The 72,089-nt window shown below is 43.2% G+C and overlaps 2 long non-coding RNA genes across 4 annotated transcripts; both read right to left on the bottom strand.

Moving 5' to 3' along the window:
• Window positions 1–21,957: 21,957 nt before the first annotated feature.
• Window positions 21,958–25,001, bottom strand: LOC147988843 (uncharacterized). Of its 2 annotated transcripts, XR_015598898.1 has the most exons (4): window positions 24,815–25,000; window positions 23,804–24,681; window positions 22,653–23,702; window positions 21,958–22,454 (listed from the first exon to the last, which is right to left on the bottom strand). It is a non-coding gene; the product is annotated as an uncharacterized LOC147988843 (long non-coding RNA). The 2 variants fall into 2 exon arrangements; XR_015598895.1 differs by having other exon boundaries at window positions 21,958–23,702; window positions 24,815–25,001.
• A 38,470-nt stretch (window positions 25,002–63,471) lies between these two features.
• LOC147988842 (uncharacterized) lies at window positions 63,472–66,599 on the bottom strand. 2 transcript variants are annotated; one of them, XR_015598888.1, is made up of 4 exons: window positions 66,329–66,598; window positions 65,318–66,195; window positions 64,167–65,216; window positions 63,472–63,968 (listed from the first exon to the last, which is right to left on the bottom strand). It is a non-coding gene; the product is annotated as an uncharacterized LOC147988842 (long non-coding RNA). The 2 variants fall into 2 exon arrangements; XR_015598877.1 differs by having other exon boundaries at window positions 63,472–65,216; window positions 66,329–66,599.
• Window positions 66,600–72,089: the final 5,490 nt, after the last annotated feature.

The following is a 72,089-nucleotide window of genomic DNA, read 5'->3' as shown; positions in this document are numbered from 1 at the left end:
TATGCATCTTATCTTGCTTTGATTGACGGTAGCATTATAAGATGATCTCTCACTAATTATCAAGAAGTGTTCTCCCTGAGTATGCACCGTTGCGAAAGTTCTTCGTGCTGAGACACCACGTGATTATCGGGTGTGATAGGCTCTACGTTCAAATAAAACGGGTGCAAAACAGTTGCACACGCAGAATACTCAGGTTATACTTGACGAGCCAAGCATATACAGATATGGCCTCGGAACACGGAGACCGAAAGGTCGAGCGTGAATCATATAGCAGATATGATCAACATAGCGATGTTCACCAATGAAACTACTCCATCTCACGTGATGATCGGACATGGTTTAGTTGATTTGGATCACGTAATCACTTAGAGGATTAGAGGGATGTCTATCTAAGTGGGAGTTCTTAAGTAATATGATTAATTGAACTTAAATTTATCATGAACTTAGTCCTGGTAGTATTTTGCAAATTATGTTGTAGATCAATAGCTCGCGTTGTTGCTTCCCTGTGTTTATTTTGATATGTTCCTAGAGAAAATTGTGTTGAAAGATGTTAGTAGCAATGATGCGGATTGGATCCGTGATCTGAGGTTTATCCTCATTGCTGCACAGAAGAATTATGTCCTTGATGCACCGCTAGGTGACAGACCTATTGCAGGAGCAGATGCAGACGTTTTGAACGTTTGGCTAGCTCAATATGATGACTACTTAATAGTTTAGTGCACCATGCTTAACGGCTTAGAATCGGGACTTCAAAAGACGTTTTGAACGTCATGGACCATATGAGATGTTCCAGGAGTTGAAGTTAATATTTCAAGCAAATACCCGAGTTGAGAGATATGAAGTCTCCAACAAGTTCTATAGCCAAAAGATGGAGAAGAATTTCTCAACTAGTGAGCATGTGCTCAGATTGTCTGGGTACTACAATCGCTTGAATCAAGTGGGAGTTAATCTTCCAAATAAGATAGTGGTTGACAGAATTCTCTAGTCACCATCACCAAGTTAGTAGAACTTCATGATGAACTATAGTATGCAAGGGATGACGAAAACGACTCCCGAGCTTTTCATGATGATGAAATCGATGAAGGTAGAAATCAAGAAAGAGCATCAAGTGTTGATGGTAGACAAGACCACTAGTTTCAATAAAAGGGCAAAGGGAAGAAGGGGAACTTCAAGAAGAACGGCAAGCAAGTTGCTGCTCAAGTGAAGAAGCCCAAGTCTGGTCCTAAGCCTGAGACTAAGTGCTTCTACTGCAAAGGGACTGGTCACTGGAAGCGGAACTGCCCCAAGTATTTGGCGGATAAGAAGGATGGCAAAGTGAACAAAGGTATATTTGATATACAGATTATTAATGTGTATTTTACTAGTGTTCGTAGCAACCCCTCGGCATTTGATACTGGTTCAGTTGCTAAGAGTAGTAACTCGAAATGGGAGTTGCAGAATGAACAGAAACTAGTTAAGGGTGAACTGACGATGTGTGTTGGAAGTAGTTCCAAGATTGATATGATCATCATCGCACACTCCCTATACTTTGGGGATTAGTGTTGAACCTAAATAAGTGTTATTTGGTGTTTGCGTTGAGCATGAATATGATTTGATCATGTTTATTGCAATACGGTTATTCATTTAAGTTAGAGAATAATTGTTGTTCTGTTTACATGAATAAAACCTTATATGGTTACACACCCAATGAAAATGGTTCATTGGATCTCGATCGTAGTGATACACATATTCATAATATTGAAAACAAAAGATGCAAAGTTAATAATGATAATGCAACTTATTTGTGGCACTGCCGTTTAGGTCATATTGGTGTAAAGCGCATGAAGAAACTCCACGCTAATGGGATTTTGGAATCACTTGATTATGAATCACTTGATGCTTGCGAACCATGCCTTATGGGCAAGATGGCTAAGACTCCGTTCTCCGGAACAATGGAGCGAGCAACTGACTTATTGGAAATAATACATACTGATGTATGTGATCCGATGAGTGTTGAGGCTCACGGCGGGTATCGTTATTTTCTGACCTTCACAGATGATTTGAGCAGATAAGGGTATATCTACTTGATGAAACACAAGTCTGAAACATTTGAAAAGTTCAAAGAATTTCAGAGTGAAGTGGAGAATAATCGTAACAAAAATAAAAAGTTTCTACGATATGATCGCAGAAGTAAAATATTTGAATTACGAGTTTGGCCTTCAGTTAAAAACAATGTGAAATAGTTTCACTACTCACGCCACAACATAATGGTGTGTCCGAACGTCATAACCGTACTTTAATAGATATGGTGCGAACTATGATGTCTCTTACCAATCTACCACTATCGTTTTGGGATTATGCATTAGAGACAGCTGCATTCACGTTAAATAGGGCACCATCTAAATCCGTTGAAACGACACCGTATGAACTATGGTTTGGTAAGAAACGTAAACTGTCGTTTCTTAAAGTTTGAGGTTGCAATGCTTATGTGAAAAAGTTTCAACCTGATAAGCTCAAACCCAAATCGAAGAAGTGCGTCTTCATAGGATACCCAAAAAGAAAATGTTAGGTACACCTTCTATCACAGATCCGAAGGCAAGATATTCGTTGCTTTGAATGGATCCTTTCTAGAGAAGGAATTTCTCTCGAAAGAAGTGAGTGGGAGGAAAGTAGAACCTGATGAGGTAACTATACCTGCTCCCTTATTGGAAAGTAGTTCATCACAGAAATCTGTTCTTGTGACTACTACACCAATTAGTAAGGAAGCTAATGATGATGATCATGTAACTTCAGATCAAGTCACTACCGAATCTCGTAGGTAAACCAGAGTGAGATCCGCACCAGAGTGGTACGGTAGTCCTGTTCTGGAAGTCATGTTACTAGACCATGACGAACTTGCGAACTATGAGGAAGCGATGATGAGCCCAGATTCCGCGAAATGGTTTGAGGCCATGAAATCTGAGATATGATCCATGTATGAGAACAAAGTATGGACTTTGATGGATTTGCCCGATGATCGGCAAGCCATAGAAAATAAATGGATCTTCAAGAGGAAGACGGACGCTGATAGTAGTGTTACTATCTACAAAGCTAGACTTGTCAAAAAAAGGTTTTTGACAAAGTTCAAGGTGTTGACTACGATGAAATTTTCTCACTCGTAGCGATGCTTAAGTCTGTTCAAATCATGTTAGCAATTGCCGCATTTTTATGAAATCTGGCAAATGGATAAACAAAACTACATTCCTTGATGGATTTAAAGAAGAGTTGTATATCATGCAATCAGAAGGTTTTGTCAATCCTAAAGGTGCTAACAAAATATGCAAGCTCCAGCGATCCATCTATGGACTGGTGCAAGCATCTCGGAGTTGGAATATAGGTTTTGATAAGTTGATCAAAGCATATAGTTTTATACAGACTTGCGGTGAAGCCTGTATTTACAGGAAAGTGAGTGGGAGCACTACAGCATTTCTGATAAGTATATGTGAATGACATATTGTTGATCGGAAATAATGTAGAATTATTCTGCAAAGCATAAAGGAGTGTTTTGAAAGAAGTTTTTCAAAGGAAGACCTCGGTGAAGCTGCTTACATATTGAGCATAAAGATCTATAAAGATAGATCAAGACGCTTGATAAGTTTTTTCAATGAGTACATACCTTGACAAGATTTTGAAGTAGTTCAAAATGGAACAATCAAAGAAAGAATTCTTGCCTGTGTTACAAGGTGTGAAGTTGAGTAAGACTCAAAGCCCGACCACGGCAGAAAATAGAATGAGAATGAAAATCATTCCCTATGCCTTGGCCATAGGTTCTATAAAATATGCCATACTGTGTACCAGACCTATTGTATACCCTACACTAATTTTGGCAAGGGAGTACAATAGTGATCTAGGAGTAGATCACTGGACAGCGGTCAAAATTATCCTTGGTGGAATAAGGATATGTTTCTCGGTTATGGAGGTGACAAAAGGTTCGTCGTAAAAAGGTTACGTCGATACAAGTTTTGGCACTGATCCGGATGACTCTTAGTCTTCATCTGGATACATATTAAAAGTGGGAGCAATTAGCTAAAGTAGCTCCGTGCAGAGCATTGTAGACATAGAAAATTGCAAAATACTTACGGATCTGAATATGGCAGACCCGTTGACTAAACTTCTCTCACAGGCAAAACATGATCACACCTTAGTACTCTTTGGGTGTTAATCACATAAATGATGTGAACTAAATTATTGACTCTAGTAAACCCATTGGGTATAGGTCACATGACGATGTGAACTATGGGTGTTAATCACATGGTGATGTGAACTCTTAGTGTTGAATCACATGGCGATGTGAACTAGATTATTGACTCTAGTGCAAGTGGGAGACTGAAGGAAATATGCCCTAGAGGCAATAATAAAGTTATTATTTATTTCCTTATACCATGATAAATGTTTATTATTCATGCTAGAATTGTATTAACCGGAAACATAATACATGTGTGAATACATAGACAAACAGAGTGTCACTAGTATGCCTCTACTTGACTAGCTCGTTAATCGAAGATGGTTATGTTTCCTAACCATGAACAAAAAGAGTTGTTATTTGATTAACGGGATCACATCATTAGAAGAATGATGTGATTGACATGACCCATTCCATTAGCTTAGCACCCGATCGTTTAGTATGTTGCTATTGCTTTCTTCATGACTTATACATGTTCCTATGACTATGAGATTATGCAACTCCCGTTTGCCGGAGGAACACTTTGTGTGCTACCAAACGTCACAGTGTAACTGGGTGATTATAAAGGTGCTCTACAGGTGTCTCCAAAGGTACATGTTGGGTTGGCGTATTTCGAGATTAGGATTTGTCACTCTGATTGTCGGAGAGGTATCTCTGGGCCCTCTCGGTAATGCACATCACATAAGCCTTGCAAGCATTGCAACTAATGAGTTAGTTGTGAGATGATGTATTACGGAACGAGTAAAAATACTTGCCGGTAACGAGATTGAACTAGGTATTGAGATACCGACGATCGAATCTAGGGCAAGTAACATACCGATGACAAAGGGAACAACGTATGTTGTTATGCGGTCTGACCGATAAAAGATCTTCTTAGAATATGTAGGGGCCAATATGAGCATCCAGGTTCCGCTATTGTTTATTGACCGGAGACATGTCTCAGTCATGTCTACATTGTTCTCGAACCCGTAGGGTCCGCACGCTTAAGGTTTCGATGACAGTTATATTATGAGTTTGAGTTTTGATGTACCGAAGGAGTTCGGAGTCCCGGATGGGATCGGGGACATGACGAGGAGTCTCGAAATGGTCGAGACATAAAGATTGATATATTGGAAGCCTATATTTGGATATCGGAAGTGTTCCGGGTGAAATCGGGATTTTACCGGAGTACCGGGAGGTTACCGGAACCCCCCGGGAGGTATATGGGCCTTAGTGGGCCTTAGTGGAAGAGAGGAAAGGTGGCCAGGGCTGGGCCGCGCGCCCCTCCCCCCCTAGTCCGAATAGGACAAGGAGAGGGGGGTGGCGCCCCCCCCCCTTCCTTCTCTCTCTCCTCTTTCCCCCCTCCCGAATCCTATTCCAACTAGGAAAGGGGGGAATCCTACTCCCGGAGGGAGTAGGACTCCTCCTGGCGCGCCCTCTCCTAGCCGGCCGCACCCCCCCTTTGATCCTTTATATACGGAGGCAGGGAGCACCCCTAGAGACACAAGTTGATCCACGTGATCATATTCTTAGCCGTGTGCGGTGCCCCCTTCCACCATAGTCCTTGATAATATTGTAGCGGTGCTTAGGCGAAGCCCTGCGACGGTAGTACATCAAGATCGTCACCACGTCGTCGTGCTGACGGAACTCTTTCCCAACACTTTGCTGGATCGGAGTCCGGGGATCATCATCGAGCTGAACGTGTGCTAGAACTCGGAGGTGCCGTAGTTTCGGTGCTTGATCGGTCGGGCCGTGAAGACGTACGACTACATCAACCACGTTGTGTTAACGCTTCCATTGTCGATCTACAAGGGTACGTAGATCACACTCTCCCCTCTCGTTGCTATGCATCACCATGATCTTGCGTGTGCGTAGGCAAAATTTTGAAATTACTACGTTCCCCAACATGCGAGGGGAAGAAGATAGAGAGAGAGGGCCCGGCATCTGTTTCCGGAGACCGAAAACGTCCGACGTTAGACCGGCTATAATGCCGCTATAGTTAATCGTTGGGGCGTCAAACAAACTCCGAATGCGATGAAACTTGGCAGGCGGCCTACCTACACTAATATAAGACCGCACGCCAACGTTCATCCCTTTCCGAGAACATTCTCTGGCCACTAATAAAATAATATTTGGGACATGCCACGGGCGCATGCAAGTGTGGTTGGGCTCAGAACGGACAACGGAGAGAACTCAGAGAACCCGGACGATGATGCAATGCACATGATGACATGATAAGATGCAACACGCAAGCAAATGACATGACAACGACAGCGAATAACTGGAAGACACCTGGCACCTCGGCCTCGGGACGTTACAACACTCCACCACTACAAGAGGATCTCATCCCGAGATCTAGAATGGCACCGGAGGGACAACGGAAGAGATAAAGAAGAGGTAAAACTAAGTTGCTTCTTTGAAAAATGAGTGAAACCCAAGAACCTTGAAAAGGTTGAACAAATTGAAAGAAATAAAACAACGGAGGAGAACAAAGTTGAAAACACTTCGTTTGAAAAAAAGAGACAAGGAAGAACAACTTCAAACAGCACTCCGGTTGGAAAGAGGAAAAAGAAAGAACCGATACGGGTAGCACTACGGTTGAAAGGATATGCAAGGCTTGATAATATGAAAGAACTCGAGCAAAAGGGCACAACACTCCGGTTAATTGGATGAGCACGAAAAGAACAAGGTCCTGAGAAGAACAAGAATAAGGGTTGAAGAGAGCAGCAACACAAAGCCTCCGGAAGAAAAGAGAGAAATGGAATGGAATGAACGGAGGAGAAAACAACATCTTCTACCTTCAATGAGCTTGCAGAAGCATCTTTAGGAGAAAGTTCGAACGGAGTTGTTGGAAAACCAACAACGAAAAAAAAGACAATCTTGATATGATCTTATGGAATACATCTCAAATTATGAGGTTACAACTTGCCACTCACGAAAAAGATTTGATTGGATTGATATCAACAAGGGAACAAGAAAACTTATATCACCGGGAGGATAAATGAAAAAAACTTGGATCCTTTATAAGCACCATAGATGGCAACAATCCTTAGGGAAAGCTTTAGGTGAAATATAACCCAAGGTAATTCCAACGAAGAGATTGATGGATTTAAAATACCTCATTCTTAACAACATGTGAATCATGAGACATGAACTCAAATTATCAAGAATGACATAATACCACCTCGAATGATACGGTTGAAAGAATTGCACTTTAAAATGCAAGATAAAGAATACTTGAGCTCCTCTGAAAAGAATCTCGATGAACACTTCGAGAAGGAATTAAATCCTTGGTGAACCATCATGTAGAGCCTCCATGAAGAATTCTGGTAAACAAAAGAATGATCAAACGAAAGAAAGAGAAGTTGAAAATACAAGGTGAAACCTTGCGATGATTTAGATGGAACTTCGTGGTGATATAATTGTGAGAGCTTGGATCTCCGGGAAAAGAAAGATGAGCACTTGAAACCAAGAATTTAATCATCGTTAACAAACTCCGGGAGAAAAGATTAACATATGGAAGAAACAAGAATAAGAATTACATTATGCTTATCCTTCACCAATTTAATTGATGACAAACAATGGATTTGGCACACTACTTATTCTCGTAGCAAGGATTAAGAGAGATATAGCAGAAACTTGGGAAGGTCTTCAATGAACCACCGGTAGGATTGAAACAACGAATGAATTGATATGATAAATGAAGGAAGAGGAACTCTTGAATGAACCACCGTAAGAATTGAAAATGAATGAAGAGAAGATAAAGAAACACCGGGAAAAATTAGCAAATGAATGAAGATGCTTGAGAGAAATTATATATGAGAGAACGAAGAGATCATGCACTGATTAGAGGATATTTGATCGATGCACCGGTAAAATTTAGAGAAAGAGAGCTGAAAGCTGGGAATGAAAAAAAACCTGAAATGATGGACTTTGGATAATCAAACTGAGAAGACTCTTGAATTACTCCGGATGGGTGAAAAGAAATTCTCACAACCGAAACAATTATGAGAGGATGGCAACAATCTCGAATGATGAATCTTGAAGAGAATGGAGCAAGGTTGAAAGAAGAATCTTCTTCGGTCTTCCAAACTGAGAATGCCGACGAGAAATACCACCAAATTGTAGAGATACTCCGGGATGAAAATTAGAAAGGTTGAACCAACGATGAAAAGAAAAGAAAGATCTTGGAGAAAGGCATTTGACTGATGAAAAATCATTCTTACATCAAACTTCGAAAATAAATTTGAGGATAGCTCCAGGAAAATAAGAAGAGTCAGGTAAGATCCTGGGAAAAGACCTGTGGGTTAGGGCTCACTCAAAAGAAAAACCGTTGAATGATTTAAAAGATAGATTGCACCGGTTGAATTAAATGGCTTGAATGAGATACCAATCTCGAAATAGGTTGAACGGATCTTGAATGACAAGCAGATCTTTCTAAGATATCTTTAGCACTCCGGAATCATTGAATAGCGAGAAATGGACGATTAAGAGGTCCACCGGCACGAAAAGTCATAGAAATGAGGAAAAAGGGTAAAGAAGCATCAAAAACTTGAATTGAATCCACCGGAGAAGAAAACGAGTGAAAAGTGACGAACTTGAAACTCCGTTAGAATCTTCATGAGAATCACCGGGTAAGAACATTGAAAGGAAAGAAAGAAGAGACTCCCCATCGATAAAATGATACTTGATTGAGATATATGAGTCTTCGGAGAAAAAAAACAAGGGAGGGAGGGCGGGAAAAACAAAGACAACTTGGAGATGGATGAAACAAACAACATTGAGAAAACTGATACTTGATCTTGCGGATGTTGCAATGATCGGATCCTCTTGAAGAGAAGTACACCGGTTAAAAAGGATTGACATGGCAATCTCGATGATCATGAAGGATTGGTATTCACCTCGGAGTATGAGAGCACCATTTGGGGAAGGTATGGAATCAACATTTGACTTCGAAGCAACTTGAATACCACAACTCAAAACAAAAACAAAGGATTGGCTTGCGGAATAAGCCGGAACAAACATATGATAGAGATTTTGTCCGAAGTTTTCGTGGTGGGGCCTACACGGGCTCGATCGTACAGCACCATCATGTACAAGGTAGTGCACATGACATACGAAGTGTCCCCGAGTCGGCATAGCCAAGGACTCTTTAAGACACAACGAGACCACTGTAAAACCAACCGTGAATAGGCGGACCACTAGACGTCGATCCCCAATTTCATATCATACATCTGTCGAAAGATATCCTAAGAGCTACTTGAATTCCCACTTATAAACTCCTGAAATTTCCCGGTTATGCAATCAGGTGTTGGGGATACAGGGGAAGCATAATATCTCTCCCAAAACTAGCAAATCCTACATCCAGCTGTATCCATCCTTCAACACATAACCAAGAAACCTTCGGAAATCGTCTACCTCAACCTTCGAAAAGCATCCGTTATACAAGTTATGGCAATACTCCCGAACTCCCGCCCCAGTACTAGGTGGCGTCGAGGTTATCTCACCAACAACTGCATAAAAGAGATTTTCGATGTCGGCAAAACTAATCTCAGGTATTCTAGAACTGCAACGATAAAATTATGACGACAACACCTCGGAGCTCAACTCCCCGGGACACTGCCACAACCCCTAAATGATAGGAGGCACCAAGAACAATGTTCTCGTCACAAATCGATCGGAACGATTCCAAGATACCCGCGTGATCCTAAAAAAATTTAGTGAAATTTGAGAAGAGAAGAGTCAAAACTCTACGTCAGGATGCCTTACCAGAGCGATGAGGGGACTGGGGATTAAAAAGAATTCCTAAACTCTCCGATATATAATTCCTAAATGACTCAAAACATTTTTCTAGACTCAACAACGGCTGCTAAAAACGATCAATCAGTGGGGGCTCCTAAGGTCGGGGAAGGCTCTGATTACCAACTTGTAACGCCCTCGATGCGGCTATATCTCCCACGTGTCGAAGCACGACTTAGAGGCATAACCGCATTGAAAGCAATGTCGCAAGTGAGGTAATCTTCACACAACCCATGTAATACATAAGGGAAAGAGATACATAGTTGGCTTACAATCGCCACTTCACACAAATACATGAATAAAGCATTACATCAACCAGATACAATCAAGGTCCGACTACGGAACCAAAATAAAAGAAGACTACCCCAAAAGCTACACAGATCCCCGATCGTCCCAGCTGGGCTCCACTAGTGATCAACTGAAACGAAACAACACCAAGGACAATATCTTCAGCGAGCTCCTCCTGAGCTTGGTTGCGCCACCTGCTCGGTAACATCGGCACCTGCAAACTGGTTTTGGAAGTATCTGTGAGTCACCGGGACTCAGCAATCTCACACCCTCGCGATCAAGACTATTTAAGCTTATAGGAAGGGTAAAAGGTATGAGGTGGAGCTGCAGCAGCGACTAGCATATTTGGTGGCTAACATACGCAAATGAGAGCGAGAAGAGAAGGCAAGGCACGGTCGTTAAATCTATGATCAAGAAGTGATCCTAGAACAACCTACGTCAAGCATTACTCCAACACCGTGTTCACTTCCTGGACTCCGCGGGAAAGAGACCCTCATGGTTACACACGCGGTTGATGTATTTTAATTAAGATCATCTTCAGGTTTTCTACAACCAGACATTAACAAATTCCTATCTTCCCATAACCGCGGGCACGGCTTTCGAAAGTTCAAATCCCTGCAAGGGTGTCCCAACTTAGCCCATCACAAGCTCTCACGGTCAACGAAGGATATTCCTTCTAGCGGGAAGACCCGATCAGACTCGGAATCCCGGTTACAAGACATCCTCGACAATGGTAAAACAAGTCCAGCAAGACCACCTGCTGTGCTGACAAATCCCGATAGGAGCTGCACATATCTCGTTCTCAAGGCACACCAGATAAGCTAAGCGTATGGGAGCCAATGTAACCCAAGTTGCCAAGGGACGGCCCTGCACGGTGCTCTGGGTTGGACCAACACTTAGACAAGCACTGGCCCGGGGGGGTTAAAATAAGATGACCCTTGGGCTGGCCTAACCCAAGGGAAAAAGAGGCTAGGTGGCAAATGGTAAAACCAATGTTGGGCCTTGCTGGAGGAGTTTTATTCAAAGCGAACTGTCAAGGGGTTCCCATTATAACCCAACCGCGTAAGGAACGCAAAATCCGGGAACATAACACCGATATGACGGAAACTAGGGCGGCAAGAGTGGAACAAAACACCAGGCATAAGGCTGAGCCTTCCACCCTTTACCAAGTATATAGATGCATTAATTAAATAAGAGATATTGTGATATCCCAACAAGTAAACATGTTCCAACAAGGAACAACATCTCCATGTTCCAACAAGGAACAAACTTCAATCTTCACCTGCAACTAACAACGCTATAAGAGGGGCTGAGCAAAGCGGTAACATAGCCAAACAACGGTTTGCTAGGACAAGGTGGGTTAGAGGCTTGGTTCAACAATATAGGAGGCATGATAAGCAAGTGGTAGGTATCGCAGCATAGGCATAGCAAAAGAGCGAGCAACTAGCAAGCAAAGATATAAGTTATTTCGAGGGTATGGTCATCTTTCCTGAAATCCCGCAAGGAATAAGAACGAGTCCATGAAGAAGACAAACTGACGTAGTCGAACGAATCCTCACAACACGACGTTACCGGATTACCGAGATGAAGTACACCAGAAAGAAAGCAAACAACATAGTAAACAACCACCACATAACATGGCATGAAGCACAATCAAGTATGATGCATGTCTGGTTTAATGAAGCATGGCATGGCAAAATGCACAAACAATCCTACAAATTAAGTGGAGCTCAACATGCAACGCCGTTGCATATTGACGAAACACCACACTCGAGTTATTTAGTGCGATCTCGTTTATGTACCCAACAATATTAAATGTTGTTAAACATGGCAAGAGGGTGAAGCAAAGTAAAACTACCTATCTAGTCAAGTTTAAATGAGGCCGGAAACAACGAACAACAAATCCGGAAAAATCCTCAAATGCATATATTAGGTTTGGTACTGTTCTGCCCTAAACCATATTTTATAGTTATTAAACATGCAAAGTAAGGTCACCATGTTAAACTAGGCAAAATTCTACCCCGTTTACATGTAAAGATTATTAAATTCCGAGTTACGGTTATTTAGTTATGAATTAAATCATTTTTAACATGGCATAGGAGCAAAATTTAGTCAAACAACATTTTAAGCATTTTAAACATGGGTGAAAGTTGCATATTATGAACTAAACAAAATTCTAAGAATATTTCATATATAAAGTTTTTCCATGTGATGCATGGTTAGCGAGTAATGAAATGCATGAAGTTTAGGGGCTCATCTGCAAAAGTGCAATTCCCTGGAAATTGATAAAATCGCAGCTAAGGAAAAAAATGATCTGGGCCAAAACTGGCTGGCCCATTAGTGCAAGGCAGGGCGCTGGATCTGGCTTACCATGGGCTTGGCCCGTTCAAAAAAATAGAGGAGGCCTGGCGCTGGGCCTAGCGAAGAGGGAGATGCGGTCAACGCGAGCGGTTGCCTCGCTCGTTCTCCTCGCGCACAGAGACGAGCGGGAGGAGCAGAAGCAGGGCACGACGGAGGCAGGGGACTGCAGGACGGGCTGCTCCGGCGGAAGAGGTGTAGGGACTTGCCGGTCCGGCGGCGGCTGGAACGGACGGATGGGCCTTGGGGCACCGGATCCGGTGGGTGGTGGAGCTCCATGGGCGGCGACGCTGCGGCTTGGTGCCGGGAGGAGATGGCGCTACCTGCGAACGCCATGAGAGAGAGAGATCATGAGATAGAAGGAAGGAGAGGAAGCTACGGGGGAGACGGGAAGGAGCAAGGACAGTCTGAGGGTGGGCTGCTCCGGCGTTCGACATGCGCCATGGAATCGATCCACGACGAAGGATTCGAACAGGGAGGCGGCTTGGAGTTTCCGGCAACGATGATGAGCGAGGCAAGGCGGGCGCGGCGAGACTGTTAACCGACTCCACAGCCACGGTTCCAGGGAGGCACGGCTCTGGCGGGCAGGGGCCGGAGACGAGGTACGGAAGGACGGCTTCCAGGGCGTCCTCACGTTCCTGTAGAAAGAGAGAAAACTGAGAGAGAGCTTGAAGAGATGGGAAAAAGTAGGGAAAGGGAGAGGCGACGGGGTCCTAGAATGATCGAGATGGGGAAGGGCGGCCGGCGATGCTGCCCCTGTGGGCGCGCTGTCGTAGGAGCGGCGGGCGCTGGACGCGTCCGGGGGCGCAGAAGCGAGGGGATCGAGGAACGGGGTGCGGTGGTTGGTCGGGCACTGAAATTGGGGAGAAAGTGGGTAGGATCCCTAGAAATTAGGGTTGTCCAAAATGGACTAGGGATAGACTACATATATAGTAGGTGGGTTGACTTAGGGGTATATCGTCCCTCCGATCGCAATCGAACGATCGCGAATAAAATAGCTAGGAAGTCCAAATAAGAAAACGGTGATGTTTTGTAGATGTTTGGGGATGTTCCGGGTCCAACGGTGACGACTGCTCGGGTCGGGTCCGGGACAGTTTCGGACGCGCACGTGAGGGGTTCGATGCATAGTGCAGAGAGGGTTTCGGACCGTGCGGTCGCATCGGACAACTCCGGAAGTGAAGAGGGGAAGGAGGATGGACTAGGTGGGTTGTGGCGAGACTGCGAGGGGAAGAAGAGAGAGAGAGAGAGAGAGAGAGAGAGAGAGAGGGCCCGGCATCTGTTTCCGGAGACCGAAAACGTCCGACGTTAGACCGGCTATAATAGTTAATCGTTGGGGCGTCAAACGAACTCCGAATGCGATGAAACTTGGCAGGCGGCCTACCTACACTAATATAAGACCGCACGCCAACGTTCATCCCTTTCCGAGAACATTCTCCGGCCACTAATAAAATAATATTTCAGACATGCCGTGGGCACGTGCAAGTGTGGTTGGGCTCAGAACGGACAACGAAGAGAACTCGGAGAACCCGGACGAATGCAAGTTTCAAAACATGATGATGCAATGCACATGATGACATGATAAGATGCAACACGCAAGCAAATGACATGATAACGACAGCGAATAACTGGAAGACACCTGGCACCTCGGCCTCGGGACGTTACACACACCCCCTGATATCTCAACAACGCAACCTTCTAGTCATGGAGATTACCCAGAGGAAGTATTTTTTTTGCCATTATCACTTCTTTATCTGGTAGTAGATGCCATATTTTTACGAAAGTATGACATAATTTTTTAGACACATACAATGATATTTTTTTCATTATGAATAATGCATTTGTACATAAAGTCGTCCAAGTTTGGTTCCACATTCGCCGAACATCCTATGAATTTTCGAGATTCGGTTACACAACCAAGCATGGCATGATGTGAGAAAACCAACAATGATGTGTGCTTGAGCATCTTTCACCATGAAAAAAGGCATTTTGGGAGTCTTGATCATCACTGGGAGTAAGTTGATTGATGCATTGCGGAACCTTGAGCGTTTTTAGAACCCAGAAACCTGGACAAAGAATTTGAACTTTATGGACAAAGAATTTGAACTGTATGTACCAATTTCATAAGTGAGGCCCTGATATTGGCATGTATTTGTGGTGGTTTTTCAAGTATGGCTGCAATGCAAGTTCTATTTATATGCAAAAATGTATTTAGTCCCCTAAAATAATTACTCTATTCACATGAATTTGACAAGTTGGAAAATGCCTTGGGCGGTTCTTACGATAATGTTTCCAATGGAATTGCTATCAAAATTGTGTTTCCAATATACCTCCTTCACCGCCCTCTTCATATTCTTATGTAGCAAAACTCACTACTTTACGTTAGCATAACTTAACTACTAAAGTTGGATGTATGGCATGCACAAAATTTAGATAAAAAGCAAAATAATCAGTATTAAAAAAGAGATCGACGATATGCCCTAGAAAGAAAAATAATAAGGTAGGTTAAGATGAATGGAGGATAAACCTTGCTCTTAGTGCTTTTACGTGTGGGGTCTATGTATTTATTGGGCTTGGCCAAAATCTCAGTGGTCTATCTTCACTTGTCAAATGTACATGACTTGTGTCAGGTTCAAGAAGCCTTATTGCCTATCCACCCTAATTGTAAACAACTTTAAATATTATTCTGCTTCATAAGTTCTAGGAGTTTAAAATGTCATAGTTCTCAAGATGCTGAAATATAAATTTCATCTACTACCCCTATAAAAGCACGAGAAGGCGGAGAACCAAATCATCCTATCCATCAAAACCTGCAATCTGATGGTTTACATCCCTCCAGCATACTAAACACGTTTTATGCTTTAATTACCCACCATGCCATTACGTTAATTAATTACCCACCATGCCATTGGGTTAAGTTAACAATCTGATGGTCTACACCCCGTCACGAACACGTGGCTGCCCTCTGCCCTCTCGCGACCCACGCCGTCGGGGCAGTTTTGGCCACCGCCCCCACACCTCGCCCCACCTCTTCCCTACAGCCTCCCCGCCGTCGGACCGCCGCGCTGTCCACTCGCCGCCCGGACCGCCGCACCGTCCATGCGCCATGCGCCGCCCGGGCCGCCGCTCCGTCCACGCTCCAGGCACAAGGGTCGCCGTGTCCACGCGCCTCCAGGACACAGCCCACGCCGGACCTCCACGCTGCAGGTGTGTGCTTTGCCCTCAGATTCTTCCTACTTGCAGTCACAACTTTTGGTTTAATTGTACGCATGTTCAATACCTTCTAATTTCTGCTGCCGTTTTTGCTGCTGTCAGTTCTAGGCTTGCTGTCAGTTCTAGGCTTGCTTCCTAGAGTGCCACAATTAAAACATTTGCAAATATATGTATTGCTGGACTGCATAATGGGATACATGTACAGAATATGATTCCAATCCTGGACTTTATCAATGTTGCTTGATCTGAATTCTCATTCCCACAGGAGCATACCAACACAACGGGAAGGTAATCAATAATACTTCAAACACATAAGTTTCTTGGACTTAAGAATGCAAGTGAAGTTTCCTAACTTGGCATCATTGCAGAGGAAGTACCAAACAGACATACAACTGTGGTGACGAATTACCGCAAAATAAGTGCATGTTTATTAAAATTATCTTCTAGACGTTGAGTTGAGAGATGCAATAGTGATGAACATGTTTATAGGCTTGTTGGTAGTAGAATCTGCATAGAATTGTAGCAGTTTTCTCTTGAAGAAAGTCTTAGCTATTATGTCTGGCACATAATCTTGTTTATGTGCTTCAGAATGGCTTGTGCAAGATGTCAAGATAATTGTGAAGATGAAAAACATTTACCCGAGGCTGAGAGGTTTATAGTTTTGGGATTCACCGGGTGGCTTCCATGAAACATCATCTTTTGTTGAGGTATCCAGTGTTTCATATATGTATTTGCTGCTGCAGTTTCTTAAGAGATATATACTGACCATTTTCATCAGGAAAAAGAGGCATGCTTGCCTTGTAAAGAAGGACAGTGACATCTGCATGTTGTTTTTTGGAGACTTCTTATGGCATTTGGTAACCCTTAAATGATGAGAAACACATGTTGTAGCTGTTGTTCATTGACTTTTTCTACTTTTCAAATCTGTTGAAGCTGAATAATGTATCTTATTCAAATTTCTTTGCTATAGTAGATCTAAAAGGAACAATTTGAGACCTTCATTTCTGTAAGAGTTGATATATTACTGGAACTCATTTGGGAAAAAATACTCATAGTCATATATTTTTCGTATCGTTTATCATGAAGAAGAGCACGGAGCGGCGGCGGTAGCCACAACTTCTCTCCTCGCATCAGCTTTCAATAGCGAAGGGAAGATGGCCTATCAAGCAAGGCCAATCCAGATCCAAGCCTATGCGGCAATTCCCACCCTGCTTTCCTTCACCCTCACCCTGGGCGACATGCTCCTCTGCCTCGCCACCCTGCACAACCTCTCTTGCCTCCCCGACCACATCATTGTCAACCTCTTCCGAGCACATGCCTCAGATCACATATTATCCCACCACCACTGATCAGTATGTGATGCGTGGTGTGGCTTATTAACCTTTTGGGCTGATTAATTTCTTCAAGGCCCTGGTTAGAGTCTGTGTTGGATTTAGGCAGTGTCTTCTCTGGTTAGCCGCAATGTTGTCTGTGTCTGGTTCGAGCCTTTGCTGGATTAGGTAGTAGGTTATCGAATGTAGCCACACAAACTGTGTGTAGCAATATTTGTTGTTCTATACACCTACTATTAGTAAGAGATGTTGTTGATTGTTTCAGGTGAATAAAAATCTTGTGGACCGGGCTTCTCGAGGAGAAAGGGTACACTCCACGGTTCTAATGTCTTGTGTCCATTAATTTTCTATTTATTTTTTTGCGTTACTTTAATTAATATTCATATTTTGTTCGACTCCACTCGAGCTTGCATCAAGCTCATATAGTTGACCAAGACTCCAGGAGTGGGCTGTAGAAAATGGTTCACAGAGCAGCAGCTTGCACACGACAAATTCAAATATGAGATGGGATGCCCCCGTTTAGTTTTCTGAACGTGCTTTATTATTAGCCAGGTTCTGTTTCAAAAAAAGAAATGTTAGTCAGATTGGCTTTGCAATTGCTACTGCAATAGACATTTTCCTGACACCTACTTAATTAATGACCATGTTGCAGTTTTTTAGATGAGCTTAACCTTGGAAAAATGTAGTGCAAGACAATTGTTTTTTTATTGTTCACTATCCATCACGAATCTGGGTGTGAAATTTATGCCTCTTTCGTGTCTCCATTAGTAGCTTTCTAACTTCTTACTTAGCAAATTTAATGACCGTTTTCTAATCCGAATCACTAATAAGGTTATGTTGTTAATACATAATTCTATTTTTACCAGTTGAGATTATTTTTCTAATATAGCATATATAAAATATTTATTGTTCGGAATCTTAACACAGAACTTATCTGAAAACTTAACACCAATAGTATCAGTCAGTACGGAGTGCATCCCACATAAAATAGGTACCATACACATTTTTCTATGTGAGTCAGGTATCCTATATCAACTATTATAATTTTTTTAATTTTTTTGTTGATGTAGATAAAATTACGGATGCCTATATTTCTCAAAAGTTTCTTGCTGAATTTTAGGTGTATAAATAGCCTTGGTGATCCCAATATGTAGTAAATACTTTACGCCTCTTATTGTGTGGAGTATATTTTTTGTCTTGACGGATGTTTAGTTCTCATTGAAGTTGCATGTCATTACTGAAGGTGTTACTAGAATTAATAGTCTGGGCTTTGAGGGAGTGACAATGCTTGCTTGCGATGATAATGTTAAAAGTACATGGATTTGTAAATTTTAAAATTTACAACAAAAGAATACTTTGATCCAATATGATTTGTGAAACTTTATGAGCAAAGATAAAAATTCTCATCTTGAATTCCGGATTGCTATTCGAGGGCATGGGATTGTTTGGTTGTTGGACTACTATTTGAGGGCATGAGATTGACAAAGACACTATTGATATCGCCTCTGTAATGGTACATCATTCACCATACCTATTGATTTTGTTATATTCATACAATATTAGATTTTTTATTTTATTGACTATTTTACTTTTTTTAAAGATAGCTATCCATTCATGTCGAATGATAAATAATTGCCTATTTGAATATGCAGAATGCTGGAATTTGTTACTATGACTAAATCGTGCGTTGCACGTGCACGCTTACTAGTAATAACAACAAGGACTCAAACCCTACCAAGCAAACTTTTTTCTTTGTTCAAAACAACATCAATAGTTCCATGTGAAACACAGTTCAAAAACATGACACATTTATTATATATCCCAGAACATTAAAATAAATTGATGTGTGTACTGGTATTTTTTTAGAACAAGATTAAGCCCCCAACCAACCAGATGAGGTACCAACAGTTTTAGTAACATATTAACCCACTGGTGTTCTTAATCCTGAAAATCTGGCTGTGTACTGGTCCAGAAAATTACCTAAGAAATAATTGCAAGTGATAGCAGAAACCTGTGCCCATTTAGAAATGGCAAGAAACATTACAAAGAGGTCATGATATATATGAAAAATGATTTGTACACTACAACAGATCACCATATACGAATAAGATTAGTTGAACATAATTCAACACCCATTTTGAGATGCTAAGATTTGAATCATTAACTATGCAATTTAGTGGGAGTTTGGAGTATCACGTCTCTCATGTGCTCCGCAACGAGAACATTGTACATACATATAGAAAGAATCAGATCAATTTACAAATAGAATAAAGAGTGGTCATGGGAGTTCACATGTTCGTTGTTCTGAGAACAAACAAATATGATCAGCAGTCCCTTAGAGCATCTCCAGCCGTTCAGCCCCCCAGGGCGCCTAAAAAGAGCGGCCTGGGGGCGAACCGGCGCTAACTCGGCCCCTGGGGGCGACCTAGCTCCCAGTCACACCCCCAGGCGCCAGCCCCAGGATGCGAAAATTTCGAACTTGGTCGTTCCCACTCATCACAAAAGACGCCACAAATCCGGCGATCACAAGTCACCGTTCGGCGATCGTACAAAAACCAGAGCGCCGCAAGTTCGCGTGCGCAACGAATCACTCGGCGGGGTTGGCTTCAGGCGTCGGCGGAGTCGGCGTGCGCGGGCTCGGCGGTATTGGAGCTGCTTCGGTGCTGGGCGGTGTCGGCGCGACTTCGGTGCTGCTGGGCGGCGTCGTGGAGGCGTCATCACTCGGGCTTGGCGTCGGCGTGGCCGTGGGCGCGGGAGTTGGCGTTGTCGGCAGCTGGTTCAGGATGAGGCCGCGCTCCACCATGTACCACGTCTTGAGCTTCTCGTCGTTGCTCTGGAGTATGTCCGCCCCGCCCATCAAAAAAGCCAGGTCGGTGTTCCTCTTTTTCGCGGCGACGTTGGTCCGAAGCAGGTCGAGCTTCATGGCGTTGTTCGTCATCAACGACGACCACCGCACCGCGGTTTTCTCTTCACGCAGGACGGCCCAGGCCTGTGCGTCGGCAAGGCAATGCTCGATGGACTCATGCACTCACGCGGTAGCCGCGTCGGCATGTTTCCCCTTCTTGGCCCCTTTGTTGCCGTCCGGCCGCCCCTCTGACGCGCCCAGAGTCGGCGCGTCCGGCTTGTATGTCTCCTTGGCCTTGTCGAGGGTGCGCCGGACTTCCGCCCACTTCTCGCACTTATCAATGCGCTTGTAAATGTGGAGGTACTTGAAGTCGATGTCGCGGTTGTCACGCCGATACAGGGCGAACATGCGCAGCAACTACGCGGAGGAACAAACAGTTGGCGGGCGTGGACGACGAAGAGAGGCGGGAGAACAGCGTGGCATACCTGATCCCGCCGGGGTGCAAGAAGGGCAGCGGGCCACAGCGGAAAGGGGGCGTCGGTGAGGACGCGTAGGCGGGCGGCGAGTAGTTGTATGGAGGGTACTGCACGCCGGCGAAGGCGGGCGAGGGTGTGCGCTGGGCCGGGTGGCCATGGGGGAAGGTCACGTTTGGGTTGAAACCACCGTGCGCGTCGCCGTCGGCGAAGCCCGGCGAGGGCGATCCCCATGGCTGCGGAGAACCAACGCCTTGCTGTCCCCAAGGCGCGTACTGGGCGTGGCTGCCGGGTGGATTCACCATCCCCGCCTGGTCCGCCGATGAGGAGGCAGCCGCAGCCGCGCGCGCCGCGTTGTCGCGGGCCTTCTTGGCGATGGCCCTGTTCCGCCGGTCGGCGGTGACAGCCTCGCGTCGCTGAATTTCCGCCCCCCGATGGCTTGGACGGCGGTGCCCTCGGCTTCCTCTGCTTCGGCTGGGCCACGGTGCCGGTCGCGGTTGCCGCCGCACGTGTGGCGACATACTTCTTCGGTGGCATGGCGGTCGACTGGAAGGCGAGCGGGAGGGAGTTTGGCGGGAGGAAGGAAGAGAATGGAGGGAGGAAGGCGAGCGAGCGGGAGGGAAGTGGGGGAAAGCGGCAAGAAACGGCGGGAAGAGGCGCTCGACTTGCCGACAGGGCGGACCCACGCGCCCTTTTCGCTTCTGCCGGCTCCCCAGACGCCCCCCAGGGCACCGGGTTCGGCCTGGGTTCGCCGGCACCAGTTTTGGCCCGAGCCGGCGAAAAATAGGCTTCTGGGGGCGCGACTGGGCCGTTTTTTCGGCGCCGGCGCGGCAAAAACACTTGGGGAGGGCCTGTTGGTGGCGCGGCTGGAGATGCTCTTACTAACAAATCTGAAACCGAGCATAAAATCGAGCTCCAGGAGGTTGTTGGACTGTAGGTGATGACAGTTAAGGCGAAGGGGGAGACGATGATGACTCCCTAAGCCCAGAAATGATCGTGAAATTGTAGCTGTCAAACTGCACTAAGATCCTTGAATTTATTTTACTTGTCATCCGTCTACGTACATGCAAATAAACTAATATGTTGGATCTGTTCCATGATGCATAATCAGTGTGAAAGTTTAGTCAAGAAAGAAGAAGAGTGTATCGTCTGAGATGTGCATTACTAACGTGGAGGCATTCGGCAGGCTCATGTCTCCATCAGATAAAGTATATGTAAACATGAATAGATGACAATTTTCATCGCAAAATGCCTATATCAAAGCGAGCAGTATATCAAACTGCTTACTTGCCGCAAAGATGAGATGGTCAGCACATAAAGGTGCTCACAAATGCTGATGCCGTACTTACATCAGAACTCTAGCCTCAATTTCTCAAACAGAGCTTCTTTCAAATAGTCATGTTGCACGCATTTATAATCAGAGAAGTTGTATTGGCCCCTTGATATGAGAAAAGGCAAGGACAGCAAGTGCTGCAGAGTACCCTCAACAAGAAGTAATTATTATACTGCAATAAATAAACCTCTACAATTGAGTAGAAAGTGACGAAAAAAAGGAGCGCTCCATGTGCCTACATGACCTTACTTTTTAGAAATGTCACAAGCTGCTTATAAAAAGTTAAAAACAACTTATGTGCTAAGAGTACAAAATAACATCTACTCCCTCTATCCCATAATATAACATCTTATTACATTTATTACATCAAATGTAGTAAGATCTTATATTAGGGAACGAAGGGGGTACCATCTTCCGGGTGTTTGGATTATAGAGCTCACCAACATAGGCATTCGGCTTTACGGCCAGCACTGATGATAGGAACTCCTCCTGTGCTTCAGCTCAAATCTCTAGTAGCTGAGTTTAGACCCATCTTGTTACTAAACAACTTCGTGCCACCAACCAAACATCCCTGCCACAATCATGGCCTCATATGACACAGTCATAATTCACACCCTAGCCCTGATCGTGCATGGAGCTGCGAATTGGATTTGATTACTCACAACCATAGAAAAGAAAGGGAAGACTAAAGATCAAATCCACCGGAGCAAACAATAGATTCTTCAGCAAAAGGTCGTCCATGGTTGTCGGATGGTTTATATGTGAGGAATCATTGTCGATGGACATAAAAAAAGTCGGGGCATCGTCTATGGCGTACGAGATTGATTGGACTGACCTTGCGACACCCTCAGGCCTCAGGTATGGCGATGTGCCGATGTCGATGGCCAGCTCGGAGCCCATATCATGTTACAGCAGCGCCGAGTACCTGGGCCGCGGCCGCAGTGACGTCGAACCGCTTCTTGAAGCCGGCTGCACACGGTCGTGGGCTGTCGAATGCAAACACCGTGACCGGCCATTCTCGGCGATGTACAACGCATTCAGGGTGGCCAGCTCCGCCCCGAGGCTGTGACCCATTACCGTGATGCTCACCTCCTCGTCTTTGTACGTATCCAGCAGTTTCTGCACCTCAGTCATCAATGAATCCTAGCTTTCCCTCCTTCAAGAGGTACCACACTCAATAGAAAACACGAAGTACAATAATAAGTACAAAGAATCTGTAATCCAAATATAAATATGTGACTTGTAAATAGCAATGGCAAGTGGATAAAGCATATGTGCAAATTCTAAGACACTAATATACTTATGCTCCAACTCAAATACTCAATCAATGAGACACACAAGAAATACATCGACTGTAATAAATAAATGAGCATTGCTTCTAGACAGCACCAACAATATCCCTCTACCTCCCCTTCAATTTTTAGATTCTGAATTAAGTTCTTGGTCTGGAATTAGAAGCCATATATTAAAAAATCCTCAGCAATGAATCAAGCTGAATAATATGCACCTTTAACTTGACGTCCATTCCTCCATCATTATGCTTGTTACTCAGTAAGATTTTACTATCTCCATTAAGGTGAATGCAACAAACTGTCTGGCACAAAGGTCTCTAAATTAGAATGCTGGAATAAATCCATGCATGAAACTATTGTCTTAAGACATTGGCACCGAATAAACACCAGAACTTAATCAAGGTGCACACGAAGGCCTCAAGTAGGAAGGAACTAAAGATAAAGAAGTTTAACCGCACTAACACATAAAGAAAAGATAATTATGAGGTGAAAAGAACTGAAAATCTAAGTAAATTGTACTGACAGAACCATCGGCATGCATCTTCCAGTTTGTACCACTCATGACCCCATGCCCGGAAACTCCTCCCTCTCTCCTGCGAACCAGACAAAAATCATTAAAGACAAAAGTTTGACCTTCATTACATTAAGTACTAATTTGACTTTAATTGTAAATCTTAGCAAAAAAGGAACTAACCTGGTTGATTTTTCCTGTTTTTTTTCGTTATCGCTTTCGATAGTAGAACCCGATCCGTTTTTGGATTGAATGGACAAAAGGCACTAACCACACCCTTGTTGAACTTGAGAAATTGTACAATTGGACAAAAGCAGATTATAGATTCACATATAAGAGAAAAGTAAGACTCAGTCTAGTTGGAGCTATATGCATTAATGCATGGATGTCATCCACAGAATCTTTGCACCTTTTAATTTAGAGTATTTTTTTCTTTAAGATGTCAACCATAAAGTAGACATGAACTATATACACACTCGATATTCATTACATGAATTAGAAGTAGAAGCGCTACTTCAGGGCAAAGAAAAGATATAGTACAACCGGTTCTTCTATCTATATCTAACCATGCATCATTAAGCTAAAAGTTTGGTTCATATCGGTCTCATCAGATGACTCATGAGATTGCCATTTTAGGATATGTGGCCTGCTGGGAACACCGGCGGCAGCGGTGAAGCGCACGGTAATAGAATAGTCTTGTGTGACATATGTTTTCTTGCATTGTCCTGTGTAACAGGTTGATATTTCTCTAGGAATGGTAGTAGAAAGATTGTGTGGTGCTGATATTGAACTTATAATAAAATTGAGTTCTAGAAACAATTCCCTACATTGTCTCATTAGTAATCACACCAAGAATACTTATCCTCCTATAGATCTGACTTGACTCTGTGTTTTGGTGTGCAGAAATTGGTTACCGGTAGGAAATAATATAACTAATCGGTATCTTGAGTTGCAAAGAGATCACTCAGAACGGTGCCTGATATTATGCCATAAAGAACTCACATTTTTTATTGTCCCTCAGGATATGTACGCACCTTTCTCTGCTGGATGCATGCACAATTCTGAATTAAGAACAAATGACATGTTAATTAGCTATCGTACAAATGCTTTTCCGAGGGAAGTCGATTATGCATTAAAAAAGCACTCTATGATGCTGTATAAATTATGTCATGGACGGGAAAGCAATTTTTGAACCTGTGATTTCTCTGTACATCAGGCAATGCCGTGAAGTAATTTTTTTACAAAGAGGGGAGCCCATCAATTTCCCTACTGGATTTTCTGGTGTCCCGTTTTATAATAAGTTCTTTGCTGGAAAAAACATACAAATAATTAGTTACTCTATTTGTTCCGACGTCGTGGACTATGTCTATAGTTTAATTTAGTTTTTAAATGGAACCGAACGGCGATTTCTATTTTCTGCAGATAAAACATGGTGGCTTTAGACCAACATAAATATGTATACCTTCATTTAGGTTTGAGTTCAAAGGTCTCAATGCTCCAATTTCTCATTTTGAAACCTGAAACTGAAAGGAATTTAACAAATCAACATAGCCTTGTGGAACCTTGGTCTAGTTGCATTAAGCCAATCAGAGTAAGAATGTAGCTTTGTATCCTAGCTGTGTACATCTTCTCTAAAAGTAATAATAAAGGCTACCATGTTCATTCAAGAATAAAAAATCCCATGTCAGGATAATCTTTCAGTAGAAAAGCTTGGTGCATTTCCTTTAGACACACTAAAAACCGACCACTGTTATGAACTTCAGAGATGAACACTTGATTCATAATTTGGTTTGCCATAAACTATAAACCAAAAGATTTAGACATTAAAGCAGCAGTGGGTAAGCACATGCTGGGTTCTAATAGGAGAGAAGTGCTTAGGAAAGAAAAAAATCGTAGCCATATTCAGATTCTTCCATGACTGTTAAATTTGAAGGAATAACTTACTGTATCAAAGAATATAATTTCATACAGAAGATATATCATGTGGAAACAGAAATGTATGAGTATGGCAGGTGGGAACCATAGATCACAAGAAACAAACATTAGTTTAGTTGCACTCATATCATCAAGGGCATTGAGAGGTAACCTAACCTTGGAGATTGCATTTTGCTTCACCCAGTCCTTATGACTTCTCAATCAACCTTCCACAACTCTTCTGCATGTGCCGCCTGCAAACCGAGGAGAAGACAATGTTGGGTGGCCATGTGTTAGAGTGAAGGCGGATTAGGGAGAAGCATTGATATGAAGAAAGCTCGTGAAACACAAACCTGATTGCCATTGTATCTCATGAAAATATACCTCTGATGAAAACAAATATTTGACATCGTTGTACCTGCCTCTCAAACAAAATATGATATGTTCTAATGAAAACGAAAGAAGATGATATGCATACCCCACAGAGGAAAATCATCTTGATTGTAGAAAAAATAGGGGGGCAACGTATTCATCAAAATGATACAGTACGAATTAAGCCTATAAGATGAACTGAGTCTGGAACTCTGGATCCACCATTACCGAGAGATCCATCCATCCCCATGACCCGAGTCATAGACCAGTACTTCTCTCCTTCCGCTCCTCTTTTGCCTGGATCCAAGCCGCCAAAAAGGGATCTTGCCAAGGCGGCGGCGGCGTTTACCCGGATGGACCCGAGTTGGGATGTCTTGCACTGTGAGTCAGGGAGTCTGTAGGAAGTGGCGGCGGCTACGGGGGCACAACAATGCAATCCTCGTCTCCACGTCGTCACATCCACGACATCCTCAATGCATGGAGAGGCAGCCCCATCGGGCGTGTAGGAGCCGACGGCCAGGCACGGAGGCATCGTCCTCCGCGGGTGGTGTGGTGATCCGATCATGGGCGGCGGCATAGAGGGCGCTAGGCATATCCATGAGGCGCTGGCGGCGGCCGACGTGGCGACCCCGTGTCCCGATCAGGCGCCCACGGCCGAGGCCGAGGGTCCCTTCTTGTCAGCCATGGATGCCATGGCGTTCATGGCCCATGGCACACGAGCTCCACGCCCGAGCAACTGCGATGGGAGATGGCGGCGGCATGCGGGAGGGGTGCACCGTGCGAGCGGAATGGCGGCAGCGGCGTACGAGCGGAATGGCGGCAGGGCGGAGGATTCGGTGGCGGTGGTGGCAACGATCGATGGGAGTGGGCAAGGAAGGATGGGGATCGATGGAGTTTTCTCACGGCGGCGGCGGCGGCGGAAACGATAGACGGGATCGATGGGATTGGGCAATGAAGGATGGGGTCGATGGATTTTTTTTGTTGGGCGTGGGTGTTTTTGAGTGGCTGCGTGGGATGGGGTGGGGGAGGTGACGAAAAAAAACTAGCGAAGTGTGTTCTGTCTGCTGTACGCTCTTTTGTGTGCCCAAATTAGCAAACGATGTTAAATTATGCAATGACGTACCCAGGAAAATTTCCATCAAAATTTGAATTATCAAACTCATCCCATGCGTGTAAAGCAGAAGAATCGTTTGCGATGCACATAATTGTTCAAAGTGAATGGTCCGGCGGCACCGCGCGCGTTCAAAGTGAATGTGCCCATGCCTTGAGACCAAAATTTGAATTATCAAACTCATCCCATGCGCGTAAAGCAGAAGACGTTTGCGATGCACACAATCGTTCAAAGTGAATGGTTCGGCGGCACCGCGTGCAAAGTTTCCCTCCACATTTCAAAATTTTTGGCCTATCGCCGAATATCTACCCACGCCCCCCTTCCCCACCCCCTTTTCTCCCCGACCACAAGTCACATTTCCCCTGTTTCCTCCTTCCTTCCTTGCTAAGCTATTGTCGCTTCCTCGCTCTCGCCGTCTCGCATCCTACCGCTGGGGTCGCCATGGTGATACGTCCATTTTGCATCATGCTTTTATATTGATATTTATTGCATTATGGGCTATTATTACACGTTATGTCACAATACTTATGCATATTATCTCTTATTTTACAAGGTTTACATAAGGAGGGAGAATGCCGGCAGCTGGAATTCTGGACTGGAAAAGGAGCAAATATTAGAGGCCTATTCTGCACAACTCCAAAAGTTATGAAACTCCATGGAAGTTATTTTTGGAAATAATAAAAAATACTGAGTGAAGAAAATACCAAAGGGGGCCCACACCCTGGCCACGAGGGTGGGGGGCGCGCCCTACCCCCTGGGCGTGCCCCCTGCCTCGTGGGCCCCCTATTGGCCCTCCGGTGCCCATCTTCTGCTATATGAAGTCTTTCGTCCCAAGAAAAATCATAAGCAAGCTTTCGGGACGAGACTCCGCCGCCACAAGGCGGAACCTTGGCGGAACCAATCTAGGGCTCTAGCGGAGCTGTTCTGCCGGGGACACTTCCCTCCGGGAGGGGGAAATCATCGCCATCGTCATCACCAACGCTCCTCTCATCGAGAGGGGACCAATCTCCATCAACATCTTCACCAGCACCATCTCCTCTCAAACCCTAGTTCATCTCTTGTATCCAATTCTTGTCTCTAAGTCTGAGATTGGTACCTGTAGGTTGCTAGTAGTGTTGATTACTCCTTGTAGTTGATGCTAGTTGGTTTATTTGGTGCAAGATCATATGTTCAGATCCTTTATGCATATTAATACCCCTCCGATTATGAACATGAATATGATTTGTGAGTAGTTACGTTTGTTCCTGAGGACATGGGAGAAGTCTTGCTATTAGTAGTCATGTGAATTTGGTATTCGTTCGATATTTTGATGAGATGTATGGTGTCTCTCCTCTAGTGGTGTCATGTGAACGTCGACTGCATGACACTTCACCATTGTTTGGGCCTAGAGGAAGGCATTGGGGAGTAATAAGTAGATGATGGGTTGTTAGAGTGACAGAAGTTTAAACCCTAGTTTATGCGTTGCTTCGTAAAGGGGCTGATTTGGATCCATATGTTTATGGTTAGGTTTACCTTAATACTTCTTTCGTAGTTGCGGATGCTTGCAATAGGGATTAATCATAAGTGGGATTCTTGTCCAAGTAAGGACAGCACCCAAGCACCGGTCCACCCACATATCAAATTATCAAAGTACCGAACGCGAATCATATGAACGTGATGAAAACTAGCTTGACGATAATTCCCATGTGTCCTCGGGAGCGCTTTTCTCTATATAAGAGTTTGTTCAGGCTTCCTTTGCTACAAAAAGGATTGGGCCACCTTGCTGCACTTTATTTACTTTTATTACTTGTTGCTCGTTACAAGTTATCTTATCATAAAACTATCTGTTACCTATAATTTCAGTGCTTGCAGAGAATACCTTGCTGAAAACCGCTTATCATTTCCTTCTGCTCCTCGTTGGGTTCGACACTCTTGCTTATCGAAAGGACTACGATAGATCCCCTATACTTGTGGGTCATCAAGACTCTTTTCTGGCGCCGTTGCCGGTGAGTGAAGCGCCTTTGGTAGGTGGAATTTGGTAAGGAAAATTTATATAGTGTGTTGAAATTTACTGTCACTTGTTACTATGGAAAGTAATCCTCTGAGGGGCTTGTTTGGGGTATCTTCACCCCGACCGGTAAAGCAAAGAGTTGCTCCTCAACCTACTGAACCTACTGAAAATGAAAATGTCTACTTTGAAATTCCTTCGGGTATGATAGAAAAACTGCTAGCTAATCCTTTTGCAGGAGATGGAACATTACATCCTGATGAGCACCTAATATATGTGGATGAAGTTTGTGGATTATTTAAGCTTGCAGGTATGCCCGATAATGTTATCAAGAAGAAGGTCTTCCCTTTATCTTTGAAGGGAGATGCATTGACATGGCATAGGCTATGTGATGATATGGGATCATGGAACTACAAATGATTGAAATTGGAATTTCATCAGAAGTTTTATCCTATGCATCTTGTTCATCATGATCGTAATTATATATATAATTTTTGGCCTCGAGAAGGAGAATGCATCGCTCAAGCTTGGGGGAGGCTTAAGTCAATGTTATATTCATGCCCCAATCATGAGCTCTCAAGAGAAATGATTATTCAAAAAATTTATGCTCGGCTTTCTAACAACAATCGCACCATGCTCGACACTTCTTGTACTGGTTCTTTTATGATGAAGACTATTGAATTCAAATGGGATTTATTGGAAAGAATTGAACACAACTCTGAAGATTGGGACCTCGACGAAGGTAAAGAGCCTGGTATAACACCTAAGTTCGATTGTGTTAAGTCTTTTATGGATACCGATGTTTTCCATAAATTTAGAACCAGATATGAACTTGACTCTGAGATAGTAGCTTATTTCTGTGAATCTTTTGCTACTCATGTTGATCTCCCTAAGGAGAAGTGGTTTAAATATCATCCTCCCATAGAAGTAAAAGTAGTTGCACCTATTAAAGTTGAAGAAAAGACTATCACTTATAATGATCCTATTGTTCCTACTGCTTATGTTGAGAAACCACCTTTTCCTGTTAGGATAAAAGATCATGCTAAAGCTTCAATGGTGGTTCGTAAAAGCAATATTAGAACTTATACACCTCCTGAGCAAGTTAAAGTTGAACCTAATATTGCTATTGTCAAAGATCTCTTGGCTGATAATATTGATGGGCATGTTATTTATTTCTGTGATGAGACTGCTAGAATTGCTAAACCTTGTGCTAAAGATAAACATAGACCTGTGGTAGGCATGCCTGTTATTTCTGTTAAAATAGGAGATCATTGTTATCATGGCTTATGTGACATGGGTGCTAGTGCTAGTCCAATACCTATTGACTTATACAAAGAAATTATGCATGATATTGCACCTGCTGAGTTACAAGATATTGATGTCACAATTGAACTTGCCAATAGAGATACTATATCACCAATGGAAATAGTTAGAGATGTTGAAGTCTTGTGTGGGAAAACTAAATGTCCTGCTGATTTTCTTGTTCTTGGTTCTCCACAAGATAGCTTTTGTCCCATTATATTTGGTAGACCCTTCTTAAACACTGTTAATGCTAAGATAGACTGCAAAAAGGATGTTGTTACTATTGGTTTGGGTGATATGAATCATGATTTAATTTCTCTAAATTTCGTAAACAACACCGCGAAGAGGAATTGCCTAGTATGAAATTATTGGTTTTGCTTCTATTGCCGTATCTCCTAGTGATCCTTTAGAACAATATTTGCTAGACCATGAAAATGATATGTTTATGAATGAAAGAAGGGAAATAGATGAAGTGTTCTTTAAACAAGGACCTATTCTGAAACACAATTTGCCTGTTGAAATCCTAGGGGATCCTCCTCCACCCAAAGGTGATCCCGTGTTTGAGCTTAAACCATTGCCTGATACTCTTAAATATTCTTATCTTGATGAAAAGAAGATATATCCTGTTATTATTAGTGCTAACCTTTCAGAGAAGGAGGAAGAGAAATTATTGAAAACTCTGAAGAAACACTGTGCTGCTATTGGATAAACTCTTGATGATCTTAAGGGCATTAGTCCCACTCTATGCCAACACAAAATAAATTTGGAGAAAGATGCCAAACCAGTTATTGATCACCAACGACGGCTGAATCCTAAGATGAAAGAAGTGGTAAGAAAGGAAATATTAAAGCTCCTTGAGGCAGGTATAATTTATCCCGTTGCTGATAGTCAGTGGGTAAGTCCTGTCCATTGTGTTCCTAAGAAGGGAGGTATTACTGTCATTCCTAATGATAAAGATGAATTGATTCTGCAAAGAATTATTACAGGTTACAGGATGGTAATTGATTTCCGCAAATTAAATAAGGCTACTAAAAAGGATCATTACCCCTTACCTTTTATTGATCAAATGCTAGAAAGATTATCCAAACATACACACTTTTGCTTTCTAGATGGTTATTCTGATTTCTCTCAAATACATGTGTCAGCTGATGATCAAGCTAAGACCACATTTACTTGTCCTTTCAGTACTTTTGCTTATAGACGTATGCCTGTTGGTTTATGTAATGCACCTGCTACCTTTCAAAGATGCATGATGGCTATATTCTTTGACTTTTGTGAAAAGATTTGTGAGGTTTTCATGACCGATTTCTCCGTCTATGGATCCTCTTTTGATGATTGCTTGAGCAACCTTGATCGAGTTTTGCAGAGATGTGAAGAAACTAACCTTGTCTTGAATTGGGATAAGTGCCACTTTATGGTTAATGAAGGTATTGTCTTGGGGCATAAAATTTCTGAAAGAGGTATCGAAGTTGATAAAGCTAAAGTTGATGCTATTGAAAAGATGTCGTGTCCCAAGGACATCAAAGGTATAAGAAGTTTCCTTGGTCATGCCGGGTTTTATAGGAGGTTCATTAAGGACTTCTCAAAAATTTCTCGGCCTCTGACTAATTTATTACAAAAAGACATACCATTTTTCTTTGATAATGATTGTGTAGAAGCATTTGAAATACTTAAGAAAGCATTGATCTCTGCACCCATTGTTCAGCCACCTGATTGGAATTTACCTTTTGAAATTATGTGTGATGCTAGTGATTATGCTGTAGGTGTTGTTCTAGGGCAAAGAGTTGATAAGAAATTAAATGTTACTCAATATGCTAGTGAAACTCTAGACAATGCACAGAGAAATTATGCTACTACTGAAAAAGAATTCTTAGTAGTTGTATTTGCTTGTGATAAGTTCAAACCATACATTGTTGATTCTAAAGTAACTATTCAAACTAATTATGCTGCTATTAAATATCTTATGGAAAAGAAAGATGCTAAACCTAGACTTATTATATGGGTTCTCTTACTACAAGAATTTGATTTGCATATTATTGATAGAAAGGGAGCTGAGAACCCCGTTGCAGACAACTTGTCTAGATTAGAAAATGTTCTTAATGACCCACTACCTATTGATGATAGCTTTCCTGATGAACAATTAAATGTCATAAATGCTTCTCGTACTGCTCCATGGTATGCTGATTATGCTAATTACATTGTTTCTAAATTTATACCACCTAGTTTCACATACCAACAAAAGAAAAAGTTTTTCTATGATTTGAGACATTACTTTTGGGATGACCCACATCTTTATAAAGAAGGAGTAGATGGTGTTATTAGACATTGTGTTCCTGAGCATGAACAGGAACAGATCCTACGCAAGTGTCACTCCGAGGCTTATGGAGGGCACCACGCTGGAGATAGAACTGCACATAAGGTATTGCAATCCGGTTTTTATTGGCCTACTCTCTTCAAGGATGCCCATAAGTTTGTCTTATCTTGTGATGAATGTCAAAGAATTGATAATATTAGTAGACGTCAAGAAATGCCTATGAATTATTCACTTGTTATTGAACCATTTGATGTTTGGGGCTTTGATTATATGGGACCGTTTCCTGCCTCTAATGGATATACATATATTTTAGTTGCTGTTGATTATGTTACTAAGTGGTTAGAAGCTATTCCAACTAGTAGTGCTGGTCATAAAACTTCTATTATAATGCTTAAAGAAGTTATTTTTCCGAGGTTTGGAGTCCCTGGATATTTAATGACCGATGTTGGTTCACACTTTATTCATGCTGCCTTCCGTAAAATGCTTGCTAAGTATGATGTTAATCATAGAATTGCATCTCCATATCATCCACAGTCTAGTGGTCAAATAGAATTGAGCAATAGAGAGCTCAAATTAATTTTGCAAAAGACTATTAACAGATCTAGAAAGAATTGGTGCAAGAAACTTGATGATGCATTATGGGCCTATTGAACTGCATATAAAAATCCCATGGGTATGTCTCCGTGTAAAATGGTTATGGAAAAGCATGTCACTTACCTCTCGAACTAGAACATAAGGCATATTGGGATATTAAATAGCTCAATTATGATTTCAAACTTGCCGGTGAGAAGAGGTTATTTGACATTAGCTCACTTGATGAATGGAGAACCCAAGCTTATGAGAATGCCAAGCTATCTAAAGAAAAAGTTAAAAGATGGCATGACAAAAGGATACAAAAGCGTGAGTTTAACATAGGTGATTATGTATTATTATACAACTCTCGTTTAAGATTTTTTGCACGAAAACTTCTCTCTAAATGGGAGGTTCCTTATGTTATCGAGGAGGTCTATCGTTCTGGTGCCATAAAAATCAACAACTTCGAAGGCACAAATCCGAAGGTGGTGAACGGTTAAAGAATCAAACATTATATCTCAGGTAACCCTATAAATGTTGAAACCAATGTTATTGAAACCATAACACCAGAGGAATACATAAGGGACACTTTCCAGAGCGTTTCAGACTCTGAAAAGGAATAGGTATATGGTACGGTAAGTAAACCGACTCCAAAACAGTTCTAATGGCAATTTTCCTCCGTTTTGGAATATTTAGAAAAATAGAAAAATAAGAAGCAGTCCGGGAAGGACACGAGGGTGGAGGGCGCGCCCTCCTACCTCGTGGGCACCTCGTAGGTTTTGACTCCTGTATCACGCAAATATCCTATGTTTTCGTTTCAAGCTGTTTTTCTGACAGATTTAGATCACCATGACATCTCCAAGCGCCCCCAAGGACAAGTTCTTCGAGAAGGTCATCAACCCCTACCTCGCGGAGGTGCTGCAACACCCTCAAATCATTGAGATGCGTGATGGGTTGCTGCACATCCGCGATGTTGAGGGACCACGGAGGACCGGAAGCGTGGAGACGAGACTCGAAGCAATGGAGCAACAAGTTTTCAAGTGTCAGGGGATGGTGGAACATGGACTCAACGCCAACCATATGATGATCGCGGAGTTCACCAACAACCACAAGATGGATGCCAAGAACATTGGGGAGACCATCTTGAAAATTCACGAGAAGATCGAGCACCTCCAAGCTCAAATCTATGACCTGCAAAACCAAAACTGTCAGTATGAATATAGATTCAAGAGGATGAGTTTGGCTGCAGATTTGAGGATCCCGGAGACTCGATCATCCTTCTATGATGGCGAGCCTATGCCTTGGAAGATGGACGACAAGCCCACATCATCAACAACTCCACCACCCTCTTCACCGGCAAAGGAGATATAATCACATGGGTATGGGCACTCCCTTTGGCAACTGCCAAGCTTGGGGGAGGTGCCCCAGTATCGTATCACCATCACACTCCTATCTTTACCGTTTTTCTTAGTTCGATCCTTTTAGTAGTATCTTGATCTAGTAGAATAAAGTTTTTTTGTGATCTAGTTTTGAGTTTTGCTTTATGATCCCTTTTATGTAATCGAGTCCGTGAGCTAAATAATAAAGATTAGTGTTGAGTCAAGGGCTTGATTATTTTGCTATGATATTGGGGGAATAAAAGAAAAGAGAAAAATAATAAAAAGAAACAAAGAGATCATATTGATCTTATGGAGAGTAATGACTTCACATAGAAAAAGTATGATGATTAAAAATTGTTGAGAGTTGACAAACATAGCTTTGGTCATCGTTGCAATTAATAGGAAGTAATAAAGAAAGAGAGGTTTCACATATAAATATACTATCTTGGACATCTTTTATGATTGTGAGCACTCATTAAAATATGACATGCTAAAGAGTTGATGTTGGACAAGGAAGACAATGTAATGGGTTAGGTTTTCCTATATCTGAGATAAAGTATATTGTCATGGATCATCCAACATGTTGAGATTTTCTTTCCCCCTCATGCTAGCCAAATTCTTTGCACCAAGTAGAGATACTACTTGTGCTTCCAAATACCCTTAAACCCAGTTTTGCCATGAGAGTCCACCATATCTACCTATGGATTGAGTAAGATCCTTCAAGTAAGTGGTCATCAGTGCAAAGCAATAAAAATTGCTCTCTATATATGTATGATTGATTAGTGTGGAGGAAATAAGCTTTATACGATCTTGTGATGTGGAAGAAATAAAAGTGACGGACTGCATAATAAAGGTTCATATCACAAGTGGCAATATGAAGTGACATTCTTTCGCATTAAGATTTTGTGCATCCAACCCTGAGAGCGCATGGCAACCTCTGCTTCCCTCTGCGAAGGGCCTATCTTTTACTTTTATCTTCTACCTTATGCAAGAGTCATGGTGATCTTCACCTGTCCTTTTTACTTTTTATCCTTTGGCAAGCACAGTGTGTTGGAAAGATCCTGATATATATATATATATATATATATATATATATATATATAATTGGATGTAAGTTAGCATGAACTATTATTGTTGACATTACCCTTGAGGTAAAAGGTTGGGAGGCGAAACTATAAGCCCCTATCTTTCTGTGTCCGATTAAAACTCCATAACTACAAGTATTGCGTGAGTATTAGCAATTGTGAAAGACTAAATGATAGTTGAGTATGTGGACTTGCTAAAAAGCTCTGACATAGACTCTTTCCGATGTTATGATAAATTGCAATTGCTTCAATGACTGAGATTATAGTTTGTTAGTTCTCAATAAAGTTTATAATTCATACTTGACATTGTGAATAGATTGTTACTTAAGCATAAGAAATCATATGACAATATCCATATATGTTGCTGTTATAAGAATAATCATGATGCCCTCATGTCCGTATTTTATTTTATCGACACCTCTACCTCTAAACATGTGGACATATTTATCGTTATCGGCTTCCGCTTGAGGACAAGCGAGGTCTAAGCTTGGGGGAGTTGATACGTCCATTTTGCATCATGCTTTTATATCGATATTTATTGCATTATGGGCTGTTATTACATGTTATGTCACAATACTTATGCCTATTCTCTCTTATTTTACAAGGTTTACATAAGGAGGGAGAATACCGGCAGCTGGAATTCTGGGCTGGAAAAGGAGCAAATATTAGAGACCTATTCTGCACAACTCCAAAAGTCCTGAAACTCCACGGAAGTTATTTTTTGGAATAATAAAAAATACTGAGCGAAGAAAATACCAGAGGGGGCCCACATCCTGGCCACGAGGGTGGAGGGCGCGCCCTACCCGCCTGGGCGCGCCCCCTGCCTCGTGGGCCCACTGTTGGCCCTCCGGTGCCCATCTTCTGCTATATGAAGTCTTTCATCCGAAGAAAAAACATAAGCAAGCTTTCAGGACGAGACTCCGCCGCCACGAGGCAGAACCAATCTAGGGCTCTGGCGGAGCTGTTTTGCCGGGGACACTTCGCTCCGGAAGGGGGAAATCATCGCCATCGTCATCACCACTGTTCAAGATATCTTCCGATATTCCGATAAATCGGCCGATTTATCGCTTATCATGGTCTGACCGATCAGATAAATCGGCCGATAAATCAACCGATATGGCGATAAATCGGCCGATATGCCGATAAACTGGCCGATTTACCCCTTATCGTAGGTCGACAGATAAGTTCCCGATAAGCGATATCCCCAACATTGGTCATCACCAACGCTCCTCTCATCGGGAGGGAACCAATCTCCATCAACATCTTCACCAGCACCATCTCCTCTCAAAGCCTAGTTCATCTCTTGTATCCAATTCTTGTCTCTAAGTCTGAGATTGGTACCTGTAGGTTGCTAGTAGTGTGGATTACTCCTTGTAGTTGATGCTAGTTAGTTTATTTGGTGGAAGATCATATGTTCAGATCCTTTATGCATATTAATACCCCTCTGATTATGAACATGAATATGATTTGTGAGTAGTTACATTTGTTCCTGAGGACATGGGAGAAGTCTTGCTATTAGTAGTCATGTGAATTTGGTATTCGTTTGATATTTTGATGAGATGTATGTTGTCTCTCCTCTAGTGGTGTCATGTGAACGTCGACTACATGACACTTCACCATTGTTTGGGCCTAGAGGAAGGCATTGGGGAGTAATAAGTAGATGATGGGTTGCTAGAGTGACAGAAGCTTAAACCCTAGTTTATGCGTTGCTTCGTAAGGGGCTGATTTGGATCCATATGTTTATGGTTTGGTTTACCTTAATACTTCTTTCGTAGTTGCGGATGCTTGCAATAGGGATTAATCATAAGTGGGATTCTTGTCCAAGTAAGGACAGCACCCAAGCACCGGTCCACCCACATATCAAATTATCAAAGTACCGAACGCGAATCATATGAACGTGATGAAAACTAGCTTGACGATAATTCCCATGTATCCTCGGGAGCGCTTTTCTCTATATAAGAGTTTGTCCAGGATTGTCCTTTGCTACAAAAAGGATTGGTCCACCTTGCTGCACTTTATTTACTTTTGCTACTTGTTGCTCGTTACAAATTATCTTATCACAAAACTATCTGTTACCTATAATTTCAGTGCTTGCAGAGAATACCTTGCTGAAAACTGCTTATCATTTCCTTCTGCACCTCGTTGGGTTCAACACTTTTACTTATCGAAAGGACTACGATAGATCCCCTATACTTGTGGGTCATCACATGGTCTTCTTCAAAGACCTCTCAAGTGGTTCCTCCTTCGGCGACTACTCCTTCACCACCCGGGTATGCCTCTCTTCTCTCTCTCGGGCTATGACTTGGAATGAAGGATTTTTACCCGTCGGTCGATTTGAATCATTTCTTCCTCTTGTATCTCCCTAGGACCATCAATGGCAACGAATGGAGCGGGGTAGCTTAATATCTATATGCTCGTTGTCACCATCAATCCCCATGCGTGAAGCTAGTTGTGTTTGATTCTGTGGACAGTGGCAGGAAGTTTCTGGCATGTGCAGAGAAGGTTAGACCCTCTTTCGTTGTTACAAATCATTTGTTAGATGTGATTCAGACACTGTCACGGTCCCAACCCATTCATACCACACCTTCAACCAACCGCATCCTAAGGCAGTGTCACAGTTTGTACCTAGTATCTTAAATTGTTGCCATCTCATCAGCGGTGCCATTAGAAAATTATTTGGCACCGCTTCAGAAGTTTGTGCAGCCAACTTTGGTTCACACATCCGAGCAGCCAAGCAGTAAAATACTAAATCTTTATGGCATAAAGGAATTGTCCATCGAGCAACTACATGCTCCGGAGTTCGTGCCCCTGATTTTTTTTCTGCTGCATCGGCTCGCCAGTGCAAGGCACCGGTGCGATATGTAGCAACAGTTGTCTTTACCCTAGTTTTGGCATACATAGTGGACGACCTTAGTGCTATTAGTTCTATGTTACTAAATTTGTGCATGTACACACCTGTTAGTATCAATTTGCTATCATCCAAACACTCTCGCTATGCTATTGCAGTTATATTTACCTTCCTCTTAAAATGATCAATTTTTTATTTATTGTACATGAGTAAGAACTTGTAGTGTAATTGTAGTTAATTATAGCTTCTGATGTTCTAGAATTTGGTTGTTGTCTCACTACCAATTATTTCATTTGCACATTGATCTTTTTGAGAAGATATGTCATAATTAACATGTTTCTTCAACTTTTCAAAATAAGCATTGGTGATTTTCTATGTTGCTATAAACCCATTTCCCCTACAATTCTTACTGATCTACTTTTAAATATTATAGGATGAACGGAAGTGTTGTTACTTGGAGTGGGTTGATCAAGAGTGGCCACAGTCTTTGAAGATGTGCCTAGAGAAGCTCTGGAGCACGTATGAGGAAGAGAACATGAAGGAAATATGCCCTAGAGGCAATAATACAAAAGTTATTATTTATTTCCTTATATCATGATAAATGTTTATTATTCATGCTAGAATTGTATTAACCGGAAACATAACACTTGTTTGAATACATAGACAAACAAAGTGTCACTAGTATGCCTCTACTTGACTAGCTCGTTAATCGAAGATGGTTATGTTTCCTAACCATAAACAAAAGAGTTGTTATTTGATTAACGGGATCACATCATTAGGAGAATGATGTGATTGACATGACCCATTCCATTAGCTTAGCACCCGATCGTTTAGTATGTTGCTATTGCTTTCTTCATGACTTATACATGTTCCTATGACTATGAGATTATGCAACTCCCGTTTGCCGGAGGAACACTTTGTGTGCTACCAAACATCACAACGTAACTGGGTGATTATAAAGGAGCTCTACAGGTGTCTCCAAAGGTACATGTTGGGTTGGCGTATTTCGAGATTAGGATTTGTCACTCCGATTGTCGGAGAGGTATCTCTGGGCCCTCTCAGTAATGCACATCACATAAGCCTTGCAAGCATTGCAACTAATGAGTTAGTTGTGAGATGATGTATTACGGAACGAGTAAAGAGACTTGCCGGTAACGAGATTGAACTAGGTATGGGATACCGACGATCAAATCTCGGGCAAGTAACATACCGATGACAAAGGGAACAACGTATGTTGTTATGCGTTCTGACCGATAAAAGATCTTCATAGAATATGTAGGAGCCAATATGAGCATCCAGGTTCCGCTATTGGTTATTGACCGGAGACGTGTCTCGGTCATGTCTACATTGTTCTCGAACCCGTAGGGTCCGCACGCTTAAGGTTTCGATGACAGTTATATTATGAGTTTATGAGTTGTGATGTACCGAAGTTAGTTCGGAGTCCCGGATGTGATCATGGACATAACGAGGAGTCTCAAAATGGTCGAGACATAAAGATTGATATATTGTACGGCTATATTCGGACACCGGAAGTGTTCCGGAGAAGTTTCGGATAAAACCGGAGCACCAGGGGGTTACCGGAACCCCCCGGGGGGTTAATGGGCCTCATGGGCCTAAAGTGGAGAAGAGGAGGGGCTGCCAGGTCAGGCTGCGCGCCCCCTCTCCCCCTAGTACGAATTGGACAAGGAGGGAGGGGCGGCGCCCCCCCTTTTTCCTTCTCTCCTTCCCCCTCTCCTACTTGGACAAGGAAAGGGAGGGGAGTCCTACTCCCGGTAGGAGTAGGACTCCTCCTGCACGCCTCCTACTAGGGCCGGCCGCACCCCCCCTTGGATCCTTTATATACGGAGGCAAGGGGCACCCCTAGACACACAAGTTGATCCACGTGATCATATTCTTAGCCGTGTGCGGTGCCCCCTTCCACCATAGTCCTCGATAATATTGTAGCGGTGCTTAGGTGAAGCCCTGCGACAGTAGAACATCAAGATCGTCACCACGCCGTCGTGCTGACGGAACTCTTCCCCGACACTTTGCTGGATCGGAGTCCGGGGATCGTCATCGAGCTGAACGTGTGCTAGAACTCGGAGGTACCGTAGTTTCGGTGCTTGATCGGTCGGGCCGTGGAGACGTACGACTACATCAACCAAGTTAACGCTTCCGTTGACGATCTACAAAGGGTACGTAGATCATACTCTCCCCCTCTCGTTGCTATGCATCACCATGATCTTGCGTGTGCGTAGGAAATTTTTTGAAATTACTACGTTCCCTAACAGTGGCATTCGAGCCTTGGTTTTATATGTTGATGTTATATGCACGAGTAGAACACAAGTGAGTTGTGGGCGATATAAGTCATACTGCTTACCAGCATGTAATACTTTGGTTCGGCGGTATTGTTGGACGAAGCAGCCCGGACCGACATTACGCGTACGCTTACGCGAGACCGGTTCTCCCGACGTGCTTTGCACAAAGGTGGCTAGCGGGTGACAGTTTCTCCAACTTTAGTTGAACCGAGTGTGGCTACGCCCGGTCCTTGCGAAGGTTAAAACAACACCAACTTGACAAACTATCGTTGTGGTTTTGATGTGTAGGTAAGATTGGTTCTTGCTTAAGCCCGTAGCAGCCACGTAAAACTTGCAACAACAAAGTAGAGGACGTCTAACTTGTTTTTGCAGGGCATGTTGTGGTGTGATATGGTCAAGACATGATGCTAAAATTTTATTGTATGAGATGATCATGTTTTGTAACCGAGTTATCGGCAGCTGGCAGGAGCCATATGGTTGTCGCTTTATTGTATGCAATGCAATCGCGTTGTAATGCTTTACTTTATCACTAAGCGGTAGCGATAGTCGTGGAAGCATAAGATTGGCGAGACGACAACGATGCTACGATGGAGATCAAGGTGTCGCGCCGGTGACGATGGTGATCATGACGGTGCTTCGAAGATGGAGATCACAAGCACAAGATGATGGTGGCCATATCATATCACTTATATTGATTGCATGTGATGTTTATCTTTTATGCATCTTATCTTGCTTTGATTGACGGTAGCATTATAAGATGATCTCTCACTAATTATCAAGAAGTGTTCTCCCTGAGTATGCACCGTTGCGAAAGTTCTTCGTGCTGAGACACCACGTGATTATCGGGTGTGATAGGCTCTACGTTCAAATAAAACGGGTGCAAAACAGTTGCACACGCAGAATACTCAGGTTATACTTGACGAGCCAAGCATATACAGATATGGCCTCGGAACACGGAGACCGAAAGGTCGAGCGTGAATCATATAGCAGATATGATCAACATAGCGATGTTCACCAATGAAACTACTCCATCTCACGTGATGATCGGACATGGTTTAGTTGATTTGGATCACGTAATCACTTAGAGGATTAGAGGGATGTCTATCTAAGTGGGAGTTCTTAAGTAATATGATTAATTGAACTTAAATTTATCATGAACTTAGTCCTGGTAGTATTTTGCAAATTATGTTGTAGATCAATAGCTCGCGTTGTTGCTTCCCTGTGTTTATTTTGATATGTTCCTAGAGAAAATTGTGTTGAAAGATGTTAGTAGCAATGATGCGGATTGGATCCGTGATCTGAGGTTTATCCTCATTGCTGCACAGAAGAATTATGTCCTTGATGCACCGCTAGGTGACAGACCTATTGCAGGAGCAGATGCAGACGTTTTGAACGTTTGGCTAGCTCAATATGATGACTACTTAATAGTTTAGTGCACCATGCTTAACGGCTTAGAATCGGGACTTCAAAAGACGTTTTGAACGTCATGGACCATATGAGATGTTCCAGGAGTTGAAGTTAATATTTCAAGCAAATACCCGAGTTGAGAGATATGAAGTCTCCAACAAGTTCTATAGCCAAAAGATGGAGAAGAATTTCTCAACTAGTGAGCATGTGCTCAGATTGTCTGGGTACTACAATCGCTTGAATCAAGTGGGAGTTAATCTTCCAAATAAGATAGTGGTTGACAGAATTCTCTAGTCACCATCACCAAGTTAGTAGAACTTCATGATGAACTATAGTATGCAAGGGATGACGAAAACGACTCCCGAGCTTTTCATGATGATGAAATCGATGAAGGTAGAAATCAAGAAAGAGCATCAAGTGTTGATGGTAGACAAGACCACTAGTTTCAATAAAAGGGCAAAGGGAAGAAGGGGAACTTCAAGAAGAACGGCAAGCAAGTTGCTGCTCAAGTGAAGAAGCCCAAGTCTGGTCCTAAGCCTGAGACTAAGTGCTTCTACTGCAAAGGGACTGGTCACTGGAAGCGGAACTGCCCCAAGTATTTGGCGGATAAGAAGGATGGCAAAGTGAACAAAGGTATATTTGATATACAGATTATTAATGTGTATTTTACTAGTGTTCGTAGCAACCCCTCGGCATTTGATACTGGTTCAGTTGCTAAGAGTAGTAACTCGAAATGGGAGTTGCAGAATGAACAGAAACTAGTTAAGGGTGAACTGACGATGTGTGTTGGAAGTAGTTCCAAGATTGATATGATCATCATCGCACACTCCCTATACTTTGGGGATTAGTGTTGAACCTAAATAAGTGTTATTTGGTGTTTGCGTTGAGCATGAATATGATTTGATCATGTTTATTGCAATACGGTTATTCATTTAAGTTAGAGAATAATTGTTGTTCTGTTTACATGAATAAAACCTTATATGGTTACACACCCAATGAAAATGGTTCATTGGATCTCGATCGTAGTGATACACATATTCATAATATTGAAAACAAAAGATGCAAAGTTAATAATGATAATGCAACTTATTTGTGGCACTGCCGTTTAGGTCATATTGGTGTAAAGCGCATGAAGAAACTCCACGCTAATGGGATTTTGGAATCACTTGATTATGAATCACTTGATGCTTGCGAACCATGCCTTATGGGCAAGATGGCTAAGACTCCGTTCTCCGGAACAATGGAGCGAGCAACTGACTTATTGGAAATAATACATACTGATGTATGTGATCCGATGAGTGTTGAGGCTCACGGCGGGTATCGTTATTTTCTGACCTTCACAGATGATTTGAGCAGATAAGGGTATATCTACTTGATGAAACACAAGTCTGAAACATTTGAAAAGTTCAAAGAATTTCAGAGTGAAGTGGAGAATAATCGTAACAAAAATAAAAAGTTTCTACGATATGATCGCAGAAGTAAAATATTTGAATTACGAGTTTGGCCTTCAGTTAAAAACAATGTGAAATAGTTTCACTACTCACGCCACAACATAATGGTGTGTCCGAACGTCATAACCGTACTTTAATAGATATGGTGCGAACTATGATGTCTCTTACCAATCTACCACTATCGTTTTGGGATTATGCATTAGAGACAGCTGCATTCACGTTAAATAGGGCACCATCTAAATCCGTTGAAACGACACCGTATGAACTATGGTTTGGTAAGAAACGTAAACTGTCGTTTCTTAAAGTTTGAGGTTGCAATGCTTATGTGAAAAAGTTTCAACCTGATAAGCTCAAACCCAAATCGAAGAAGTGCGTCTTCATAGGATACCCAAAAAGAAAATGTTAGGTACACCTTCTATCACAGATCCGAAGGCAAGATATTCGTTGCTTTGAATGGATCCTTTCTAGAGAAGGAATTTCTCTCGAAAGAAGTGAGTGGGAGGAAAGTAGAACCTGATGAGGTAACTATACCTGCTCCCTTATTGGAAAGTAGTTCATCACAGAAATCTGTTCTTGTGACTACTACACCAATTAGTAAGGAAGCTAATGATGATGATCATGTAACTTCAGATCAAGTCACTACCGAATCTCGTAGGTAAACCAGAGTGAGATCCGCACCAGAGTGGTACGGTAGTCCTGTTCTGGAAGTCATGTTACTAGACCATGACGAACTTGCGAACTATGAGGAAGCGATGATGAGCCCAGATTCCGCGAAATGGTTTGAGGCCATGAAATCTGAGATATGATCCATGTATGAGAACAAAGTATGGACTTTGATGGATTTGCCCGATGATCGGCAAGCCATAGAAAATAAATGGATCTTCAAGAGGAAGACGGACGCTCATAGTAGTGTTACTATCTACAAAGCTAGACTTGTCAAAAAAAGGTTTTTGACAAAGTTCAAGGTGTTGACTACGATGAAATTTTCTCACTCGTAGCGATGCTTAAGTCTGTTCAAATCATGTTAGCAATTGCCGCATTTTTATGAAATCTGGCAAATGGATAAACAAAACTACATTCCTTGATGGATTTAAAGAAGAGTTGTATATCATGCAATCAGAAGGTTTTGTCAATCCTAAAGGTGCTAACAAAATATGCAAGCTCCAGCGATCCATCTATGGACTGGTGCAAGCATCTCGGAGTTGGAATATAGGTTTTGATAAGTTGATCAAAGCATATAGTTTTATACAGACTTGCGGTGAAGCCTGTATTTACAGGAAAGTGAGTGGGAGCACTACAGCATTTCTGATAAGTATATGTGAATGACATATTGTTGATCGGAAATAATGTAGAATTATTCTGCAAAGCATAAAGGAGTGTTTTGAAAGAAGTTTTTCAAAGGAAGACCTCGGTGAAGCTGCTTACATATTGAGCATAAAGATCTATAAAGATAGATCAAGACGCTTGATAAGTTTTTTCAATGAGTACATACCTTGACAAGATTTTGAAGTAGTTCAAAATGGAACAATCAAAGAAAGAATTCTTGCCTGTGTTACAAGGTGTGAAGTTGAGTAAGACTCAAAGCCCGACCACGGCAGAAAATAGAATGAGAATGAAAATCATTCCCTATGCCTTGGCCATAGGTTCTATAAAATATGCCATACTGTGTACCAGACCTATTGTATACCCTACACTAATTTTGGCAAGGGAGTACAATAGTGATCTAGGAGTAGATCACTGGACAGCGGTCAAAATTATCCTTGGTGGAATAAGGATATGTTTCTCGGTTATGGAGGTGACAAAAGGTTCGTCGTAAAAAGGTTACGTCGATACAAGTTTTGGCACTGATCCGGATGACTCTTAGTCTTCATCTGGATACATATTAAAAGTGGGAGCAATTAGCTAAAGTAGCTCCGTGCAGAGCATTGTAGACATAGAAAATTGCAAAATACTTACGGATCTGAATATGGCAGACCCGTTGACTAAACTTCTCTCACAGGCAAAACATGATCACACCTTAGTACTCTTTGGGTGTTAATCACATAAATGATGTGAACTAAATTATTGACTCTAGTAAACCCATTGGGTATAGGTCACATGACGATGTGAACTATGGGTGTTAATCACATGGTGATGTGAACTCTTAGTGTTGAATCACATGGCGATGTGAACTAGATTATTGACTCTAGTGCAAGTGGGAGACTGAAGGAAATATGCCCTAGAGGCAATAATAAAGTTATTATTTATTTCCTTATACCATGATAAATGTTTATTATTCATGCTAGAATTGTATTAACCGGAAACATAATACATGTGTGAATACATAGACAAACAGAGTGTCACTAGTATGCCTCTACTTGACTAGCTCGTTAATCGAAGATGGTTATGTTTCCTAACCATGAACAAAAAGAGTTGTTATTTGATTAACGGGATCACATCATTAGAAGAATGATGTGATTGACATGACCCATTCCATTAGCTTAGCACCCGATCGTTTAGTATGTTGCTATTGCTTTCTTCATGACTTATACATGTTCCTATGACTATGAGATTATGCAACTCCCGTTTGCCGGAGGAACACTTTGTGTGCTACCAAACGTCACAGTGTAACTGGGTGATTATAAAGGTGCTCTACAGGTGTCTCCAAAGGTACATGTTGGGTTGGCGTATTTCGAGATTAGGATTTGTCACTCTGATTGTCGGAGAGGTATCTCTGGGCCCTCTCGGTAATGCACATCACATAAGCCTTGCAAGCATTGCAACTAATGAGTTAGTTGTGAGATGATGTATTACGGAACGAGTAAAAATACTTGCCGGTAACGAGATTGAACTAGGTATTGAGATACCGACGATCGAATCTAGGGCAAGTAACATACCGATGACAAAGGGAACAACGTATGTTGTTATGCGGTCTGACCGATAAAAGATCTTCTTAGAATATGTAGGGGCCAATATGAGCATCCAGGTTCCGCTATTGTTTATTGACCGGAGACATGTCTCAGTCATGTCTACATTGTTCTCGAACCCGTAGGGTCCGCACGCTTAAGGTTTCGATGACAGTTATATTATGAGTTTGAGTTTTGATGTACCGAAGGAGTTCGGAGTCCCGGATGGGATCGGGGACATGACGAGGAGTCTCGAAATGGTCGAGACATAAAGATTGATATATTGGAAGCCTATATTTGGATATCGGAAGTGTTCCGGGTGAAATCGGGATTTTACCGGAGTACCGGGAGGTTACCGGAACCCCCCGGGAGGTATATGGGCCTTAGTGGGCCTTAGTGGAAGAGAGGAAAGGTGGCCAGGGCTGGGCCGCGCGCCCCTCCCCCCCTAGTCCGAATAGGACAAGGAGAGGGGGGTGGCGCCCCCCCCCCTTCCTTCTCTCTCTCCTCTTTCCCCCCTCCCGAATCCTATTCCAACTAGGAAAGGGGGGAATCCTACTCCCGGAGGGAGTAGGACTCCTCCTGGCGCGCCCTCTCCTAGCCGGCCGCACCCCCCCTTTGATCCTTTATATACGGAGGCAGGGAGCACCCCTAGAGACACAAGTTGATCCACGTGATCATATTCTTAGCCGTGTGCGGTGCCCCCTTCCACCATAGTCCTTGATAATATTGTAGCGGTGCTTAGGCGAAGCCCTGCGACGGTAGTACATCAAGATCGTCACCACGTCGTCGTGCTGACGGAACTCTTTCCCAACACTTTGCTGGATCGGAGTCCGGGGATCATCATCGAGCTGAACGTGTGCTAGAACTCGGAGGTGCCGTAGTTTCGGTGCTTGATCGGTCGGGCCGTGAAGACGTACGACTACATCAACCACGTTGTGTTAACGCTTCCATTGTCGATCTACAAGGGTACGTAGATCACACTCTCCCCTCTCGTTGCTATGCATCACCATGATCTTGCGTGTGCGTAGGCAAAATTTTGAAATTACTACGTTCCCCAACATGCGAGGGGAAGAAGATAGAGAGAGAGGGCCCGGCATCTGTTTCCGGAGACCGAAAACGTCCAACGTTAGACCGGCTATAATGCCGCTATAGTTAATCGTTGGGGCGTCAAACAAACTCCGAATGCGATGAAACTTGGCAGGCGGCCTACCTACACTAATATAAGACCGCACGCCAACGTTCATCCCTTTCCGAGAACATTCTCTGGCCACTAATAAAATAATATTTGGGACATGCCACGGGCGCATGCAAGTGTGGTTGGGCTCAGAACGGACAACGGAGAGAACTCAGAGAACCCGGACGATGATGCAATGCACATGATGACATGATAAGATGCAACACGCAAGCAAATGACATGACAACGACAGCGAATAACTGGAAGACACCTGGCACCTCGGCCTCGGGACGTTACAACACTCCACCACTACAAGAGGATCTCATCCCGAGATCTAGAATGGCACCGGAGGGACAACGGAAGAGATAAAGAAGAGGTAAAACTAAGTTGCTTCTTTGAAAAATGAGTGAAACCCAAGAACCTTGAAAAGGTTGAACAAATTGAAAGAAATAAAACAACGGAGGAGAACAAAGTTGAAAACACTTCGTTTGAAAAAAAGAGACAAGGAAGAACAACTTCAAACAGCACTCCGGTTGGAAAGAGGAAAAAGAAAGAACCGATACGAGTAGCACTACGGTTGAAAGGATATGCAAGGCTTGATAATATGAAAGAACTCGAGCAAAAGGGCACAACACTCCGGTTAATTGGATGAGCACGAAAAGAACAAGGTCCTGAGAAGAACAAGAATAAGGGTTGAAGAGAGCAGCAACACAAAGCCTCCGGAAGAAAAGAGAGAAATGGAATGGAATGAACGGAGGAGAAAACAACATCTTCTACCTTCAATGAGCTTGCAGAAGCATCTTTAGGAGAAAGTTCGAACGGAGTTGTTGGAAAACCAACAACGAAAAAAAAGACAATCTTGATATGATCTTATGGAATACATCTCAAATTATGAGGTTACAACTTGCCACTCACGAAAAAGATTTGATTGGATTGATATCAACAAGGGAACAAGAAAACTTATATCACCGGGAGGATAAATGAAAAAAACTTGGATCCTTTATAAGCACCATAGATGGCAACAATCCTTAGGGAAAGCTTTAGGTGAAATATAACCCAAGGTAATTCCAACGAAGAGATTGATGGATTTAAAATACCTCATTCTTAACAACATGTGAATCATGAGACATGAACTCAAATTATCAAGAATGACATAATACCACCTCGAATGATACGGTTGAAAGAATTGCACTTTAAAATGCAAGATAAAGAATACTTGAGCTCCTCTGAAAAGAATCTCGATGAACACTTCGAGAAGGAATTAAATCCTTGGTGAACCATCATGTAGAGCCTCCATGAAGAATTCTGGTAAACAAAAGAATGATCAAACGAAAGAAAGAGAAGTTGAAAATACAAGGTGAAACCTTGCGATGATTTAGATGGAACTTCGTGGTGATATAATTGTGAGAGCTTGGATCTCCGGGAAAAGAAAGATGAGCACTTGAAACCAAGAATTTAATCATCGTTAACAAACTCCGGGAGAAAAGATTAACATATGGAAGAAACAAGAATAAGAATTACATTATGCTTATCCTTCACCAATTTAATTGATGACAAACAATGGATTTGGCACACTACTTATTCTCGTAGCAAGGATTAAGAGAGATATAGCAGAAACTTGGGAAGGTCTTCAATGAACCACCGGTAGGATTGAAACAACGAATGAATTGATATGATAAATGAAGGAAGAGGAACTCTTGAATGAACCACCGTAAGAATTGAAAATGAATGAAGAGAAGATAAAGAAACACCGGGAAAAATTAGCAAATGAATGAAGATGCTTGAGAGAAATTATATATGAGAGAACGAAGAGATCATGCACTGATTAGAGGATATTTGATCGATGCACCGGTAAAATTTAGAGAAAGAGAGCTGAAAGCTGGGAATGAAAAAAAACCTGAAATGATGGACTTTGGATAATCAAACTGAGAAGACTCTTGAATTACTCCGGATGGGTGAAAAGAAATTCTCACAACCGAAACAATTATGAGAGGATGGCAACAATCTCGAATGATGAATCTTGAAGAGAATGGAGCAAGGTTGAAAGAAGAATCTTCTTCGGTCTTCCAAACTGAGAATGCCGACGAGAAATACCACCAAATTGTAGAGATACTCCGGGATGAAAATTAGAAAGGTTGAACCAACGATGAAAAGAAAAGAAAGATCTTGGAGAAAGGCATTTGACTGATGAAAAATCATTCTTACATCAAACTTCGAAAATAAATTTGAGGATAGCTCCAGGAAAATAAGAAGAGTCAGGTAAGATCCTGGGAAAAGACCTGTGGGTTAGGGCTCACTCAAAAGAAAAACCGTTGAATGATTTAAAAGATAGATTGCACCGGTTGAATTAAATGGCTTGAATGAGATACCAATCTCGAAATAGGTTGAACGGATCTTGAATGACAAGAAGATCTTTCTAAGATATCTTTAGCACTCCGGAATCATTGAATAGCGAGAAATGGACGATTAAGAGGTCCACCGGCACGAAAAGTCATAGAAATGAGGAAAAAGGGTAAAGAAGCATCAAAAACTTGAATTGAATCCACCGGAGAAGAAAACGAGTGAAAAGTGACGAACTTGAAACTCCGTTAGAATCTTCATGAGAATCACCGGGTAAGAACATTGAAAGGAAAGAAAGAAGAGACTCCCCATCGATAAAATGATACTTGATTGAGATATATGAGTCTTCGGAGAAAAAAAACAAGGGAGGGAGGGCGGGAAAAACAAAGACAACTTGGAGATGGATGAAACAAACAACATTGAGAAAACTGATACTTGATCTTGCGGATGTTGCAATGATCGGATCCTCTTGAAGAGAAGTACACCGGTTAAAAAGGATTGACATGGCAATCTCGATGATCATGAAGGATTGGTATTCACCTCGGAGTATGAGAGCACCATTTGGGGAAGGTATGGAATCAACATTTGACTTCGAAGCAACTTGAATACCACAACTCAAAACAAAAACAAAGGATTGGCTTGCGGAATAAGCCGGAACAAACATATGATAGAGATTTTGTCCGAAGTTTTCGTGGTGGGGCCTACACGGGCTCGATCGTACAGCACCATCATGTACAAGGCAGTGCACATGACATACGAAGTGTCCCCGAGTCGGCATAGCCAAGGACTCTTTAAGACACAACGAGACCACTGTAAAACCAACCGTGAATAGGCGGACCACTAGACGTCGATCCCCAATTTCATATCATACATCTGTCGAAAGATATCCTAAGAGCTACTTGAATTCCCACTTATAAACTCCTGAAATTTCCCGGTTATGCAATCAGGTGTTGGGGATACAGGGGAAGCATAATATCTCTCCCAAAACTAGCAAATCCTACATCCAGCTGTATCCATCCTTCAACACATAACCAAGAAACCTTCGGAAATCGTCTACCTCAACCTTCGAAAAGCATCCGTTATACAAGTTATGGCAATACTCCCGAACTCCCGCCCCAGTACTAGGTGGCGTCGAGGTTATCTCACCAACAACTGCATAAAAGAGATTTTCGATGTCGGCAAAACTAATCTCAGGTATTCTAGAACTGCAACGATAAAATTATGACGACAACACCTCGGAGCTCAACTCCCCGGGACACTGCCACAACCCCTAAATGATAGGAGGCACCAAGAACAATGTTCTCGTCACAAATCGATCGGAACGATTCCAAGATACCCGCGTGATCCTAAAAAAATTTAGTGAAATTTGAGAAGAGAAGAGTCAAAACTCTACGTCAGGATGCCTTACCAGAGCGATGAGGGGACTGGGGATTAAAAAGAATTCCTAAACTCTCCGATATATAATTCCTAAATGACTCAAAACATTTTTCTAGACTCAACAACGGCTGCTAAAAACGATCAATCAGTGGGGGCTCCTAAGGTCGGGGAAGGCTCTGATTACCAACTTGTAACGCCCTCGATGCGGCTATATCTCCCACGTGTCGAAGCACGACTTAGAGGCATAACCGCATTGAAAGCAATGTCGCAAGTGAGGTAATCTTCACACAACCCATGTAATACATAAGGGAAAGAGATACATAGTTGGCTTACAATCGCCACTTCACACAAATACATGAATAAAGCATTACATCAACCAGATACAATCAAGGTCCGACTACGGAACCAAAATAAAAGAAGACTACCCCAAAAGCTACACAGATCCCCGATCGTCCCAGCTGGGCTCCACTACTGATCAACTGAAACGAAACAACACCAAGGACAATATCTTCAGCGAGCTCCTCCTGAGCTTGGTTGCGCCACCTGCTCGGTAACATCGGCACCTGCAAACTGGTTTTGGAAGTATCTGTGAGTCACCGGGACTCAGCAATCTCACACCCTCGCGATCAAGACTATTTAAGCTTATAGGAAGGGTAAAAGGTATGAGGTGGAGCTGCAGCAGCGACTAGCATATTTGGTGGCTAACATACGCAAATGAGAGCGAGAAGAGAAGGCAAGGCACGGTCGTTAAATCTATGATCAAGAAGTGATCCTAGAACAACCTACGTCAAGCATTACTCCAACACCGTGTTCACTTCCTGGACTCCGCGGGAAAGAGACCCTCATGGTTACACACGCGGTTGATGTATTTTAATTAAGATCATCTTCAGGTTTTCTACAACCAGACATTAACAAATTCCTATCTTCCCATAACCGCGGGCACGGCTTTCGAAAGTTCAAATCCCTGCAAGGGTGTCCCAACTTAGCCCATCACAAGCTCTCACGGTCAACGAAGGATATTCCTTCTAGCGGGAAGACCCGATCAGACTCGGAATCCCGGTTACAAGACATCCTCGACAATGGTAAAACAAGTCCAGCAAGACCACCTGCTGTGCTGACAAATCCCGATAGGAGCTGCACATATCTCGTTCTCAAGGCACACCAGATAAGCTAAGCGTATGGGAGCCAATGTAACCCAAGTTGCCAAGGGACGGCCCTGCACGGTGCTCTGGGTTGGACCAACACTTAGACAAGCACTGGCCCGGGGGGGTTAAAATAAGATGACCCTTGGGCTGGCCTAACCCAAGGGAAAAAGAGGCTAGGTGGCAAATGGTAAAACCAATGTTGGGCCTTGCTGGAGGAGTTTTATTCAAAGCGAACTGTCAAGGGGTTCCCATTATAACCCAACCGCGTAAGGAACGCAAAATCCGGGAACATAACACCGATATGACGGAAACTAGGGCGGCAAGAGTGGAACAAAACACCAGGCATAAGGCTGAGCCTTCCACCCTTTACCAAGTATATAGATGCATTAATTAAATAAGAGATATTGTGATATCCCAACAAGTAAACATGTTCCAACAAGGAACAACATCTCCATGTTCCAACAAGGAACAAACTTCAATCTTCACCTGCAACTAACAACGCTATAAGAGGGGCTGAGCAAAGCGGTAACATAGCCAAACAACGGTTTGCTAGGACAAGGTGGGTTAGAGGCTTGGTTCAACAATATAGGAGGCATGATAAGCAAGTGGTAGGTATCGCAGCATAGGCATAGCAAAAGAGCGAGCAACTAGCAAGCAAAGATATAAGTTATTTCGAGGGTATGGTCATCTTTCCTGAAATCCCGCAAGGAATAAGAACGAGTCCATGAAGAAGACAAACTGACGTAGTCGAACGAATCCTCACAACACGACGTTACCGGATTACCGAGATGAAGTACACCAGAAAGAAAGCAAACAACATAGTAAACAACCACCACATAACATGGCATGAAGCACAATCAAGTATGATGCATGTCTGGTTTAATGAAGCATGGCATGGCAAAATGCACAAACAATCCTACAAATTAAGTGGAGCTCAACATGCAACGCCGTTGCATATTGACGAAACACCACATTCGAGTTATTTAGTGCGATCTCGTTTATGTACCCAACAATATTAAATGTTGTTAAACATGGCAAGAGGGTGAAGCAAAGTAAAACTACCTATCTAGTCAAGTTTAAATGAGGCCGGAAACAACGAACAATAAATCCGGAAAAATCCTCAAATGCATATATTAGGTTTGGTACTGTTCTGCCCTAAACCATATTTTATAGTTATTAAACATGCAAAGTAAGGTCACCATGTTAAACTAGGCAAAATTCTACCCCGTTTACATGTAAAGATTATTAAATTCCGAGTTACGGTTATTTAGTTATGAATTAAATCATTTTTAACATGGCATAGGAGCAAAATTTAGTCAAACAACATTTTAAGCATTTTAAACATGGGTGAAAGTTGCATATTATGAACTAAACAAAATTCTAAGAATATTTCATATATAAAGTTTTTCCATGTGATGCATGGTTAGCGAGTAATGAAATGCATGAAGTTTAGGGGCTCATCTGCAAAAGTGCAATTCCCTGGAAATTGATAAAATCGCAGCTAAGGAAAAAAATGATCTGGGCCAAAACTGGCTGGCCCATTAGTGCAAGGCAGGGCGCTGGATCTGGCTTACCATGGGCTTGGCCCGTTCAAAAAAATAGAGGAGGCCTGGCGCTGGGCCTAGCGAAGAGGGAGATGCGGTCAACGCGAGCGGTTGCCTCGCTCGTTCTCCTCGCGCACAGAGACGAGCGGGAGGAGCAGAAGCAGGGCACGACGGAGGCAGGGGACTGCAGGACGGGCTGCTCCGGCGGAAGAGGTGCAGGGACTTGCCGGTCCGGCGGCGGCTGGAACGGACGGATGGGCCTTGGGGCACCGGATCCGGTGGGTGGTGGAGCTCCATGGGCGGCGACGCTGCGGCTTGGTGCCGGGAGGAGATGGCGCTACCTGCGAACGCCATGAGAGAGAGAGATCATGAGATAGAAGGAAGGAGAGGAAGCTACGGGGGAGACGGGAAGGAGCAAGGACAGTCTGAGGGTGGGCTGCTCCGGCGTTCGACATGCGCCATGGAATCGATCCACGACGAAGGATTCGAACAGGGAGGCGGCTTGGAGTTTCCGGCAACGATGATGAGCGAGGCAAGGCGGGCGCGGCGAGACTGTTAACCGACTCCACAGCCACGGTTCCAGGGAGGCACGGCTCTGGCGGGCAGGGGCCGGAGACGAGGTACGGAAGGACGGCTTCCAGGGCGTCCTCACGTTCCTGTAGAAAGAGAGAAAACTGAGAGAGAGCTTGAAGAGATGGGAAAAAGTAGGGAAAGGGAGAGGCGACGGGGTCCTAGAATGATCGAGATGGGGAAGGGCGGCCGGCGATGCTGCCCCTGTGGGCGCGCTGTCGTAGGAGCGGCGGGCGCTGGACGCGTCCGGGGGCGCAGAAGCGAGGGGATCGAGGAACGGGGTGCGGTGGTTGGTCGGGCACTGAAATTGGGGAGAAAGTGGGTAGGATCCCTAGAAATTAGGGTTGTCCAAAATGGACTAGGGATAGACTACATATATAGTAGGTGGGTTGACTTAGGGGTATATCGTCCCTCCGATCGCAATCGAACGATCGCGAATAAAATAGCTAGGAAGTCCAAATAAGAAAACGGTGATGTTTTGTAGATGTTTGGGGATGTTCCGGGTCCAACGGTGACGACTGCTCGGGTCGGGTCCGGGACAGTTTCGGACGCGCACGTGAGGGGTTCGATGCATAGTGCAGAGAGGGTTTCGGACCGTGCGGTCGCATCGGACAACTCCGGAAGTGAAGAGGGGAAGGAGGATGGACTAGGTGGGTTGTGGCGAGACTGCGAGGGGAAGAAGAGAGAGAGAGAGAGAGAGAGAGAGAGAGGGCCCGGCATCTGTTTCCGGAGACCGAAAACGTCCGACGTTAGACCGGCTATAATAGTTAATCGTTGGGGCGTCAAACGAACTCCGAATGCGATGAAACTTGGCAGGCGGCCTACCTACACTAATATAAGACCGCACGCCAACGTTCATCCCTTTCCGAGAACATTCTCCGGCCACTAATAAAATAATATTTCAGACATGCCGTGGGCACGTGCAAGTGTGGTTGGGCTCAGAACGGACAACGAAGAGAACTCGGAGAACCCGGACGAATGCAAGTTTCAAAACATGATGATGCAATGCACATGATGACATGATAAGATGCAACACGCAAGCAAATGACATGATAACGACAGCGAATAACTGGAAGACACCTGGCACCTCGGCCTCGGGACGTTACACACACCCCCTGATATCTCAACAACGCAACCTTCTAGTCATGGAGATTACCCAGAGGAAGTATTTTTTTTGCCATTATCACTTCTTTATCTGGTAGTAGATGCCATATTTTTACGAAAGTATGACATAATTTTTTAGACACATACAATGATATTTTTTTCATTATGAATAATGCATTTGTACATAAAGTCGTCCAAGTTTGGTTCCACATTCGCCGAACATCCTATGAATTTTCGAGATTCGGTTACACAACCAAGCATGGCATGATGTGAGAAAACCAACAATGATGTGTGCTTGAGCATCTTTCACCATGAAAAAAGGCATTTTGGGAGTCTTGATCATCACTGGGAGTAAGTTGATTGATGCATTGCGGAACCTTGAGCGTTTTTAGAACCCAGAAACCTGGACAAAGAATTTGAACTTTATGGACAAAGAATTTGAACTGTATGTACCAATTTCATAAGTGAGGCCCTGATATTGGCATGTATTTGTGGTGGTTTTTCAAGTATGGCTGCAATGCAAGTTCTATTTATATGCAAAAATGTATTTAGTCCCCTAAAATAATTACTCTATTCACATGAATTTGACAAGTTGGAAAATGCCTTGGGCGGTTCTTACGATAATGTTTCCAATGGAATTGCTATCAAAATTGTGTTTCCAATATACCTCCTTCACCGCCCTCTTCATATTCTTATGTAGCAAAACTCACTACTTTACGTTAGCATAACTTAACTACTAAAGTTGGATGTATGGCATGCACAAAATTTAGATAAAAAGCAAAATAATCAGTATTAAAAAAGAGATCGACGATATGCCCTAGAAAGAAAAATAATAAGGTAGGTTAAGATGAATGGAGGATAAACCTTGCTCTTAGTGCTTTTACGTGTGGGGTCTATGTATTTATTGGGCTTGGCCAAAATCTCAGTGGTCTATCTTCACTTGTCAAATGTACATGACTTGTGTCAGGTTCAAGAAGCCTTATTGCCTATCCACCCTAATTGTAAACAACTTTAAATATTATTCTGCTTCATAAGTTCTAGGAGTTTAAAATGTCATAGTTCTCAAGATGCTGAAATATAAATTTCATCTACTACCCCTATAAAAGCACGAGAAGGCGGAGAACCAAATCATCCTATCCATCAAAACCTGCAATCTGATGGTTTACATCCCTCCAGCATACTAAACACGTTTTATGCTTTAATTACCCACCATGCCATTACGTTAATTAATTACCCACCATGCCATTGGGTTAAGTTAACAATCTGATGGTCTACACCCCGTCACGAACACGTGGCTGCCCTCTGCCCTCTCGCGACCCACGCCGTCGGGGCAGTTTTGGCCACCGCCCCCACACCTCGCCCCACCTCTTCCCTACAGCCTCCCCGCCGTCGGACCGCCGCGCTGTCCACTCGCCGCCCGGACCGCCGCACCGTCCATGCGCCATGCGCCGCCCGGGCCGCCGCTCCGTCCACGCTCCAGGCACAAGGGTCGCCGTGTCCACGCGCCTCCAGGACACAGCCCACGCCGGACCTCCACGCTGCAGGTGTGTGCTTTGCCCTCAGATTCTTCCTACTTGCAGTCACAACTTTTGGTTTAATTGTATGCATGTTCAATACCTTCTAATTTCTGCTGCCGTTTTTGCTGCTGTCAGTTCTAGGCTTGCTGTCAGTTCTAGGCTTGCTTCCTAGAGTGCCACAATTAAAACATTTGCAAATATATGTATTGCTGGACTGCATAATGGGATACATGTACAGAATATGATTCCAATCCTGGACTTTATCAATGTTGCTTGATCTGAATTCTCATTCCCACAGGAGCATACCAACACAACGGGAAGGTAATCAATAATACTTCAAACACATAAGTTTCTTGGACTTAAGAATGCAAGTGAAGTTTCCTAACTTGGCATCATTGCAGAGGAAGTACCAAACAGACATACAACTGTGGTGACGAATTACCGCAAAATAAGTGCATGTTTATTAAAATTATCTTCTAGACGTTGAGTTGAGAGATGCAATAGTGATGAACATGTTTATAGGCTTGTTGGTAGTAGAATCTGCATAGAATTGTAGCAGTTTTCTCTTGAAGAAAGTCTTAGCTATTATGTCTGGCACATAATCTTGTTTATGTGCTTCAGAATGGCTTGTGCAAGATGTCAAGATAATTGTGAAGATGAAAAACATTTACCCGAGGCTGAGAGGTTTATAGTTTTGGGATTCACCGGGTGGCTTCCATGAAACATCATCTTTTGTTGAGGTATCCAGTGTTTCATATATGTATTTGCTGCTGCAGTTTCTTAAGAGATATATACTGACCATTTTCATCAGGAAAAAGAGGCATGCTTGCCTTGTAAAGAAGGACAGTGACATCTGCATGTTGTTTTTTGGAGACTTCTTATGGCATTTGGTAACCCTTAAATGATGAGAAACACATGTTGTAGCTGTTGTTCATTGACTTTTTCTACTTTTCAAATCTGTTGAAGCTGAATAATGTATCTTATTCAAATTTCTTTGCTATAGTAGATCTAAAAGGAACAATTTGAGACCTTCATTTCTGTAAGAGTTGATATATTACTGGAACTCATTTGGGAAAAAATACTCATAGTCATATATTTTTCGTATCGTTTATCATGAAGAAGAGCATGGAGCGGCGGCGGTAGCCACAACTTCTCTCCTCGCATCAGCTTTCAATAGCGAAGGGAAGATGGCCTATCAAGCAAGGCCAATCCAGATCCAAGCCTATGCGGCAATTCCCACCCTGCTTTCCTTCACCCTCACCCTGGGCGACATGCTCCTCTGCCTCGCCACCCTGCACAACCTCTCTTGCCTCCCCGACCACATCATTGTCAACCTCTTCCGAGCACATGCCTCAGATCACATATTATCCCACCACCACTGATCAGTATGTGATGCGTGGTGTGGCTTATTAACCTTTTGGGCTGATTAATTTCTTCAAGGCCCTGGTTAGAGTCTGTGTTGGATTTAGGCAGTGTCTTCTCTGGTTAGCCGCAATGTTGTCTGTGTCTGGTTCGAGCCTTTGCTGGATTAGGTAGTAGGTTATCGAATGTAGCCACACAAACTGTGTGTAGCAATATTTGTTGTTCTATACACCTACTATTAGTAAGAGATGTTGTTGATTGTTTCAGGTGAATAAAAATCTTGTGGACCGGGCTTCTCGAGGAGAAAGGGTACACTCCACGGTTCTAATGTCTTGTGTCCATTAATTTTCTATTTATTTTTTTGCGTTACTTTAATTAATATTCATATTTTGTTCGACTCCACTCGAGCTTGCATCAAGCTCATATAGTTGACCAAGACTCCAGGAGTGGGCTGTAGAAAATGGTTCACAGAGCAGCAGCTTGCACACGACAAATTCAAATATGAGATGGGATGCCCCCGTTTAGTTTTCTGAACGTGCTTTATTATTAGCCAGGTTCTGTTTCAAAAAAAGAAATGTTAGTCAGATTGGCTTTGCAATTGCTACTGCAATAGACATTTTCCTGACACCTACTTAATTAATGACCATGTTGCAGTTTTTTAGATGAGCTTAACCTTGGAAAAATGTAGTGCAAGACAATTGTTTTTTTATTGTTCACTATCCATCACGAATCTGGGTGTGAAATTTATGCCTCTTTCGTGTCTCCATTAGTAGCTTTCTAACTTCTTACTTAGCAAATTTAATGACCGTTTTCTAATCCGAATCACTAATAAGGTTATGTTGTTAATACATAATTCTATTTTTACCAGTTGAGATTATTTTTCTAATATAGCATATATAAAATATTTATTGTTCGGAATCTTAACACAGAACTTATCTGAAAACTTAACACCAATAGTATCAGTCAGTACGGAGTGCATCCCACATAAAATAGGTACCATACACATTTTTCTATGTGAGTCAGGTATCCTATATCAACTATTATAATTTTTTTAATTTTTTTGTTGATGTAGATAAAATTACGGATGCCTATATTTCTCAAAAGTTTCTTGCTGAATTTTAGGTGTATAAATAGCCTTGGTGATCCCAATATGTAGTAAATACTTTACGCCTCTTATTGTGTGGAGTATATTTTTTGTCTTGACGGATGTTTAGTTCTCATTGAAGTTGCATGTCATTACTGAAGGTGTTACTAGAATTAATAGTCTGGGCTTTGAGGGAGTGACAATGCTTGCTTGCGATGATAATGTTAAAAGTACATGGATTTGTAAATTTTAAAATTTACAACAAAAGAATACTTTGATCCAATATGATTTGTGAAACTTTATGAGCAAAGATAAAAATTCTCATCTTGAATTCCGGATTGCTATTCGAGGGCATGGGATTGTTTGGTTGTTGGACTACTATTTGAGGGCATGAGATTGACAAAGACACTATTGATATCGCCTCTGTAATGGTACATCATTCACCATACCTATTGATTTTGTTATATTCATACAATATTAGATTTTTTATTTTATTGACTATTTTACTTTTTTTAAAGATAGCTATCCATTCATGTCGAATGATAAATAATTGCCTATTTGAATATGCAGAATGCTGGAATTTGTTACTATGACTAAATCGTGCGTTGCACGTGCACGCTTACTAGTAATAACAACAAGGACTCAAACCCTACCAAGCAAACTTTTTTCTTTGTTCAAAACAACATCAATAGTTCCATGTGAAACACAGTTCAAAAACATGACACATTTATTATATATCCCAGAACATTAAAATAAATTGATGTGTGTACTGGTATTTTTTTAGAACAAGATTAAGCCCCCAACCAACCAGATGAGGTACCAACAGTTTTAGTAACATATTAACCCACTGGTGTTCTTAATCCTGAAAATCTGGCTGTGTACTGGTCCAGAAAATTACCTAAGAAATAATTGCAAGTGATAGCAGAAACCTGTGCCCATTTAGAAATGGCAAGAAACATTACAAAGAGGTCATGATATATATGAAAAATGATTTGTACACTACAACAGATCACCATATACGAATAAGATTAGTTGAACATAATTCAACACCCATTTTGAGATGCTAAGATTTGAATCATTAACTATGCAATTTAGTGGGAGTTTGGAGTATCACGTCTCTCATGTGCTCCGCAACGAGAACATTGTACATACATATAGAAAGAATCAGATCAATTTACAAATAGAATAAAGAGTGGTCATGGGAGTTCACATGTTCGTTGTTCTGAGAACAAACAAATATGATCAGCAGTCCCTTAGAGCATCTCCAGCCGTTCAGCCCCCCAGGGCGCCTAAAAAGAGCGGCCTGGGGGCGAACCGGCGCTAACTCGGCCCCTGGGGGCGACCTAGCTCCCAGTCACACCCCCAGGCGCCAGCCCCAGGATGCGAAAATTTCGAACTTGGTCGTTCCCACTCATCACAAAAGACGCCACAAATCCGGCGATCACAAGTCACCGTTCGGCGATCGTACAAAAACCAGAGCGCCGCAAGTTCGCGTGCGCAACGAATCACTCGGCGGGGTTGGCTTCAGGCGTCGGCGGAGTCGGCGTGCGCGGGCTCGGCGGTATTGGAGCTGCTTCGGTGCTGGGCGGTGTCGGCGCGACTTCGGTGCTGCTGGGCGGCGTCGTGGAGGCGTCATCACTCGGGCTTGGCGTCGGCGTGGCCGTGGGCGCGGGAGTTGGCGTTGTCGGCAGCTGGTTCAGGATGAGGCCGCGCTCCACCATGTACCACGTCTTGAGCTTCTCGTCGTTGCTCTGGAGTATGTCCGCCCCGCCCATCAAAAAAGCCAGGTCGGTGTTCCTCTTTTTCGCGGCGACGTTGGTCCGAAGCAGGTCGAGCTTCATGGCGTTGTTCGTCATCAACGACGACCACCGCACCGCGGTTTTCTCTTCACGCAGGACGGCCCAGGCCTGTGCGTCGGCAAGGCAATGCTCGATGGACTCATGCACTCACGCGGTAGCCGCGTCGGCATGTTTCCCCTTCTTGGCCCCTTTGTTGCCGTCCGGCCGCCCCTCTGACGCGCCCAGAGTCGGCGCGTCCGGCTTGTATGTCTCCTTGGCCTTGTCGAGGGTGCGCCGGACTTCCGCCCACTTCTCGCACTTATCAATGCGCTTGTAAATGTGGAGGTACTTGAAGTCGATGTCGCGGTTGTCACGCCGATACAGGGCGAACATGCGCAGCAACTACGCGGAGGAACAAACAGTTGGCGGGCGTGGACGACGAAGAGAGGCGGGAGAACAGCGTGGCATACCTGATCCCGCCGGGGTGCAAGAAGGGCAGCGGGCCACAGCGGAAAGGGGGCGTCGGTGAGGACGCGTAGGCGGGCGGCGAGTAGTTGTATGGAGGGTACTGCACGCCGGCGAAGGCGGGCGAGGGTGTGCGCTGGGCCGGGTGGCCATGGGGGAAGGTCACGTTTGGGTTGAAACCACCGTGCGCGTCGCCGTCGGCGAAGCCCGGCGAGGGCGATCCCCATGGCTGCGGAGAACCAACGCCTTGCTGTCCCCAAGGCGCGTACTGGGCGTGGCTGCCGGGTGGATTCACCATCCCCGCCTGGTCCGCCGATGAGGAGGCAGCCGCAGCCGCGCGCGCCGCGTTGTCGCGGGCCTTCTTGGCGATGGCCCTGTTCCGCCGGTCGGCGGTGACAGCCTCGCGTCGCTGAATTTCCGCCCCCCGATGGCTTGGACGGCGGTGCCCTCGGCTTCCTCTGCTTCGGCTGGGCCACGGTGCCGGTCGCGGTTGCCGCCGCACGTGTGGCGACATACTTCTTCGGTGGCATGGCGGTCGACTGGAAGGCGAGCGGGAGGGAGTTTGGCGGGAGGAAGGAAGAGAATGGAGGGAGGAAGGCGAGCGAGCGGGAGGGAAGTGGGGGAAAGCGGCAAGAAACGGCGGGAAGAGGCGCTCGACTTGCCGACAGGGCGGACCCACGCGCCCTTTTCGCTTCTGCCGGCTCCCCAGACGCCCCCCAGGGCACCGGGTTCGGCCTGGGTTCGCCGGCACCAGTTTTGGCCCGAGCCGGCGAAAAATAGGCTTCTGGGGGCGCGACTGGGCCGTTTTTTCGGCGCCGGCGCGGCAAAAACACTTGGGGAGGGCCTGTTGGTGGCGCGGCTGGAGATGCTCTTACTAACAAATCTGAAACCGAGCATAAAATCGAGCTCCAGGAGGTTGTTGGACTGTAGGTGATGACAGTTAAGGCGAAGGGGGAGACGATGATGACTCCCTAAGCCCAGAAATGATCGTGAAATTGTAGCTGTCAAACTGCACTAAGATCCTTGAATTTATTTTACTTGTCATCCGTCTACGTACATGCAAATAAACTAATATGTTGGATCTGTTCCATGATGCATAATCAGTGTGAAAGTTTAGTCAAGAAAGAAGAAGAGTGTATCGTCTGAGATGTGCATTACTAACGTGGAGGCATTCGGCAGGCTCATGTCTCCATCAGATAAAGTATATGTAAACATGAATAGATGACAATTTTCATCGCAAAATGCCTATATCAAAGCGAGCAGTATATCAAACTGCTTACTTGCCGCAAAGATGAGATGGTCAGCACATAAAGGTGCTCACAAATGCTGATGCCGTACTTACATCAGAACTCTAGCCTCAATTTCTCAAACAGAGCTTCTTTCAAATAGTCATGTTGCACGCATTTATAATCAGAGAAGTTGTATTGGCCCCTTGATATGAGAAAAGGCAAGGACAGCAAGTGCTGCAGAGTACCCTCAACAAGAAGTAATTATTATACTGCAATAAATAAACCTCTACAATTGAGTAGAAAGTGACGAAAAAAAGGAGCGCTCCATGTGCCTACATGACCTTACTTTTTAGAAATGTCACAAGCTGCTTATAAAAAGTTAAAAACAACTTATGTGCTAAGAGTACAAAATAACATCTACTCCCTCTATCCCATAATATAACATCTTATTACATTTATTACATCAAATGTAGTAAGATCTTATATTAGGGAACGAAGGGGGTACCATCTTCCGGGTGTTTGGATTATAGAGCTCACCAACATAGGCATTCGGCTTTACGGCCAGCACTGATGATAGGAACTCCTCCTGTGCTTCAGCTCAAATCTCTAGTAGCTGAGTTTAGACCCATCTTGTTACTAAACAACTTCGTGCCACCAACCAAACATCCCTGCCACAATCATGGCCTCATATGACACAGTCATAATTCACACCCTAGCCCTGATCGTGCATGGAGCTGCGAATTGGATTTGATTACTCACAACCATAGAAAAGAAAGGGAAGACTAAAGATCAAATCCACCGGAGCAAACAATAGATTCTTCAGCAAAAGGTCGTCCATGGTTGTCGGATGGTTTATATGTGAGGAATCATTGTCGATGGACATAAAAAAAGTCGGGGCATCGTCTATGGCGTACGAGATTGATTGGACTGACCTTGCGACACCCTCAGGCCTCAGGTATGGCGATGTGCCGATGTCGATGGCCAGCTCGGAGCCCATATCATGTTACAGCAGCGCCGAGTACCTGGGCCGCGGCCGCAGTGACGTCGAACCGCTTCTTGAAGCCGGCTGCACACGGTCGTGGGCTGTCGAATGCAAACACCGTGACCGGCCATTCTCGGCGATGTACAACGCATTCAGGGTGGCCAGCTCCGCCCCGAGGCTGTGACCCATTACCGTGATGCTCACCTCCTCGTCTTTGTACGTATCCAGCAGTTTCTGCACCTCAGTCATCAATGAATCCTAGCTTTCCCTCCTTCAAGAGGTACCACACTCAATAGAAAACACGAAGTACAATAATAAGTACAAAGAATCTGTAATCCAAATATAAATATGTGACTTGTAAATAGCAATGGCAAGTGGATAAAGCATATGTGCAAATTCTAAGACACTAATATACTTATGCTCCAACTCAAATACTCAATCAATGAGACACACAAGAAATACATCGACTGTAATAAATAAATGAGCATTGCTTCTAGACAGCACCAACAATATCCCTCTACCTCCCCTTCAATTTTTAGATTCTGAATTAAGTTCTTGGTCTGGAATTAGAAGCCATATATTAAAAAATCCTCAGCAATGAATCAAGCTGAATAATATGCACCTTTAACTTGACGTCCATTCCTCCATCATTATGCTTGTTACTCAGTAAGATTTTACTATCTCCATTAAGGTGAATGCAACAAACTGTCTGGCACAAAGGTCTCTAAATTAGAATGCTGGAATAAATCCATGCATGAAACTATTGTCTTAAGACATTGGCACCGAATAAACACCAGAACTTAATCAAGGTGCACACGAAGGCCTCAAGTAGGAAGGAACTAAAGATAAAGAAGTTTAACCGCACTAACACATAAAGAAAAGATAATTATGAGGTGAAAAGAACTGAAAATCTAAGTAAATTGTACTGACAGAACCATCGGCATGCATCTTCCAGTTTGTACCACTCATGACCCCATGCCCGGAAACTCCTCCCTCTCTCCTGCGAACCAGACAAAAATCATTAAAGACAAAAGTTTGACCTTCATTACATTAAGTACTAATTTGACTTTAATTGTAAATCTTAGCAAAAAAGGAACTAACCTGGTTGATTTTTCCTGTTTTTTTTCGTTATCGCTTTCGATAGTAGAACCCGATCCGTTTTTGGATTGAATGGACAAAAGGCACTAACCACACCCTTGTTGAACTTGAGAAATTGTACAATTGGACAAAAGCAGATTATAGATTCACATATAAGAGAAAAGTAAGACTCAGTCTAGTTGGAGCTATATGCATTAATGCATGGATGTCATCCACAGAATCTTTGCACCTTTTAATTTAGAGTATTTTTTTCTTTAAGATGTCAACCATAAAGTAGACATGAACTATATACACACTCGATATTCATTACATGAATTAGAAGTAGAAGCGCTACTTCAGGGCAAAGAAAAGATATAGTACAACCGGTTCTTCTATCTATATCTAACCATGCATCATTAAGCTAAAAGTTTGGTTCATATCGGTCTCATCAGATGACTCATGAGATTGCCATTTTAGGATATGTGGCCTGCTGGGAACACCGGCGGCAGCGGTGAAGCGCACGGTAATAGAATAGTCTTGTGTGACATATGTTTTCTTGCATTGTCCTGTGTAACAGGTTGATATTTCTCTAGGAATGGTAGTAGAAAGATTGTGTGGTGCTGATATTGAACTTATAATAAAATTGAGTTCTAGAAACAATTCCCTACATTGTCTCATTAGTAATCACACCAAGAATACTTATCCTCCTATAGATCTGACTTGACTCTGTGTTTTGGTGTGCAGAAATTGGTTACCGGTAGGAAATAATATAACTAATCGGTATCTTGAGTTGCAAAGAGATCACTCAGAACGGTGCCTGATATTATGCCATAAAGAACTCACATTTTTTATTGTCCCTCAGGATATGTACGCACCTTTCTCTGCTGGATGCATGCACAATTCTGAATTAAGAACAAATGACATGTTAATTAGCTATCGTACAAATGCTTTTCCGAGGGAAGTCGATTATGCATTAAAAAAGCACTCTATGATGCTGTATAAATTATGTCATGGACGGGAAAGCAATTTTTGAACCTGTGATTTCTCTGTACATCAGGCAATGCCGTGAAGTAATTTTTTTACAAAGAGGGGAGCCCATCAATTTCCCTACTGGATTTTCTGGTGTCCCGTTTTATAATAAGTTCTTTGCTGGAAAAAACATACAAATAATTAGTTACTCTATTTGTTCCGACGTCGTGGACTATGTCTATAGTTTAATTTAGTTTTTAAATGGAACCGAACGGCGATTTCTATTTTCTGCAGATAAAACATGGTGGCTTTAGACCAACATAAATATGTATACCTTCATTTAGGTTTGAGTTCAAAGGTCTCAATGCTCCAATTTCTCATTTTGAAACCTGAAACTGAAAGGAATTTAACAAATCAACATAGCCTTGTGGAACCTTGGTCTAGTTGCATTAAGCCAATCAGAGTAAGAATGTAGCTTTGTATCCTAGCTGTGTACATCTTCTCTAAAAGTAATAATAAAGGCTACCATGTTCATTCAAGAATAAAAAATCCCATGTCAGGATAATCTTTCAGTAGAAAAGCTTGGTGCATTTCCTTTAGACACACTAAAAACCGACCACTGTTATGAACTTCAGAGATGAACACTTGATTCATAATTTGGTTTGCCATAAACTATAAACCAAAAGATTTAGACATTAAAGCAGCAGTGGGTAAGCATATGCTGGGTTCTAATAGGAGAGAAGTGCTTAGGAAAGAAAAAAATCGTAGCCATATTCAGATTCTTCCATGACTGTTAAATTTGAAGGAATAACTTACTGTATCAAAGAATATAATTTCATACAGAAGATATATCATGTGGAAACAGAAATGTATGAGTATGGCAGGTGGGAACCATAGATCACAAGAAACAAACATTAGTTTAGTTGCACTCATATCATCAAGGGCATTGAGAGGTAACCTAACCTTGGAGATTGCATTTTGCTTCACCCAGTCCTTATGACTTTTCAATCAACCTTCCACAACTCTTCTGCATGTGCCGCCTGCAAACCGAGGAGAAGACAATGTTGGGTGGCCATGTGTTAGAGTGAAGGCGGATTAGGGAGAAGCATTGATATGAAGAAAGCTCGTGAAACACAAACCTGATTGCCATTGTATCTCATGAAAATATACCTCTGATGAAAACAAATATTTGACATCGTTGTACCTGCCTCTCAAACAAAATATGATATGTTCTAATGAAAACGAAAGAAGATGATATGCATACCCCACAGAGGAAAATCATCTTGATTGTAGAAAAAATAGGGGGGCAACGTATTCATCAAAATGATGCAGTACGAATTAAGCCTATAAGATGAACTGAGTCTGGAACTCTGGATCCACCATTACCGAGAGATCCATCCATCCCCATGACCCGAGTCATAGACCAGTACTTCTCTCCTTCCGCTCCTCTTTTGCCTGGATCCAAGCCGCCAAAAAGGGATCTTGCCAAGGCGGCGGCGGCGTTTACCCGGATGGACCCGAGTTGGGATGTCTTGCACTGTGAGTCAGGGAGTCTGTAGGAAGTGGCGGCGGCTACGGGGGCGCAACAATGCATTCCTCATCTCCACGTCGTCACATCCACGACATCCTCAATGCATGGAGAGGCAGCCCCATCGGGCGTGTAGGAGCCGACGGCCAGGCACGGAGGCATCGTCCTCCGCAGGTGGTGTGGTGATCCGATCATGGGCGGCGGCATAGAGGGCGCTAGGCATATCCATGAGGCGCTGGCGGCGGTCGACGTGGCGACCCCGTGTCCCGATCAGGCGCCCACGGCCGAGGCCGAGGGTCCCTTCTTGTCGGCCATGGATGCCATGGCGTTCATGGCCCATGGCACACGAGCTCCACGCCCGAGCAACTGCGATGGGAGATGGCGGCGGCATGCGGGAGGGGTGCACCGTGCGAGCGGAATGGCGGCAGCGGCGTACGAGCGGAATGGCGGCGGGGCGGAGGATTCGGCGGCGGTGGTGGCAACGATCGATGGGAGTGGGCAAGGAAGGATGGGGATCGATGGAGTTTTCTCGCGGCGGCGGTGGAAACGATAGATGGGATCGATGGGAGTGGGCAACGAAGGATGGGGTCGATGGATTTTTTTTTTGTTGGGTGTGGGTGTTTTTGAGTGGCTGCGTGGGATGGGGTGGGGGAGGTGACGAACGAAGTGTGGTCCGTCTGTTGTACGCTTTTTTGTATGCCCAAATTAGCAAACGATGTTAAATTATGCAATGACGTATCCAGGGAAATTCCCATCAAAATTTGAATTATCAAACTCATCCCATGCGTGTAAAGCAGAAGAATCGTTTGCGATGCACACAATTGTTCAAAGTGAATGGTTCGGCGGCACCGCGCGCGTTCAAAGTGAATGTGCCCATGCCTTGAGACCAAAATTTGAATTATCAAACTCATCCCATGCGCGTAAAGCAGAAGACGTTTGCGATGCACACAATCGTTCAAAGTGAATGGTTCGGCGGCACCGCGCGCAAAGTTTCCCTCCACATTTCAAAAAATTTGGCCTACCGCCGAATATCTACCCCGCCCCCCTTCCCCACGCCCTTTTCTCCCCGACCACAAGTCACATTTCCCATGTTTCCTCCTTCCTTCCTTGCTAAGCTATTGTCGCTTCCTCACTCTCGCCGTCTCGCATCCTACCGCTGGGGTCGCCATGGTGATACGTCCATTTTGCATCATGCTTTTATATTGATATTTATTGCATTATGGGCTATTATTACACGTTATGTCACAATACTTATGCATATTATCTCTTATTTTACAAGGTTTACATAAGGAGGGAGAATGCCGGCAGCTGGAATTCTGGACTGGAAAGGAGCAAATATTAGAGACCTATTCTGCACAACTCCAAAAGTCCTGAAACTCCATGGAAGTTATTTTTGGAAATAATAAAAAATACTGAGTGAAGAAAATACCAAAGGGGGCCCACACCCTGGCCACGAGGGTGGGGGGCGCGCCCTACCCCCTGGGCGCGCCCTACCCCCTGGGCGCGCCCCCTGCCTCGTGGGCCCCCTATTGGCCCTCCGGTGCCCATCTTCTGCTATATGAAGTCTTTTGTCCCAAGAAAAATCATAAGCAAGCTTTCGGAACGAGACTCCGCCGCCACGAGGCGGAACCTTGGCGGAACCAATCTAGGGCTCTGGCGGAGCTGTTCTGCCGGGGACACTTCCCTCCGGGAGGGGGAAATCATCGCCATCGTCATCACCAACGCTCCTCTCATCGAGAGGGGACCAATCTCCATCAACATCTTCACCAGCACCATCTCCTCTCAAACCCTAGTTCATCTCTTGTATCCAATTCTTGTCTCTAAGTCTGAGATTGGTACCTGTAGGTTGCTAGTAGTGTTGATTACTCCTTATAGTTGATGCTAGTTGGTTTATTTGGTGCAAGATCATATGTTCAGATCCTTTATGCATATTAATACCCCTTTGATTATGAACATGAATATGATTTGTGAGTAGTTACGTTTGTTCCTGAGGACACGGGAGAAGTCTTGCTATTAGTAGTCATGTGAATTTGGTATTCGTTCGATATTTTGATGAGATGTATGGTGTCTCTCCTCTAGTGGTGTCATGTGAACGTCGACTACATGACACTTCACCATTGTTTGGGCCTAGAGGAAGGCATTGGGGAGTAATAAGTAGATGATGGATTGTTAGAGTGACAGAAGCTTGAACCCTAGTTTATGCGTTGCTTCGTAAAGGGGCTGATTTGGATCCATATGTTTATGGTTAGGTTTACCTTAATACTTCTTTCATAGTTGCGGATGCTTGCAATAGGGATTAATCATAAGTGAGATTCTTGTCCAAGTAAGGACAGCACCCAAGCACCGGTCCACCCACATATCAAATTATCAAAGTACCGAACGCGAATCATATGAACGTGATGAAAACTAGCTTGACGATAATTCCCATGTGTCCTCGGGAGCGCTTTTCTCTATATAAGAGTTTGTCCAGGCTTCCTTTGCTACAAAAAGGATTGGGCCACCTTGCTGCACTTTATTTACTTTTGTTACTTGTTGCTCGTTACAAGTTATCTTATCACAAAACTATCTGTTACCTATAATTTCAGTGCTTGCAGAGAATACCTTACTGAAAACCGCTTATCATTTCCTTCTGCTCCTCGTTGGGTTCGACACTCTTGCTTATCGAAAGGACTACGATAGATCCCCTATACTTGTGGGTCATCAAGACTCTTTTCTGGAGCCGTTGCCGGTGAGTGAAGCACCTTTGGTAGGTGGAATTTGATAAGGAAAAATTTATATAGTGTGTTGAAATTTACTGTCACTTGTTACTATGGAAAGTAATCCTCTGAGGGGCTTGTTTGGGGTATCTTCACCCCGACCGGTAGAGCAAAGAGTTGCTCCTCAACCTACTGAACCTACTGAAAATGAAAATGTCTACTTTGAAATTCCTTCGGGTATGATAGAAAAACTGCTAGCTAATCCTTTTGCAGGAGATGGAACATTACATCCTGATGAGCACCTAATATATGTGGATAAAGTTTGTGAATTATTTAAGCTTGCAGGTATGCCCGATGATGTTATCAAGAAGAAGGTCTTCCCTTTATCTTTGAAGGGAGATGCATTGACATGGTATAGGCTATGTGATGATATGGGATCATGTAACTACAAATGATTGAAATTGGAATTTCATCAGAAGTTTTATCCTATGCATCTTGTTCATCATGATCGTAATTATATATATAATTTTTGGCCTCGAGAAGGAGAAAGCATCGCTCAAGCTTGGGGGAGGCTTAAGTCAATGTTATATTCATGCCCCAATCATGAGCTCTCAAGAGAAATGATTATTCAAAAAAATTATGCTCGGCTTTCTGACAACAATCGCACCATGCTCGACACTTCTTGTACTGGTTCTTTTATGATGAAGACTATTGAATTCAAATAGGATTTATTGGAAAGAATTGAACACAACTCTGAAGATTGGGACCTCGACGAAGGTAAAGAGCCTGGTATAACACCTAAGTTCGATTGTGTTAAGTCTTTTATGAATACCGATATTTTCCATAAATTTAGAACTAGATATGGACTTGACTCTGAGATAGTAGCTTATTTCTGTGAATCTTTTGCTACTCATGTTGATCTCCCTAAGGAGAAGTGGTTTAAATATCATCCTCCCATAGAAGTAAAAGTAGCTGCACCTATTAAAGTTGAAGAAAAGACTATCACTTATAATGATCCTATTGTTCCTACTGCTTATGTTGAGAAACCACCTTTTCCTTTTAGGATAAAAGATCATGCAAAAGCTTCAACGGTGGTTCGTAAAAGCAATATTAGAACTTATACACCTCCTGAGCAAGTTAAAGTTGAACCTAATATTGCTATTGTCAAAGATCTCTTGGCTGATAATATTGATGGGCATGTTATTTATTTCTGTGATGAGACTGCTAGAATTGCTAAACCTTGTGCTAAAGATAAACATAGACCTGTGGTAGACATGCATGTTATTTCTGTTAAAATAGGAGATCATTGTTATCATGGCTTATGTGACATGGGTGCTAGTGCTAGTCCAATACCTATTGACTTATACGAAGAAATTAAGAATGAAATTTCACCTGTTGAGTTAAAAGACATTGATGTTACTATTAAACTTGCCAATAGAGATACTATATCACCAATGGAAATTGTTAGAGATGTTGAAGTCTTGTGTGGGAAAACTAAATATCCTGCTGATTTTCTTGTTCTTGGTTCTCCACAAGATAGCTTTTGTCCCATTATATTTGGTAGACCCTTCTTAAAAACTGTTAATGCTAAGATAGACTGCGA

Source organism: Triticum urartu, chromosome 1A, assembly GCF_056163025.1.
Source record: "Triticum urartu cultivar PI428250 chromosome 1A, HENAU_Tu73, whole genome shotgun sequence".
NCBI lineage: Eukaryota > Viridiplantae > Streptophyta > Magnoliopsida > Poales > Poaceae > Triticum > Triticum urartu.
The sequence above is the reverse complement of the archived record's forward strand: the minus strand, read 5'-3'. Positions and strand labels throughout refer to the sequence as shown.